Consider the following 60,948-nt stretch of genomic DNA (forward strand, 5'->3'; position numbering starts at 1 on the left):
TCTTAAAAACATACGTATACGTAGATGATAGAGTAGATTCTATATTAGTATTGAGATTTATACAAATTAACCCAACTTAAGTCGGACAAAATATGATTACCACAGTTATCATGACAACAGTTTAACTTTATTAATACCATGCTCCCTTTTTCAAAAAAAAAGAAATTCTACATATATGTGGTAACTCAGCAGTTGGCGTACCGTAATTAGTATGTTTAAGATTTATAATGAATTTACAGTCCCTATTTCCTTTTTCTTTACAATTTGCCATCTGAAGGGTAGCAGAAGAGTTTGGAAGGGAGAGAAAGAGGGGAAATAATGAATGAATGAATGCAGTGGCCATGAAAGAGGAAATGGTCGGCCCTGTATTTTGCCCACCTAAAGCATCCTGTGTCATGTGATCTGTTGGGATTCCCTGGGAAACGTACGCCAATGCCCAATCTATTTTTGTCACTCCTAATACAAGTATTCTAAAATAGATACGTGTATTCAATTCGATATATTCGATCATTTTTTTTAAAAAAAAAATTATAGACATGGAGGATTATATTTTTTTAGTCCATGATTTTTTTTATAAAAATAACAGCATGATTGGATGAAATAAATTATGTCACTGCATGTATTGCAGCTGAGAAATGGGCAGTTTGGCAACTTAATTGTAATTAAAGAATTAAAATCAGCTTGATCTGGGTTGTGGTGTAGGTTAAGAGGTGACCAATACCCAGATCTTATTTCTTTCACCCTTTCATTATTTGTCCCCATAACCCAGCATTGCAATCCTAATTCCTTAATCTTCAATGGCTTCCAACATGGTCCTCTTCCATCAGCATGTCCAACATATAAGATGTTTGAAATCTGAAGCAGTGGATGATATTGATAATCAAAGAAGCTAACGGCCATTACATATTACTAACTTCATTTAGTTATCGTAAAACTCCACTCTCGCATTAAAGAATATTAAGGATCCGCATATACGTATAGAAATTTACGTTTATACTAGTGAAACAAAACAATAAAGCTGTCAAGTTTGGTGTGAATGTGACTTGAGAGTTATTTGTCATTTTAGAACTTAACTTTAGCTTTCAATCCATTAGTTGGGTCGGGTTTCAAAAATTTCAAGTCTATATCCGTTTTTGTCTAATCTGGTCCGTTCATTTTACTATTCAAAAATTAATAATATATTAAAAAATATTTGTATTTGATATTTTATATATTTTTAATTAAATTAAATTTTTTAAAATTATTATTTAAATTAGATTAAGTGTAAAAATTATTGCCAAGACAAGTTACTTGACCCTTAGAAAGATCTAAATTTTTAAGTCCGGCATTTTTAAGTCCGTCTTTAATAGATTATATGAATTATTATTTATATTTTAATTATTTTATACATTATTATTGTTAGTTCAACTCATTTTAAATTATTTTTTAAATTATTTTAAATTATATGAATGATGGTAAAAAGCTTAATTTAAGCAAGAAAGGTGTCTTTTCGCTCCAACAGATCTTATTTAGGGATGGCAATAGGGTGGTCTATCTTTTGCAGCTTCAATATAAAATGACTCACCCTGAATTTAACCCAAAAATAAATGATACACTCGACTTTGATTCTGAATTTGACCCAACCCCATTTTAAATATCAAACTTAATTTATTCCTTTTTTTTTTCCTAGTTTTAAAACATAGATACAAATGGCAGAAAAAAAATTTCTACGCAGTTTAATTTTTAAAAAAAATTAATACCACGTCATCGTCAAACGGTTATTAACAAAAATTATTAATCAAAGTTCTTAATCGATGCAATTCTAAAATAATCTTACATTTTATCAGTTAAATAATAATATTTTACATGTCAATAAAATGAATCAAATAAAATAATATAATATATAGTTTGGAGATCTTATATTATGCCATATTAATTACGAAAGAAGTAAAATTAAAAAACAAAAATTTTAGCAATAAGTTAGAAACAAAAAATTAAATTAATCCATCATAATATTTTTAATTTATACATCATAAAATTACGAATAGTTGAAGCTTTATGTATATTAATTTAGTGGATAAAAACACACTTATTCATAGTTGTGTAACTAAAAATATAATTTACTTAAATAAAAATAATTTTTAAAAAAAATCTTAAAATTTATTTTTTTAATGTATTAAAATTGGCAATGAATGTTGATCAACAAGTGGCCAACCATTCAAGAAAGCTAGTTAATATCAATTAACGATTAATGGTCACATCATCAAACATTTGACATATTCTCATTAGTTGAAACATTATTAACTTTTTTATACCAAAATTTTTTATGTTGAATTATGGGACATCCTGGATGGCTTGACTCTTCTTTATGAGCATGGTTTTGGTAGCATTTTAATTGAGACCGATAATCTTAAGATAGCAAAAAACTTTACAAGAGAGGACAAGAAATGGCTCCAATTCTGTTTTAATCAGGAGAATTCACCAATTGTTGTTATGATTTGAACAATAAAACATTCGACATATACCCAGATGATAATACTCTAGAACGTCATATTTTTATGTGTTAATTGCATGTTTATTTTGAGTATGATCCTACTAATTTGGGCTATTTATAGTCTTTTCTTTTTTAGGGATTAAATTGAAGACAAAAGTAAATTTAAGGGAGAAAAATGTGAAATTAATGATGAATTGGGCCAATTTGCCAAGTAGGAGAAAAGGTGGTGCCGAAAATGCAAACATGGAAGACCTAAGGACAAATATGCAAAAGAAGAGATTTTATAGCACAAGACTCTATTTTAATTTCAATTATATTAGGATAATTATTAAGGATTTTTATTTAGATTTAATTTAGGATTTATTTTCATTTATCTTTAATTATCTTTATTTATTTGTATTTATCTTTTAGAATTTAATTAGGAATAGACTAGGTTTTCTAGTACTATAAATAGGGGATGGAGTGACATATATTGAACATCTATTTTTTCTGTAAACACTCCCTCTCCCAAAAATTCTATCTTTTGTTCTCTCCATATTTTTTTCAATAAAAATCCAATTTTTATTATATTTATTTCTTTCCCAAAAATCATGAGCCACTAAACCAATTTAGCCGAAGGTTGTCAAAATTCCCCAAAAAGGCTCATGAGGCTTAGAACCCGCGCTTAGCCTTCTCAACAGGGTGTTGTAGGCCAATTTTAACCCATTTACATCAAAACCCAATTTAATCTTACCTAACCCACCAAAATTAAACCCAAAACCCAAAATCTTAACTACCCAAAGCCCAATTTACATCAAAACCCCAATGGCCCAAATCCTAAGCCCAAATCAAAATAAAAAAACCCTAGCCCACAACCTAAACTTTTCTCAACTAAATCCTAGCCTTTGCCACCACCAACTTCACTAGCCACACTTGCTCCACCACCAACTCCACTAGCCACACTTGTTCCACCACCACTTGTACCTACAAATGAAGACAAACAATAAAAAATATTTTGTAAATGGCTATATAAGCATTCTCATATTTTGTATTTAGGGGAGGAAGAAGTTTTGGGGGAGAAAGTTATTGTAAAGGATTTTTGAGAGGTTTTTTGAGAGTAATCAAGGAGAAGAGTTATTGTAAAGGCTAGTTTTTGGAGAGACTAGTTTTTTTTTTGAAGATTAATCAAATATCAAAGCAAAAGAGGTTTCTTGGTCTATTCTCGTTTCAGGTTCTTTGTTTGGTTATTGTTTTCCTTTCAGTTTTATTTTGTTTCTTCTATACGAAAGTAAAAATAAAAGGAGCAAGCTTTCCTATTTTTACCGAAAAAGTTTTTTTTGAGGTCTGGCTGCAGTGTACGGTGGCACCGACGGTGGCCGGCGGCAGTCCGGTGGCCGGCCTTGTGGCCGGAAATCACCCACTCTCTCCCTCTCTTTTTTTTGTTATTATTATATTTCTTAATATTATATTATATGTATTCTTTTAATATATTAGGTATATTCTAAATTCTATATTACGTATATATATTATACTATTTTATGTATATATCTTTAATACTATATTATTTATATATTTTTTTTCTACATGTTATCTTATGTATATATTTTAATTATATTATGTATGTATTTTTTACACTATATTATGTACATATTTTTTTTATATCTATTTTATACATATGTATATATTATATATATCTTAACATTACTAGTTATATTTTCACTATTTTATGTATATACTTCAAACACTATATATAGTATATTTCTAACACTATTACTATTTATAAATATATATATTTTACGTACATACTCTTAATATCTTTATTATGTATATATTTGTTGTTTTTATTTCACATTGGATACTATTATTACGTTTAATATATCGCATACATTGTTATTGTTTTAATATTGTTGTCATATTTATTATTTGTTTCAATGTATTTCCAACTCGTTTATTTTTATCTCCCGCCTATTTTATATCATTTTGTTGTTCATTACTTTAAAGATTTTTATTCATGTTTTTACTAATTTCAATAAATAAGGCAATGTTTCGCATTTTGGAACATCGAAGAATTGTGCCCTAACTTACGGGGTTTCGGTTCTCTTGTTGGTTCTAAATAGCTAAATATCTTTTTGAGTTTTGAAATGCACGGATTTCCAATTTAAATTAAAAGACGACCTTGTGCTCGGGAATTCATGGTATTGTGTCCTAACTTACGGGATGTGATACTCCGATATCTCGAGATAAGGAAATCTTTAAACAAATCGATTTAAGCTAATTCAAGAATTTTAAAATCAGTATTAATAGAAAAGATCGTATTTCAAGTCCCTTCCCGATTTTTAATTTTCGACATTAAGACACTGACTAATCAATTCAGTACCAATTTTTTGGGCGTGTCGAGGGTGCTAATCCTTCCTCACACGTAACCGACTCCTGAACTCATTCTCTCAAGTTTCGTAGACCAAAGGCCCTATTTTAGTAAACTAAAATTGATTAATTAAAACAAATGTGATCCGATCACACCTGATAAAAGATTGGTGGCGACTCCCGTTTTAATTTTTACTTTCAAACAAAGTTGATCCCCGTTTTCAAAAGAATGGTTTCGACAGCTTGGCGACTCCACTGGGGACCTCGAGAGTCGAGCCTTAAATTGATTATTTTTTGTCTTTTGTCAAAAATCGAAAATCGATTTTAAATTTACTGCATTGCTTGTTGTCTGTTATTTTCGCGACTCTCTTCATAATATGCTTGCTTTAAGTGGTTTAATTCTTTGAGGTATCTTTGCATATCGCATCGCATTATTGGTCAATTTCACCCTCTTAAGTAGAAGTGAAAAACTACTCCTTCGTGAGGTCTTCACCTCCGTATAGGATAGTGGATCGCTTTCGGGATACATCCGTACCTGCGTCTTCGTGAGGTTTTCACCTCCGTATAGCCGTAGGGAAATGTATTCCCTTGAATTGAACTCGGTGTGTATGAACCTATAATGGGTGAGGATCGAGGAATCTGCTGGTTCAGGTACCTTTACTTTAGAACCAAACTACATGTAATGAGCCCTAGGAGCCTACCCTAGGTAGAACCACACCAAACCCTAGTGGTTACCTGATTAGGTGCTTATTTACTCACTATTTGCTTTGAATTCTATTCTTTGTATATAATACTAACTTGTTGTATTTTGATCATTTTTGCATGACATTTCATCATAAAAGGGTGTTGATTTACGTTCGGTTACTAATTAGAAGAGTTTAGCATGAAAAAGGATTTCTTGATAGAATGGAGGATAATACGGCCATCCGATGTAGTCTGAGAAAATGCAACAAGAGAAAGGAGATAGTTTGACCGAGGGATATGAATCGGAGTTGTGGGATTTCACTCGCATCAGTGTAACTCAGAACGACCTGCAAGAGTTAAAGGATATATGGAATAGTTAGAATGGCAAAGTCAAACAACTCTTTTACTGTAACTACGGCGACCTACCCTATTTGCTCGATGTAAAGGTGGACAAGTACTTGTTCTGGGCCCTCGCGCAATTTTAGAACCCCGCTTACAGTTGCTTCACTTTCGGAGGAGTTGATTTAGTACCTACGGTGGAGGAATACATGACGTTACTTAATTGCCCGAAGATTCAGGCCGATAGGGCCTATTCAAGGCCTGTTAATGTCCCTCCCTTTTTGAAGAAATTGATGAATATCACGGGGATGAGCGAGCAATGGGTTGCGGCCTGCATCAAGCAAAAGGGGATAGTAAATGTATTCTTTGGAGGAATTTGAGGGATTTTATTCTTGCGCACCCGGATTCGAAGAAAAGGGTTGATGTTTTTGCCTTAAGTCTCTACGGTTTGATCGTCTTTCCTAAAGCACTTGGACACATAGATGAAAGCGTCTCAGATTTATTCGATTGACTTGATAAAGGTACCACACCCGTCCCGGCAATCCTAGCAGAAACTTTCCGATCCTTGAATATATGCCGGAGAGCGGGCGAGGGAAGATTTATTGGTTGTGCACAACTTCTTTTGGCTTGGTTCCACAGTCATTTTTGGAAGGTGGAGAAGGTCTCCTATTGGGTATTCTCTAAGGATTATTCCCCATTAAGAGAATTAGTGGCCACATCGAGGCGGGACGACATCTCCGAAGAGAGGTGGATAACTATTCTCCAAAATTTACAGACTGAAGACGTTGAATGGAGGGCTCCGTGGTTGATTCCTGACGAGATCTTATATAGGTGCGGTGATTTTGACTGGGTCTCTCTGGCTGAAATATGGGGAGCCATTAAATACGCTCCACTGATGGTGTTAAGGCAGTATCGATCAAGGCAGTTTATACCGGTGACACAAGGGTTGGCACAATGTGAGTTCCCCTATAAAGACAACAATTATAAAAAGAGGGTTCGCGAGATATCACATGCATGGAACCAAACTTGAAGAATGAAAGGATTCACTGCAGGCCCGATGACGACCCCCGAGTAAGAATGGTGGTGGGGAAGGAGAGTCAACGACAACATCCCTAGGTAGAATCAAAGGAACACAACTGATAGAGGAGCATTTACGGGTCATCCCATCCGAGTTAGAGATCATTAAGCAAGATTTTGAGAAAAGAAACTCAGAGTTGGGGAAGAAGATAGAGCAGCTAGAAGAAGATAAAATGAAGTTGGGGTTAGACGTCGATATCCACAAGCTAGAGGCCGAGAAGTTAAGGAAAGGAAAGAACAAGGCCGAGGAAGATTTAGATAGTCTGAAAGCCGATTACAAGAAGCTTCGTATAACGATAAAAACTGTCGGATTAGGCAAAACGTCGGAGCAATGGCGTCAAGAGATTAAAGAGGAAAAGACTAGAGCTGACCATTGGGAGAAAAGATTTCAAGATGCCCGAGTACGAGAGGACACTCTGAAGAAGAGTTTGTTAGAAACCCAAAACGAAAAGGAGAAGTTACGAGCTCGGGTGGCTGAATTGGAAAGATTACTTCAGCAACATCGTAGCCATAATTCGATAATTAAGCTAAAGGCTAGTCTGAGCAGGATCAAAGAGTTGAAAGGGAAAATAGAAGAACTCGAGACCGCACTGCGAGATAGCAAAATTCGAGTGGAACTTCTTGAGACAAACAACGACCATTACAGAGAACAGCTTCACCACTCTCAAAACCAGATTAGAGATAGAGACTATGTCATGGGCGAAGCTATAGCTCAGGTTCGGGAGATAGCTGATCACTTGCAAACCTTGGCAGTTCAAGCTGATATATTGAGCTTAAAGTACGAGTCGGAATCAGACCGAGGCCGAAGCTTAGCTTGGCTTTTTAGGAAAGTTAAGACTTTGGGCATTAGGGCAAAGTCGTATATGTAATCATCCGTTCTATGTAAAGAAATTTTTCTTCTAGTAAAGTTCTTCTAATGAAATTGAATTGGAATCAACGCCTCTTTTTGCATTCATTCATCCATTCATTGCATATACATATCCCACAATCATTCGCTAAGGTTAGAATCATATAATTCGCAGTTGCAACACTTCAATTCTGGAACCACGCCATTCGTATAAAACGTGTCGACAAGCTAGAGTAATAGAGGCTGAGTTCAATGAAAGAATCGAAAGGATGGAAAGAGTTTAGAAGGAATTACAAGAATAATTGGCTAAGTCACAGCAAGAAACGAGGGATTTGATAGTAAGATCTCGAGAGGAATCACTTGAACAAAAGGATCAAATGGCTAGAATGATGGAGATGATATCAGTTTTGGTCAAAGGAAAAGGACCCATGCAGAACCCCGACAGTATGGAACCTCAATCAAGAATTAATCATGACCAGGATCCACTCTATCCCCTAGGATTCACTCCACCACATGCCCATGCAGCACAAAGAGGGTATACTCAAGGGGAATCCACAGGCTTAGAACAACGACCTATGCCATTTGCCCATCTAGGGCAAGAAACATTTATGTCAAATCCCGGAGCAACCCTTGCCAATCCTGTAGTTCCAGATTTAGATAATCCAGTCGAAATAGCCAAGTTGAAAATAGATGATCACGAGGCTCAAGAGAAGTATAGGAATTTGGAAGAAAGACTCAAGGCAATAGAAGGCACTGAAGTCTTCTCGGTACTAGGTGCTAAAGAACTCAGTTTGGTACCTGACCTAATCCTGCCTCCGAAGTTCAAGGTGCCTGATTTCGAAAAGTACGATGGGATAAGATGTCCAAAAGCACATCTTGTCATGTTTTGCCGAAAAATGACCGGTTATGTGAACGAAGATAAGTTACTTGTACATTGTTTTCAAGATAGTCTAGTAGGATCGGCTCTTCGGTGGTACAACCAGCTCAGTAAGGAAAGGATTCAATCTTGGAAAGACTTGGCGTCGGCATTCTGTGAGCAGTATAAGCATGTATCAAATATGGTGCCTGATCGGATGACTTTACAAATGATGGAGAAAAAGCCGTCAGAAACTTTTAGACAGTATGTGCAGAGATGGAGGGACGTCTCAGCCCAAGTGGAACCCTCACTAACGAAAACGGGGATAACCGTCCTTTTTATCAACACCTTAAAGACGCCGTTTTATGACAAACTAGTAGGAAACGCCACGAAGGACTTCGCGGATATTGTAATATCCGGTGAGCTTATAGAGAACGCCGTCAAGAGCGGTAGAATGGAAGGTCAAGAAAGTTCAAGAAGGGTAGCACCCATGAAGAAGAAAGAACCAGAAGCCCACATGGTGGGAATGGGAAGCCGTTATGCCCCTAATCCATATCCAAACCAACCCCGACCTCGAAGTTATTCACCTTCAAATTTCTATTATCCCCCTCAAACCCCTTACTACCAAGCACCACCTCCTTCCTACCCCGCATACGCCACGAACAACCAAAGACCCGTCACCACATTCCCACAAAACACGGTACCCGCTCAAAGCCAGCCCAGAAATGAACCAAGACCAGCAAGGCCTAATCTTGAGAGATCGCAATTTACTCCTATCCCTGTGTCGTATGGGGAATTGTACCAAAAACTTTTGGAGAAACAGCTGATTTCTCCCCATTACATGGCACCCCTTAAACCTCTATACCCAAAGTGGTACGATCCAAACGCTAGTTGTGCATACCACGCTGAGAACCAAGGGCATTCCACGGAGAATTGCCTAGCCTTTAAGAGGAGAATTCAATGACTCATTGACACGGGTATCCTACGGTTTGATAGTGCCAGTAACAGAATTAGAAACCCGTTCCCTAACCATGCTGAAGGGAATGTGAGCACAGTGGGGAAAGAGGACGAATGGAAAGTCAGAAGATGTGTTTCAGAAATAAGGACGCCTCTGCAGAAAATCTGGGAGGTACTGGTTAAGAAAGGATTGCTTTGTCACCCTGATAGAATTCTCGGAGAAGAATGTCAAAGTTTTTACAATTTCTATGCAATTGTAGGATACGACATTCAGTCGTGTGAGGAATTTAAAAGGTTGCTTCAAGACTGGATGGATAATAAGGAGATTAAGGTCCTTAACAAGAGGGAAGAGACCAACGAAAGAGAAGTATGCACCTCTGACAACCAGTCATCAAGTCTCCCTTATAGCGTGGATCAACCGTTAATAATTTATTACGACGCGACGAAAGAGCCGGTGAAACCAAAAATGATAATCGAAGTACCGTCTCCTTTCTCGTACAAGGACGACAAAGCCGTACCATAGAAATATGACATCAATATCGTCACACCGGAAGATGAAAAGCTCAAAGCCATAACTGGAGATGTTGGAGAGGCAGGTCATTTTACCCGAAGTGGAAGATGTTATTCGAAAGAGGTCGAACCAGTGAAGAAGAATAGTGACTGGAAGCAAAAAGGGAAAGCAGTGATGCATGAGGCCGAAGTCGAGCAAGAAATTCCACCCGTGCAAGAAACTAAAAAGCCTGCGGATGAGGAGGAAGCACAGGAATTCTTGAAATTTATCAAACACAGTGAATACAATGTGGTGGAACAATTGAATAAGCAACCAGCACGAATCTCAGTTTTATCTCTGCTGCTAAATTTGGAGCCACACCGGAACGCTTTGCTAAAGGTGTTGAATCAAGCTTACGTGGCAAACAATATATCCGTGGAGAAGCTGGACAGATGGGTGAACAACTTGAATACGGATAATTTCATTTCTTTTAGTGATGACGAAATACTACCTAATGGTAGAGGCTCCGTGAAAGCACTATATGTTACGACTCGTTGCAAGGACTACATAATACCGAATGTGCTTATCGATAATGGCTCGACACTCAATGTTATGCCTTTGGCCACGCTTTCCAGAATTTCAATAGATCTGTCCTATTTAAGGCCCTGTCATTCCACGGTAAGGGCATTCGATAGGACAAAGCGTGAAGTTATGGGAAAGATTGATATCCCTTTAGAAGTGGGCCCTTACATTTACAATGTCGAGTTCCAAGTCATGGACATCACACCCTCGTATAACTGCCTTCTGGGAAGGCCCTGGATCCATTCTGCTGGAGCAGTTCCATCCTCTCTCCATTAAAAAGTAAAGTTCATCATAGATGGTTGTTTGGTCACTGTCGAGGGAGAAGAAGACATTATCGCATCTATCTCTGCTGATACGCCATATCTTGAAGTAAGCAAAGACGCAGTGGAATGTTCCTTCCGATCCCTTGAATTTGTCAATGCCACTTTTGTCGCTGAGGGAAATAGAATTTCGGTGCCAAAACTGTCGAAAAATACCAAAATGGGTGTCAAGTTGACTGTAGGAATGGGAGCTCGAGCGAGAAGAGGTTTAGGGAGATATCTGCAAAGAATAGTCAGGGATCGATACGGTTTAGGGTTCCAGCCGGACATGCGTCAAAGAAGAAAGCAGTGGAAGAAAGATCAAGAAAGAAGGATCGCGAGAACATTAGGCCGAGAACCAGAATGGGAGCCCATGGAATTCCCTCATTTGTCAAGAACATTTACGTCTGCGGGAATGATATACCCAGGGCAGTATTGTGCACAAAGCAAAATGTTAATGATCGAAGAGGGTTTTTAGAATATCAGTATAAATGTCATTGACAAAAGAGCTGACGCGAATAAAGACGTCTCAAAGATACGCCCTTGTCCCCAGGGTTTCATGTTGAACAATTGGACTACCGAGGATTTTCTTGTAGTTTATAAGTCTTCAGAGTAATGCTCAAACGTTAACATTCTGTTATGTCCTTAGATATAATAGAATTCTTTTGTAAGAGCTTGCATTCGCTCTTTATCATTTAAATGAATATTAATGAAGATGCATTTTGTCACGATTTTTCGCATTATCACTAATTCCATAATCATTTCATAGCCTATCTTTACATTTGCCTCATGCCATACCATAACATTCAGTTTGTTGGTTTCGATACTTGGATGCCCCTCTATAGTTTCCTTTTCCATTCAACTTTCAGGTGCTCAGATATCAATTGTATGAACAAACCCGTTATGAGTCCTGAAATCGATTTTAAGAAGGCTGTTTGTTTAGGAGAATTCGAAGCTGAAGAAAATGCTGAAGACTATGTCTCGTCTCCTGACTTGCTAAGAATGGTGGAACAAGAGGATAAACAGATTTTGCCTCATCAAGAATTTGTTGAAACAATAAACTTGGGAGCTGAAGAAAGGAAGCAAGAAGTGAAGCTTGGGACCTCTATTTCAGGGGGCACCAGGCATAATTTGATTGCTTTGCTCCGTGAGAACAAAGATGCATTCGTATGGTCATATCAGGATATGCCAGGATTGGATGAAGATGTAGTGGTCCATAAGCTCCCATTGAAGCTAGGATGCAAACCCATTCAACAAAAGTTAAGACGGATGAGACTTGAGATGTTGTTGAAAGTAAAAGAGGAAGTCAATAAGCAATTTGATGCTGGCTTCCTACAAAACTCCAAATATCCAGAGTGGGTGGCCAACATAGTTTCGGTACTAAAGAAAGACGGCAAAGTACGAATGTGCATGGATTATCGTGACCTGAATCGAGCAAGCCCCAAAAATAATTTTCCTTTACCACACATTGATACGTTGGTGGATAATACAGCAAAACATTCATTGTTTTCTTTCATGGATGGATTCTCGGGGTATAATCAGATCAAGATGGCCCCTGAGGATATAGAGAAAACTACCTTCGTAACAATGTGGGGAATATTCTACTACAAGGTGATGCCATTTGGTTAAAGAATGCTGGGGCAACATATCAGAGGGCTATGGTGACGCTATTCCATGACATGATGGATAAAGAAATAGAGGTCTATGTCGACGATATGATTGCTAAATCCCGAGGGGAAGAAGAGCATGTAGTGAACCTGAAGAAGTTGTTCGACAGACTGAGAAAGTTCCAGCTAAAGCTCAATCCGACCAAATGTACGTTTGGGGCTACCTCAGGAAAATTGCTTGGCTTCATTGTCAATGAGAGAGGCATTGAAGTTGATCCAGATAAAATAAAAGCCATTCAAGAGTTACCACTTCCGCGCATGCAAAAGGAAGTCAGAGGATTTTTAGAGAGATTAAACTACATCGCTCGATTTATCGCTCAACTTACCAACCAATGCGACCCAATCTTTCGACTCCTTCGAAAACATAATCTCGGAGAATGGAACGAGGAGTGCCAAGTGGCTTTTAACAAGATAAAACAGTATTTTTCTAGTCCTCCAGTGCTAGTACCACCAATGCCGGGAAGACCATTGATATTGTATTTGATTGTGTTCGAGAATTCAATGGGTTGCGTACTGGGGCAACATGACGAGTCTGGAAAGAAAGAAAAGGCGATCTACTACCTCAGCAAAAAGTTCACTGAATATGAGGCAAAGTATTTGTCCATAGAAAAATACTGTTGCGCTCTGGTTTGGGTAGCTCGAAGACTCAGGCAATATATGCTGTATCATACGACATGGCTAATTTCAAAGTTGGACCCAATAAAGTACATGATGAAATCACCTGCACTCTCAGGAAGAATGGCACGATGGCAGATCTTACTATCAGAATATGATATTGTCTATGTGAGCCAAAAGTCGATAAAAGGGAGCGCAATAGCTGACTTCTTAGCAACTCGAACAACAGAGGAATACGAGCCATTGAGATTTGATTTCCCAGATGAAGACTTGATGTGCATTACAGAAAAAGAATGTGAGTCATCAAAAGAAAAGTCATGGAAGATGAGCTTTGATGGTGTATCGAATGCATTGGGGCATAGGATTGGAGCAGTCTTAGTATCACCAGAAGGAAACCATTACCCACTCACTGCTAGGCTGAACTTTTTCTGTACCAATAACATAGCAGAATATGAGGCTTGTATCATGGGACTTCGTGCAGAAATTGGATGAAACATCAAAACTTTAAAGGTATACGGAGACTCAGCCTTGGTGATATACCAAATCTGTGGAGATTGGGAAGTGAGAGATTCGAAACTGGTCAAATACAGTGATCTAGTGGCAGAGCTGATTAAAGAATTCGAAGAAATAACTTTTAATTACCTCCTACGAGAAGAAAACCAATTGGCTGATGCCCTGGCCACTTTGGCTTCAATGTTCAAAGTAAACAGAGAAACAGAAATAATGCCTCTTCAAATGAGCATATATGAAGTCCCTGCACATTGTTTCAGCATTGAAAAAGAGCCAGATGGACGGCCATGGTTCCATGATATCTTAGAATATGTCAAGAACCAAAAGTATCCCGAACAAGCAAATGAGAATGACAAATGAACAATCAGAAGAATGGCAGTGGGATTTGTTCTTGATGGGAACATCCTGTACAAAAGAGGAAAAGATCAAGTGCTCTTGAGATGCGTAGATGCTGTTGAAGCCAGAAAAATACTTTAAGATGTCCACGAGGGAATTTGTGGGACACATGCCAATGGTTTCACTATGGCCAGGAAGATTATGAGACTCGGTTACTACTGGCTGACGATGGAAAGCGACTGCATTAGTTTTGCAAGAAAATGCCACAAATGTCAAATTTATGGCGATAAGATAAATATAGCCCATTCGCCCCTTCATGTCATGACTTCTCCGTGGCCCTTTTCTATGTGGGGCATAGATGTTATAGGGCCAATTTTCCCAAAAGCTTCTAATGGACACCGGTTCATTTTTGTGATTATTGATTACTTCACAAAATGGATAGAAGCTGCTTCGTTTGCCAATGTGACAAAGACTGCAGTTTGCAGATTTTTGAAAAAGGAAATCATTTGTCGATATAGTTTGCCTGAGAGAATCATTTCAGATAACGCCTTGAATCTGAACAACAAAATGATGAAGGAAGTGTGTGAGCAGTTTCAAATAAAGCATCATAACTCGTCACCCTATCGCCCAAAAATAAACGGAGCTGTTGAAGCAGCCAACAAGAATATTAAGAAGATTATTGGGAAAATGACTGAGATATATAAAGATTGGCACGAGAAGCTAACATTTGCTTTGTATGCATATCGCACATCTGTACGGACATCTACGGGGGCAACTCCTTTCTCTCTGGTCTATGGAATAGAAGTTGTGCTACCTATCGAAGTTGAGATCCCCTCTTTACGAGTCTTAATGGATTCGAAACTAGAGGAGACAGAATGGGTTCGAGCTCGATATGACCAGTTAAACCTCATCGAAGAAAAACGTTTAAAGGCAATTTGTCACGGACAGATGTACCAGAAGAGAATGATCGCGGCCCATGACAAGAAAATACGGCCAAGAGAATTCCATGAAGGAGAACTCGTGCTGAGAAAGATTCTTCCAATACAGAATGACTTACGAGAAAAATGGGCACCAAATTGGGAAGGACCATATGTCGTAAAGAAGGCATTCTCGGGCAGAGCTTTGATTCTCACTGATATGGATGGGAAGGAATATTATGCTTAAAAAAAAGAAAATCAAGATGAAAACCCGAAAAATGGCATCTTAAAAAAAAGAGAAATAAAAAAGAAAAAAGAAAAAGAGAGAGGGATCAAGGTGAAAACCCGAAAAGGGCGTCTTGATTAACACAAAAGATTAGGATGAAAACTCTAAAGGGCGTTCTAATGAAGCAAGCACTGGCTTAAAAAGCAAGGCGTTTTGAACGGTGGGTCAAACATAGAGACTACAGTATTTGAAGCATTTCTGAAAACTCGAAATCTCTTACGCAAGAAAGCCATGCTCGAAAAGATTCTTGATTGAGGAATGTGGAAGAGTTCATGCGTTGAATATCTAGACCATTTGTATTTGTTGAAATGCGATCCCCTTTCTTTTTATGACACTTTTTTTTACTATCATTGATTAACTTTCTTTGTTTGCTACATTTAAAATGAATAAATGTGAGGTATCCTTTTGTCCCTACCTGACCATTTTCATTCATCTCATTATGTGGTTCATTTACATGATAAATAGTGAAATGACATACTCTAAACAAAAGAAGTGCTAAGCATTACCCGGATAAGAATTTGATAAGTACAAGAGCCTCAAAGCAATGACAAAGTTCAACCAGGGGCAAAAGAGCGATATCTGAGAAACGCAGATTAGTCGTGAAGCTAGAGGATGGGTACAGGGCCTGAAGAGAAAGTTAAGAGTCAAAGCAATGAACACAGATCATCAAAAATCATGACGGAAAGGGACATATGACAAGCAAGCCCAAGGCACATAGTATGATCATGTAGGCATAAAGGCATTTAAGGCAAACATGTGCATTTCATGATAAAATCATGCATGACATATACATGTATTTCAGCAGAACAAGAGATTTCGATGATAGCTGTACTGAATCAAAGGAAAGGACACCTGAGTTCTACCAGATGACATCTTTTGGTATTTTGATGTTTTTATTTCTATCTTTCAAAAAAAATCAACTCATATTGCGAGAAGTGAGTTGGGCCTCAGGTCACACGCTGAGGTATTTTCAATTTCCGTTTTTTCAATTTATGCTTTTCAAAAATCAACTCATATTGCGAGAGGTGAGCTGAGCCTCGGGGCACGCCGAGGTATTTTTAATTTCTGTTTTTCAATTCTGCTTTTAATTTCTATTTTTCAAAAATCAACTCATATTGCGAGAGGTGAGTTGAGCTTCAGGGCACGCTGAGGTATTTTCAATTTTTGTTTTTCAATTTTTGCCTTACAAATTCTGCTTTTCAAATCAACTCATATTGCGAGAAGTGAGTTAACCCTCAGGACACGCTGAGGTATTTTCAATTTTCGTTTTTTTAATTTATGTTTCTAAAAAAATCAACTCATATTGCGAGAAGTGAGTTGAGCCTCAGGACATGCTGAGGTAATTTAAATTTTTGTCAAAACTCAACTCATATTGCAAGAGGTGAGTTGAGCCTCAAGACACGTTGAGGTATTTTCAATTTCAGTTTTTCAAAAAAATCAACTCATATTGCGATAGGTGAGTTGAGCCTCAGGACACGCTGTGGTAATTTCAATTTTTGTTTGTCAAAAATCAACTCATATTGCGAGAGGTGAGTTGAGCCTCAAGACACGTTGAGGTATTTTCAATTTCTATCTTTTAAAAAAATCAGCTCATATTGCGAGAGGTGAGTTGAACCTCAAGACACGTTGAGGTATTTCAATTTCTGTTTTTCAAAAAAATCAACTCATATTGCGATAGGTGAGTTGAACCTCAAGACGCTGAGGTAATTTCAATTTTTGTTTGTCAAAAATCAACTCATATTGCGAGAGGTGAGTTGAGCCTCAAGACACACTGAGGTATTTTCAATTTCTGTCTTTAAAAAAATCAGCTCATATTGCAAGAGGTGAGTTGAACCTCAAGACACGTTGAGGTATTTTCAATTTCTGTTTTTCAAAAAAATCAACTCATATTGCGATAGGTGAGTTGAACCTCAAGACGCTGAGGTAATTTCAATTTTTGTTTGTCAAAAATCAACTCATATTGCGAAAGGTGAGTTGAGCCTCAAGACACGTTGAGGTATTTTCAATTTCTGTCTTTCAAAAAAAATCAGCTCATATTGCGAGAGGTGAGTTGAACCTCAAGACGCTGAGGTGTTTTCCATTTCTGTTCTTCAATTTCTATGTTTCAAAAAAATCAGGTCATATTGCGAGTGGTGAGTTGAGCCTTGACTCACACGCTGAGGTATTTTCAAATTCTGTTTTTCAAATTTTTTTTTTCCAAAAAATCAACTCATATTACAAGAGGTGAGTTCAGCCTCAGGACACGCTGAGATATTTTCAATTTCATTTTTTTTTCAATTTATGTTTGTCAAAAAAATCAACTCATATTGCAAGAGGTGAGTTGAGCCTCAGATCATACGCCGAGGTATTTTCAATTGATTTTTATTTTTATTTTTTTTCAATTTATGCTTTGCAAAAATCAGCTCATATTACGAGAGGTGAGTTGAGCCTCGGGTCACATATCGAGGTATTTTCAAAATCTGTTTTACAAATTTTGTTTTAAAAATCAACTCATATTGCGAGAAGTGAGTTGAGCATTGGCTCACGTGCTGAGCTATTTTCTATTTCTGTTTTTAATGTTTAGTTTTAAAGAGTCAATTCATATTGCGAGAAATAAGTTAAGCTTAGGATCACATGCCGAGTAAAGAATAAAGATTGGAATTAATCGAAGACACAGATTTTATATCCCTAAAGTTACAGTGAAGCTAATTGAAGTTGCAGTGGAGCTGATCGATGATATCAGATATTACCTTTCTAAAAGTTGCAGAAGAGAAGACCACAAATTTTATCTGACTAAAGCGATGGAAGAGCAGATTGAAGCTGTAGATCTTATCTTTTTGAAGTCACCTTGGAGTAAATCGAAGCTACAAGGCATATATCAGAAGATGCAGTGGATTTGATCAAGACAACAAGATACAGTGGTTTGGAAAGAGACTACCTCGATGAGAAGAGCACCAAAGAAGTCCATACTTAGTAAGATCGGGCAAAATTGGCCTTTCTTTGTGTCTTTGCTTTATTCCCGTTACACGATAATAAGCAAAGAGGGGCAGCTGTTGTAGGCCAATTTTAACTCATTTACATCAAAACCCAATTAACCTTACCTAACCCACCAAAATTAAACCCAAAACCCAAAATCTTAACTACCCAAAGCCCAATTTACATCAAAACCCCAATGGCCCAAACCCTAAGCCCAAATCAATATAAAAAAAACCCTAGCCTACAACCTAAACTTTTCTCAACTAAATCCTAGCCTTTGCCACTACCAACTCCACTAGCCACACTTGCTCCACCACCAACTCCACTAGCCACACTAGCTCCACCACCTACTCCACTAGCCACACTTATTCCACCACCACTTGTACCTACAAATGAAGACATAAACAATAAAAAATATTTTGTAAATGGCTATATAAGCCTTCTCATATTTTGTATTTAGGGGAGGAAGAAGTTTTGGGGGAGAAAGTTATTGTAAAGGATTTTTGAGAGGTTTTTTGAGAGTAATCAAGGAGAAGAGTTATTGTAAAGACTAGATTTTGGAGAGGCTAGTTTTTTTTTTTAAGATTAATCAAATATCAAAGCAAAAGAGGTTTCTTGGTCTATTCTCGTTTCAAGTTCTTTGTTTGCTTATTGTTTTCCTTTCAGTTTTATTTTGTTTCTTTTATACGAAAGTAAAAATAAAAGGAGGAAGCTTTCCCATTTTTACCAAAAAAGTTTTTTTTGAGGTTCGGCTGCCGTGTACTGTGGCACCGACGATGGCCGGCGGCGGTCCAGTGACCGGACGGTGGCCGGCCTTGTGGCTGAAAATCACCCACTCTCTCCCTCTCTTTTTTTGTTATTATTATATTTCTTAATATTATATTATATATATATTCTTTTAATATATTAGGTATATTCTAAATTCTATATTACGTATATATATTATACTATTTTATGTATATATCTTTAAGACTATATTATTTATATACTTTTTTTCTACATGTTATCTTATGTATATATTTTAATTATATTATGTATGTATTTTTTACACTATATTATGTACATATTTTTTTATATCTATTTTATACATATGTATATATTATATATATCTTAACATTACTAGTTATATTTTCACTATTTTATGTATATACTTCAAACACTATATATAGTATATTTCTAACACTATTACTATTTATAAATATATATATATGTTTTACGTACATACTCTTAATATCTTTATTATGTATATATTCGTTGTTTTTATTTCACATTGGATACTATTATTACGTTTAATATATCGCATGCATTGTTATTGTTTTAATATTGTTGTCATATTTATTATTTGTTTCAATGTATTTCCAACTCGTTTATTTTTGTCTCCCGCCTATTTTATATCATTCTGTTGTTCATTACTTTAAATATTTTTATTCATGTTTTTACTAATTTCAATAAATAAGGCAATGTTTCGCATTTTGGAACATCGAAGAGTTATGCCCTAACTTACGGGGTTTCGGTTCTCTTGTTGGTTCTAAATAGCTAAATATCCTTTTGAGTTTTGAAATGCACGGATTTCCAATTTAAATTAAAAGACGACCTTGTGCTCGGGAATTCATGGTATTGTGTCCTAACTTACGGGATGTGATACTCCGATATCTCGAGATAAGGAAATCTTTAAACAAATCGATTTAAGCTAATTCAAGAATTTTAAAATCAGTATTAATAGAAAAGATCGTATTTCAAGTACTTTCCCGATTTTTAATTTTCGACATTAAGATACTAACTAATCAATTCGGTACCAATTTTTTGGGCGTGTCGAGGGTGCTAATCCTTCCTCGCACGTAACTGACTCCCGAACTCATTCTCTCAAGTTTCGTAGACCAAAGGCCCTGTTTTAGTAAACTAAAATTGATTTATTAAAACAAAGGTGATCCGATCACACCTGATAAAAGATTGGTGACGACTCCGTTTTAATTTTCACTTTCAAACAAAGTCGATCCCCATTTTTAAAAGAATGGTTTCGACACAGGGTATTCAACGCTTCTCCGCATTACGGGGCTAACGCTTCTGTCTATGTCCCTTTATAGATGACATTTTCAACTTGTGCAAGGAACGACCGCTTTGTACGTTTTGGGAAGGTTGCACAATCGGCTCGTTGGCTTTCTGCGTTAGAGGTTGGCGAATCCAAGAGACAAAACGGCGTGGTACTCGCCATTGGGAAGTGATGATCTAGCAGAAGATAGTCCCACAAAAGCGATTATTGGCTAGAGTTAGGTTCTGCCAAATTTTAAGTCTAAATCCTTGGAGTTGGTGGTCGTAGGCGTCCTCTTCTACTATAACTGGCTTATCCTACTCGAGAAGGGTTACTTAAAAGCTAAGGATTGAACCCAAGGCAGATTGAGACAACTGGAGGCTGGAATCTCGCCACATAAGAAACTCTCTTTTTTCCCTAACTTTGTTTATTTTTATATTCTTCATTTTAATTTTCGTAATTTATTTAATTTCGAAATTTCAATTCAACTTTAATTTCTGTTTTTATTTTATTTTTCTAGATCGAAATTCTTAATTCTGTTTTTTTTTATTTTTCAGGAACGCAAGTTTTCTTGGCCAAAAAATTGTCCAGGATTTCAAGAAACGAGCATTCGTACAATCTGGTCCCTGAGGATTCGACCCTACTTCCCCTTTACTGTTATTTTTACTATTTTACAAGAAATAGGATATTTTTGGTACTCTCAACGACGCATCAAATTTTGGCGCCATTACCGGGGATCCGTAACGTACTAATCTTGTTTTTTGTTTCTTATGACCAGATCTGCTCCAGGTACTCTTGCATTTGATTCAGAGATTGAAAAGACTGCGAGAGCTAATCACAAGGAAATAAAGCTAAGAAAAAAGCAGCCAGCGGTGGTTGAGACACAAAGTAATCCACCACCAGAAATCAGAATCGACGACGAAGCAGGGTCTAGGGTTAACAAAAACCCTACTAAAACTTTTGAAAGCGAAAAAGTAGAAGTCGATTCCCCAGAAGAAGTGCTTAATGCTAGGGTTAACAAAAACCCTAATCTAACACTACAACCTATGACTCAAACAATTCTGCAATTGGCCGAAGCTCCGGCAGAACAACTGCCACTATGCATCGCGTATCCTACTATGGATACTGATTTTGAATTAAAGTCAGGCTTAATCCAGCTACTGCCAACTTTTCGGGTTGCAGAAAAAAAATCCCCACAAGCATTTGAAAGAGTTCCATATGGTTTGCCTTAGTATGATACTTCAGGGGGTAACTGAAGATCAAATTAAATTGCGTGCTCTTTTTCCTTAGTAGATTATGCTAGGGAATGGTTATTTTATTTACCTCCTGAATCTGTAACGACTTGGGTTGATCTTTTTCGTTTGTTTCTCGACATATTTTTTCCAGCGTCGATTGCAGCTAAGTTAAGAAGAGAAATCGTGGGAATAAGGCAAAAAGACGCAGAGTCTCTATACGACTACTGGAGTGATTTAAAAAGTTATGTGCAAGTTACCCACAACACGGTATAATGGAATAGTTTTTGTTCCAGTACTTTTATGAAGGCCTGAAACCTATGGAAATGAATATGGTAGACGCTGCTAGTGGAGGAGCGTTGGTTAACATGACTCCCCAACAAGCAAGAGATTTGACCTCCACAATGGCTGCAAATACTCAACAATTCTGAGCCAATCCTGAACCCCCTAGAAGGGTTCTTCAGCTAAATAATTCAACCTTAGAAGATAAAATTGATAGACTTATTAATATTATGAGCTCTCTTGTTGCAGAAAAAGCCAAACCAGCCTGAGTATGCGGAATATGTGTGCTACACCTGAACATACAACTAATGCATGTCCCAGTTTGTATGATGATACTATGGCTCATTTAGATACTGCGAGAAATTTCCCTGGGCCACCACAAAGGCGATACGACCCTTACGCTAACACCTACACAGGATGGAGGGACCGCCTTAACTTAAGTTATAGGGTCAATCCACGATATAACCTGCCATACCAAAATCGGGTTCTACAGTAGCCACAAGATTCAGGTAATTCTCTAGAAACTTTGGTTAATAAATTAGCAGGTAATATGCTTGATTTTCAACAGAAAACCAAGGCATATATAACAGAATTGATCATATCAATTGAGAAATTGAACTCTCAAGGGAAGCTTCCATCACAAACAGAATCAAACCCAAAACAACACGCAAATACAATGACGTTGCAAAGTGGAAAGATATTGGAACCAATTCCTGGCAGGAATCTTGGCCAAGAAATCGCCCAGGAAAAGCCCGAAAATAATGAACAGGTTCGAGCGAAGCCTCCATTACCGAAAGTCAAACATTCATTCCCAAGCCAATTAAATTAGTGTCGAAAAGGTAAAGAAGATAAGGGGATCCTTGAAACGTTTAGAAATGTCGATATCAATTTACCACTGTTGGATGTCATCATACAAATTCTGAGCTATGCCAAGTTCCTTAAAGAACCCTGCTCCAACAAACAAAAATTAATAGGTAATGAAAAGGTAAGTGTTGGTAAGAATGTATCAGCAGCGTTACAGCGAAAAATGCCAGCGAAATGCAAAGATAGGGGTATGTTTGCAATACCATACAAAATAGAGCATTTGGGAATTAAGAAGGCTATGTGTGATTTAGGGGCCTCAATAAATGTAATGTCTTTTTCTGTTTATGAATCACTTAACGCGGGTTTTTTTTGACAAAAACAAGTGTTACCATTCAATTAGCAAACAGGTCCATTATGCATCCCTGATAAGTCGTAATTTATACATCTTTTTATCCCATACTTAGCACATTTTTGGATGAATTATCATTATATTTGTGGAATTTAATGCTCCTAATCTTTTAATTTCATGTCTTACACTTAGGTGAGCATAGGAGAGTAAAAAGAGCGAGAAATGGGCCAAAATCGAAGAAAATGGGTCAACGTGGGAAATCAACATGGCCTGGACTTCCTCACACGGGTAGACCACACGCCCGTGTCTATTTAACAGACTCTAACACGGCCTAAGCGACACTGCACACGGGCGTGGCACACGGCCATGTCCCTGTCGAGCCCAAGCCTAGTTCTATTCGGAAAAGGGTACCTTTGAGGGTTTGAAAGCATTTTAAAGCCTATATTAACACCCTAAGATAGGAGGAGAAAGGACACACAGAGTGGGAAGTAAGGAATTACTCGAAGAAAGCCGATTGATCCATCTTAGAAGCCGGATTCTCCTTCAAGACTGAAGATCTCCCTTCAATTTCCTTCAAGAGTTTTTGGGTTTCTTTATGTTTTGTTATTATTATTCTTCTGAGATGTTTTCTTTTACACATATGAACTAAATCCCCTAAATACCTAAGGGGGAGGAAACCTAAGGTGGATCTTGTTATTATTTTCTGAATTATATGATAAATACTTGATTTGTTCTTAATTATGTGTTCTTAATTCTTGCTTTAATATTCCAAGATATTGATTCAAGTATTGATGTGCTTATTTAGAGGAGCAAAAGTCCCTGTCTAAGAGTAGATCTAGCATAATTAAACGGAGTTGATTGCACCCCTAGACATAGGGCGACATAAATCTGCCAGATTAGGGTCAAACCTAATAAGGGAATCCATAGATCGAGTTAATGTAACACAAGGGGTTTTAATTAGAAAGAGATTTCAATTAATCAACCTAGGGTTAGACGTTGTTAGTCTCGAGAGAGATAATAATATAAATTAGGGATTTCTACGGATCGAGTGAAGTGAATAAATCGTCTAGTTCAGAGTCAAATAACAAGTGAAATTTAAGTGGATTCTTCCTTGGGTATTGTCTAAATCAATCAGTTTTCCCAAAAGTATTTCCCCAATTTACTTTTTGTGAATTCTTAGTTTAGTTAGTTAGTTTAAATAAAGCAAACACCCTTATTCTTAGGCTAGATAATAAAAAGAGGTTAATACTAGTACTTTTAGTTCCTGTGGGTTCGACATCCCGGTCTTGCTATAAACTATACTACTGTTCGATAGGTGCGCTTGCCTTTATTGTGATAATAGTTAGTTTTCAAGTACGATCAATCATAAATATAAAACTTATCACGAGCACATCAATCCTGAAGGAATCCTCGAGGACGTATTAGTCAAAGTCAATGGGCTTATCTTCCCAGCAGATTTCTATGTGATAAAAATGGAGGATGGTAACGCTCCTGGGTCTTCAGACATCTTATTGGGGCGATATTTCCTTAGTACTGCAAATACTAAGATTGATGTATGAAGTGGAACCCTTACGATGGAGTTTGACGGGGAGATCGTGAAGTTTAATGTTTATGGCATTATTAGTCACTCAAGTGAAGTCTTGGACGTAAACCGTGTCAACATAATTTACTCATCCGTAGAAAAAACTTTTGAGTCATCTTATGGAGATAAATCTAAAATGATGTTTGATGATTTTGAATCTGTTAATAAATTATTGGCTCCTATGGATACTAAACTTCTATCTTCTGTTGTGCAGGCACCAGATCCGAAATTAAAATGACTTCTCGAGCATCTCAAATTCACATTTTTGGAGAATGATGAGACCATTGCGACTTAAAAGGGATCAACCCCTTGGAGGAAAATATGAAACAAAAGAAAAAGGCGCAAGGACGATTAAACCGAAATATGGTGGATGTGATAAAAAAAAGGGGAATTTCCAAACTCATACGAACAAAAGAATTCAGTTGGAACAGCCCCAATACTAGTTGAGGCGTCAAGCTAGCGACATTAAAAAAGCGCTTGTTGGTAGGCAACCCAACCTTTATTTTTTACTTTTCTTAATTTTTATTATTTATTATTTATTATTTTATTTTATTAGTATTTATTATTTTATTTCATTTTATTAGTATTTATTATTTTATTTTGTTATTTATTACTTTATTTTTGGATATTGATAAAATCCTCTTCTTCTGTCTAGGTAAATTGAAGCGAAAATAGGGAAAAAAAGGAGAGAAACAAAATATTTGCATGCAAACAAGCCCTTTTCCTACCTCTATTCCAACCAGGAATAACCTATCCCTACTTTATGACTACCCTAATCCTGCAGCCAAACAACCACCTTTCAGCCTAATATAACCCAAGACCTTAATTTTTTTTACCCTTTTTTTTCCCAAATCCCCCTAGTCGCCGAAACTTCTCCACCACCCCTCCCATCATCGATTTTTAGCAACCATGGTGAGAACCAGAAGCCGAGCCACCGCCGCATGCATCACCTACCCCATCACCGCCCCTCGGCGCTTCGTCTTCTTCTTCCCTTTCGCACGAAACCACCGTGCCATCGCCCTCTTCTCTACGATCGCCGTCCTCTCTTTCAATAATTACATGGGTCGTTCTTCTAAACTTTTCTTCCACCTATTTATTAATTTATTCCACATCGAGGACTATGTGTTTTAAGTAGGGGGAGATATTTCTCATTATTTCTGTCGTTTTAGATGTTTTTTTGCTGCTGCTATTTTGGTCGTTGCTGCCCATATAATTTTTTTTAAGAATATTCTGCCTCTTTTCATGCCCAAGAATTTGACCATGACTTGGCCACTGTTTGACCTCCATGCATGATTCTTATCTACTGAGTTAATTATGATTTTGCTTGATAGATTTCATCTCCACTGTTTTATTTCTTTTAGTTAAAATAATTATGATTAATAGAGTTAATCCTATTTTGCTTTTAGTAAATTTGATTAAATCTAAATACAAAGAGGACACTTAATACAATTGCATGCTTAAAATATGTTCATGACTATTAAGGTGGTTACTGAAACTTATTTTTGACACTTGATTGTTTTTCCTAAGTCCTCCAAAATTAAATTTTCGTTTAATAATAATGTTTTCGGGGTTATGAGTGCAGCTTAAGACATGACTAGCTGAGTAACCGGGGTAGGGTGTTTGGGTTGTCATCCTATTTCTCGTCAAAAGATTGTGTGACTTGTTAGGTAAAACTCACTAACCGAAATTAATTTTTAAGAATGTGTTGGGCTGAGTAACTGAGTTGGGGTGCTTGGCTGTAATACCCCCTTTCCTGAGACTGTCGTCGGAGTCGAGCTTGAGGCGTTAACAGACTTAATTTATCACTTAAACAATTTCAAACAATTTATTTCATCTTTCGTAATAAACTGCTCATCTGCATCATAGTCGCTAAAAAAATCATATCTCGAGTTACGAAACTCAAAATTTAAATCTATAAATTTTCCCTGAAACTATACTCATATATCTATTTATTAATTTTTTTCTAGAATTTTTGGTCAAGCCAATTAGTACAGTTTATTAGTTAAAGTTTCCCCTATTTCAGTGTTCAACTACTTTGACCTCTGTTCACTACGAATCACTTTTCTCTCTGTATAGAATTCAGATGACTATTACATTTGTTTTTCTTAAAAGTAGACTCAATAAAAATCTATACATATAAATTATTACTCCTAATTATTTTTGTACAATTTTTAGTGAATTTCTAAATTCGGAATAGGGGATTCAGAAATTGCTCTGACCCTATTCCACCAAAACTCAAATATCTTATAAAATACAACTCATTTACCTATTTTGTTTCTTCCATATGAAATTAGGCTCAATAAGCTTCAATTTCAAATTCTGTCTCTACTATTTTTAGTGATTTTTTAAACTCACGTTATTGCTACTGTATGATACTATTTTATAGAAAATTTCACCTTTTTATGAATTTCCATAGATTAAATAGCACATTAAACATACATAACACCAAATATGATCTTGATTAGCTATTTCAAATGGCTAATCATTACCAAGCATTTCTTTACCACTCAATAGCCATATCTTAAGACCATATACACAAATGATTATAATGCTATACATGCCATACCTAAAATATACAAGCTACTATACCAAAATGGTCCACGGATAGTGTGAGCGAGCCTCCGACCGTTCTCGATTTCCAAGTTGGCTTGTCAAAACTACAAAGAATGGAAAGGAGGTAGTAAGCATAAATGCTTAGTAAGTTCACATGCAAATAGCAAGTAACATAATCATGCAATCCAACATAAAACATCATTTGCATAAATATCACCAAGACATTCATGTTACATGTGTATTTACTATCTTACCACGATTTCATCTTACCAAGTTCTCAACTCGAGGGTTTAAGAACATACCTGTCCAATTTTCTCATTCACTACACTTACCAACATGTCAATTTCATCTTAGGTATTCTCCTTATTCACTTAAGATTCACCCGTTGAACACATCGGAATGTAATTCGGATACACAAATTGCATGCACGTAATTGCCATACCCGCAGCTAGACAAACTCAATAGCCTGCAGAATTTATGTGGCCAAGCTACCATGTAACCCGCCCATAAGCAAACTTAGACTCAACTCAACGAGCTCAGGCGTTCTCATCCATAAGTGAACTCAGGCTCAACTCAACGAGCTCGGATGCCTAGTTACATCTCACAAACTCGGACTCAACTCAACGAGTTCGGAACTCAACTATCTTAGTGACTTGTCACTTGTATCCTAATCTATTCCCAAGGTTCAAACGAGATTTTCCTTGATCACACATCTTTGCCATCTTCCTCGGAATGTCGAAACCGATACTGGGTAACATTTCATATTTATCAAGTAGCTCACATAATTTACATATTACTAAATAATAATTCACAAAGCATAATATTTCATGATAATAATCATCATATCAAATAAATAACATTAAATTACTTAAAATGACAATTATGTTACCACATTTACACATGAACTTACCTCGGTACAAAATATTAAAAATCGAGCCTATTCCTCGTAAACTTTATTTTTCCCTCGATTGCGACTCGAATCTCGTTTCTCTTGATCTAAAAGGCCAAATTAATTTATTCAATATACACATTCATCAAAACGGCCCCTAATACGGGCTTGGATAAAAATTACCATTTTACCCCTAGCTTTTCAATTATTTACAATTGAGTCCTTAAGTTTGTACAATGAGTTACATGCATTTCCCATGACATCTAGCATAGCCGAATTTCCTAGTGTCCATAACAGCCCATATTTCTCCTCAAAAATCAAATTTTTACCATCAATTTTACCCTTTTTACAATTAAGTTCCTTTTTAGGTGTTTTCACATAAAACTACTAGGTAAAAGTTGTTAAACACACATCAAACCATCATATTCCTTCATTATTCATCAAAATACAATTATGCCACACATGGGTAAATTTTCATACATGCATCCTAGCTCAAAATATTGCTAAAAAATGATAGAACATGCTTTCTAGATTTTAAAATTGAAAAGAGCATTAAAAACGGGCATGGAAATCACTTACAACCAAGGCTTGAAAATGTTGAAAACCCTAGCTATGGTGACAAGCAAAATTCAGCAGCCCTTATGGAGAATATGAGTCCATTTTTGTGTTATTTTTCCCTTTTTAATGACTATATTTACCAAATGACAAAAATGCCCTTAATGCCTTTCTTTGTAATTTTTCATGTACAAGCCCATTTTTGTCCAAAATTTTAGAAATTGGTTAAATTCTATTTAAGACCTCCTAATTAATATTCCAAAGCAATTTCATACTAAAAGCTTCTAGAATGCAAGTTTTTCAACTTATTCAATTTAGTCCCTAATTTCAAATTAAGCACTTTATGCATAGAATTTCTTCACGAAATTTTCACACAATCATGCATTCATATCATAGACCTCAAAATAATTATAAAATAATTATTTCTATCTCATATTTGTGGTCCTAAAACCACTATTCTGATTAGGCCCTAATTCGAGATATTACAACTAAACCCTCGGGTTGAGAACTTGGTATGATGAAATTGTGATAAGATAGTAAATACACATGTAACATGAATGTCTTGGTGATATTTATGCAAATGATGTTTTATGTTGGATTGCATGATTATGTTACTTGCTATTTCCATGTGAACTTACAAAGCATTTATGCTTACTCCCTCCTTTCCATTCTTTGTAGTTTTGACAAGCTAGCTCAGAAATTGGAAAAGATCGAAGGCTCACTCACACTATCCGTGGACCATTTTGGTATAGTGGCTTGTATATTTTGGGTATGGCATGTATAGCATTATAATCATATGTGCATATGATCTTAAGATATGGCTATTGAGTGGTAAAAAAATGCTTGGTAATGATTAGCCATTTGGCTAATCAAGATCATATTTGGTGTTATGTATGTTTAATGTGCTATTTAATATATGGAAATTCATAAAAAGGTGAAATTTGCTATAAAACAGTACCATACAGTAGTAATGATGTGAGTTTAAAAAATCACTAAAAATAGTAGAGACAGAATTAGATAGTGAATAAAATATGAAATTGAAGCTTACTGAGCCTATTTTCATATGGAAGAAACAAAACAGGTAAATGAGTTGTATTTTATAAGATATTTGAGTTCTGGTAAAACAGGGTCAGAGCGATTTCTGAATCCTCTGTTCTGACTTTAGAAATTCACTAAAAATTGTACAAAAATAATTAGGAGTCATACTTTATATGTACAGATTCCTTATTGAGTATAATTTTAAGAAAAATAAGCGGCATAATTATCTGAATTCTATACAGAGAGAAAAGTAATTCTTAGTTAACAGAGGTCAAAGTAGTCGAACACTGAAATAGGGGAAATTTTAACTAATAAACTGTACTAATTGGCCCGACCAAAAATTCTGGAAAAAAATTAGTAAATAGATATATGAGTCTAATTTTAGGAAAATTTACGGATTTAAATTTTGAGTTTCCTAACTCGAGATATGATTTTTTTAGCGACTGTGACGTAGATTAGCAGTTTATTACGAAAGGTGAAATAAATTGTTTGAAATTGTTTAAGTGATAAATTAACTCTGTTAACGCCTCAAGCTCTACTCCGGTGACGGTCTCGGGAAAGGGGGTGTTACATTGGCTGTCATCTCTCTTCGAGTCAAAAGGTTCGATATGTTCTTAATAAAAATAAAAATTAGGAATGTGTTGGGCTGAGTAATCAGAGTGAGGTGATTGGCTGTCATCTCTCTTCGCGTCAAAAGGTTCAATATATTTTTAAGTAAAAATAAATAAAAGAAAAAAATTAAAAGTAAAAAAGAAAAAAATTAAAAAAAAAAAGAAAAAGAAAAAGAAGAATGAGGTATTAATAAAATGTGGGGACTAAAGGTAGAAACAAATAGGGTATCTTGATAGGTTTGGTAAATTACCTAATTTTCATGAAATAATCCAAGTTGATCTTATTTATTTTTTTGTGTTAATGGAAATACTTTTTTCAATTTTACTTAAAGCAAGCTAAGGGTTCTCTTTATTTTTGTATGCATTTGGACTAATTTTTATAAAACTTTAGAGTAGTATTTCTTTCATGGCAGAATCTAATTTTCACAGTGGACAGGAACCATACTTGAGGGTAAGTATGGGCTAAGTAGGGGGAATTTGATAATACTCTAGAATGTCATATTTTTATGTGTTCATTGCATGTTTATTTTGAATATGATCCTACTAATTTGGGCTATTTATGGTCTTTTCTCTTTTAGGGACTAAATTGAAGGCAAAAGTAAATTTAAGGGAAAAAAGTGTGAAATTAAAGATGAATTGGGCCAATATGCGAAGTAGGAGAAAAGGTGGTGCCAAAAGTGCAAACATGGAAGACCCAAGGACAAATATGCAAAAGAAGAGATTTTATAGCACAAGACTCTTTTTTAATTTCAATTATATTAGGATAATTATTAAAGATTTTTATTTAGATTTAATTTAGGATTTATTTTCATTTATCTTTAATTATCTTTATTTATTTGTATTTATCTTTTAGAATTTAATTAGGAATAGACTAGGTTTTCTAGTACTATCAATAAGGGATGGAGTGGCATATATTGAACATCTATTTTTTCTGTAAACACTCCCTCTCACAAAAACTCTGTCTTTTGTTCTCTTCATATTTTCTTTAATAAAAATCCTATTTCTATTATATTTATTTCTTTCCCAAAAATCAGGAGCCACTAAACCAATCTAGCAGAAGGTTGTCAAAATTCCCCAAAAAGGCTCATGAGGCTTAGAACCCGTGCTTAGCCTTCTCAACAGGGTATTCATCACTTCTCCGCATTACGGGGCTGACGCTTCCGTCCATGTCCCTTAATAGGTGACCTTTTCAACTTGTGTAAGGAACGACCGCTTTGTACATTTTGGGAAGGTTGCATAGTCTGTTCGTTAGCTTTCTACGTCAGAGGTTGGCGAATCCAAGAGACAAAACGGCGTGGTATTCGCCGTTGGGAAGTGATGATTTAGCAGAAGATAGTCCCACAAAAGCGATTATTGGCTAAAGTCAGGTTCCGCCAAATTTTAAGTCTAAATCCTTGGAGATGGTGATCGTAGGCGTCTTCTTCCACTATAACTGACTTATCCTGCTCGAGAAGGGTTACTTAAAAGCCAAATATTGAACCCAAGGCGGATCGAGACAACCGGAGGCTGGAATCTCGCCACATAAGAAACTTTTTTTTCCCAAACTTTGTTTATTTTTATATTCTTCATTTTAATTTTCGCAATTTCAATTCAAATTTAATTTCTGTTTTTATTTTATTTTTCTAGATCAAAATTCTTAATTCTGTTTTTTTTTATTTTTCAGGAACGCGAGTTTTCTTGGCCAAGAAATTGCCCAGGATTTCAAAAAACGAGCATTCGTACAATCCGGTCCCTGAGGATTCGACCCTACTTCCCATTTCCTGTTATTTTTACTATTTTACAGGGAATAGGATATTTTTAGTGCTCTCAACAACGCATCACCAGAGAAGATAATCAGGATGCTGATAGAATGGTTAAACTAGTGCATTATAAATCTTATGATTTATGCTTGTATGAGACATCCTCGTTGGGGGAGATGATGTAGGCTTTATAATTAGTTTAAGTACTCTTTTTGGCACTAAAAAATATAGTTTAAGTACTAAAAAAATTAAGGATCAAAATAGGAAAAGAATTATAATTCAATGACCAAAGTTGTTTTTTTAATTTTGAACGTTTTAAAGCATGGTGAGCATTGAGATTACAGCATGAGCTTTGGAGGATGGGGGTAAAAGGTCACAATGTAAAGAAGTAAGGAAGTCAGGGTAGTAATAAAGGCGGAAGTGTATAGATCATGACAAATGTAAGAGATACCCATGTTAGGGTAGTAATTGGTTGGTCGTCTAACCGTGTTAGCAGTGTACTTGATCTTAAGCACCTACTGGTCATGCTCAAAAATTCAATGAAAGAAGAAAGAGATAATGCTAGTAAAAGATGTATACAATTATTAAATATTAAATAATTATATTTAAAAATAAAAATTAATATGTACAGGCTTAAACAAGCATATGTATCCAAACAGAAAGCTCTTCATCTTAGTACTAGTTAATACTCGAAACAAAGGGTTTATATTTGGGAAAGCAAGAGAATGAAGGGTTGGCGTGGTCGACACTTAGCCTGCAAAGGTTGAGCCTTGGGCATGGTAAGTCCTGGCCCTTCGTTCATATCCACAATCTCTTCACCTTTTCTCTCCCACTCAAAGCATTGAATCAGTGACCCCAAAGTTAATCCAACCATCCGCATGGCTAACCCTTCTCCGGGACACCGCTGCCTCCCATTCCCGAATGGCATTAACCTGAACGCGAACTTCGACGGATCTAAACCCTCGAATCTCTCTGGCCTGAACACATTAGGCTCCTCCCAATTGTTGGGATCGTTTTGTATAGCCCATGCATTCACCAACAACATGGTTCCATGCGGTATACGGTACCCTCCCACTAAACATTCTTTTGATGACTCGTGAGGTACTAACAATGGAGCGGTGGGCTTGATTCGGAAAGTCTCGTTAATTATGCAATGAAGATAAGGAAGATTGGGAAAATCTGATTCTTCGATTAACCGATTTTGTCCGACCACTGTATCGATTTCAATTCGGGCTTTGTTAAAGACTTGGGGATGGTTCAAAAGGAAAGACATTGCCCACTCTACTGTCCCTGATGACGTATCAGTTCCAGCCAAAAGTAAAACCTGTTTAACATTTTCAATAACCGAGTTAGGATACTATTTAATGAGAGTAGACATTAAGAACAAGAAAGCAAGAAAAACAAAAGCTTACCATCATGAGACTTCTAATAGTTTCATCCTTGTAATTTTCAGGCTCTTGTTCTTGCAAAGACAACATGACTTCAATCATGTTCTTTTTTTCGTCTGTGGATAAACTACTTTTTTCCTAATTTTCATATTATGTCGACATTCATCAATCAATTCTTGTGTAAATGCTTCTCTTCTTTTGAACAAATTGATCATCCTTTTCTCAGTTTTCTCGAACCACTTCACCATCGGTAGAAAATCACCCATGTTCGTTGCACCAGCCAAAAGAAAGGATTCCCTCATTATTTCACGAAACCGAGTGCCTTCCTCGACGACAGCCACATCGTCGCCATAATATCTTTTCCCGGCTATCATCCGCATCATCAAATTCAGCATCAGCTCGAAAAGTCTGGATTTCAAGTCCACCATTCTATCATGATCCTTGAACAGCTTCCGTAAGAGCAAACGGACTTCATCGAGGCGTGTGGCGTAAAGCAATTGGAGACAGTGCCCCGAAAGAAGTTGAATCGACGATATACGCCTCAAGTTCTGCCAGTTATCGCCGTAGGAATCCCAGATAAGGCTAGTGTAATTATAACCTAGATGCTTTTCGTATAAAAGTAAAGGGCGGTTGGCAAAGATGATGTCGTTTTTGGTAAAACATTCCTCGGCAGACGATGCTGATGAGATAACCACAATGGGGCGTGACCCAAAATGGAGGAGAAGGACACGGCCATGCTTGGCAGAGGTCTTGGCGAGGGAACGATGGAGAGGCTTCTTGAGAAGTAAATAGAAGTGGCCAATTAATGGTAAAGAGGGAAAAGGGGTGGGAGGATGGTTTTGGAACTTATGGTATAAGTGGACAGTGATGGAATAAAGAGCTACAAAGAGGAGGATTTGCATAAACACGGCTTGGCTGGCGACCAATTTCAATTCTCAGGATTGTCCTAACTATAATTTAAATATATTTATTTATAAATTGGAGGATTGTTCTTCTGCGTCAATTTAATTAGACAGTTGGATTTGCACGCTTCCTTCCCCTCCTTGACTGCTCAATAGTGGAAAATTCAACCACACAACAATAAATGAGATAAGATTTGGTAGCTTTCCATATTTTCTCTCTGAATGAAACTTCAACGCAATTGCTCAATTTTCAACAAATGATAACTATTACAAATTTATCATAAAATTCATATACTAAATTTCTATTAAATAAAGAAAAGCATAGTTATAAAAAACATAAAACATATATATGCATTATTGTTTTTTTTTACATTCTTTTTTATGATTAACTTTGAAGATTATAAATTTAACAAATTTAATTAATTAATATAAGTTATCAAATTAAATTGATCAATTTAACAAGTTTATTTGATTAATTATGAAGTTTATGATGTTCTGAATTCATATTAAAATATGTATTGAATTGATATCTTTTATTTCAATCATTGGAATGTTATTTTAATTAAATAAAATATGATTAAAATATCTTTTGATGTTAATTTTAAATATTTTATTGAAATAATATTTTAATTAAGATCATTTTATTTAATAAGTTATAATTAATAGGTTTTCTTATATAAAATAGTTATAATTTTACTTAAAATTTTAGATAATATGTTCTTATAGAAATTTGTCGATTGAATCCTAGCTCAGTTGGTATTGACATTGTTGTCTATATAGGAAGATGTGAGTTTGAGTATATTAAAACCTAGTTTCCTATTTCTTTTAGGTTCTTAACGTTCTTACCCTTTTTTTTTGGCAATTTTAGAAAAGGATCTATTATGCTTTAATTTCTATTATAATTTGGTCCTTGTATTTTTATAATATTATTAAATAGTTAAAATAATTAATATAATTAATTTTTAGATTAAATTAAATATAATTTTTTCTAAATAAAATAAAATTATATTTTAATCTTTAAATTTTAACTTCGTAATCTAACAAAAATAAATTCTAATGTGGTGATGGAAGAGGCCTGAAAGTAAAGTCAGGAATACTGTAGCTGTACTAGGAACGCTTTAGTCTACGATTGACTTTATCATAATTAGTTCCTACACTTGCATATAATCTAGAATTGCTTTTCAAAAATATTTTTAAGATCAAAAGTATTTTTCGAGTCATAAATAATATTAAATAGATAATTTTTGAAGTTAGAAACACTTTCAAACTTAAAAACAAAAGTAATTTTTTTTCTATTGTTGACAAAAATATTTTTAGGAATAAAGAATAATTTTAACTCTTATAAAGTATTTTATATAATATTTAAATTGACTATGTAATTATTTTCATATTAAAATTTATTTTAAATATATAATATTATATATTTAAATTAAATTTTATAAATAATTAGTAAATTACTTAAAAATATTTAAAATTTATATTTCATATATTAAAATATTAACAAAAAATTAAAATTTTATTTTTTACTAAAATATTATAATATTAATTAATTTAAACATTATTTAGATGCATATATATTATTTTATAATATCAGGTCTAAAATAAATATTTTATTTCTCAAACTTATTTTTTAACAGTAATACTAAACACTTAAATCTTAAATTAAAATTTTCAAAAATACAATTTTCCAATTTATTTTTACAGAAAAGAAACCGATGAAAAAACATAATATTATTTTATTGTAAATTCTTTTTAATTGATTTGAACCAATTAAGTCATTAGAATTTTATGTTGTAAACTAGATTTGTCCCCGTTGGTACTGTCCCATCACAATGAAATTTTGCTACTCATAATTTTGACTTTTTTATAAAAGTAACTCTAAAAAATAAATTAATTATCAAAATAATCCACCCTTTTAATTATGTACAAAAATAACTTATTTTCTACAGTAAAAAGTGGTGGAGCCATATGATATGGCGCCACCACTTTGCCACATTAGCCAGGGGTATTAAAAAATTATTTTTTGGTGGAGCCATGTTGAATGGCGCCACCAGTATAAAATATTAGGAAAATACTAAAAAATCTAGAAAAATGGGGGACTTAAAAAAAATTTCCATTTTTGGGTGGAGCCATTTTAAATGGTGCCACCACTTTTCAGATTTGTTAAGTTCTTTTTTTTTTTTACTTATTTATTTTTTTTCTTATATTTTGTCTCTTTCTTAGATTTTTTTCTTTTTTAAGTTTTATATTATTTTCTTAATTTATTTTGCTTATTTAATTTATATTATTAATTTTAAAAAATTTGTAATATATATTTAAAATGTTTTATAATACTTTTTTTAAAATTTTAATTATTATTTTTAAAAATATTTTTTAACTTTATATATATATTTGTGAAATTAATTTTTTTATAAATTTTAAAAATGTATTTTTCAAATTAGTTTTGAAATTATTAGTTTTATAATATTTGAAATGTATGTTTAATATTTTATTAATTTTACATACAATTTTAAATATTATTTTTAAATTCTTTTTTTATCATTAGGTATATATATTTAAAGTTTAAAGTTTAAATTAAAATATATATATATTTATTATAACTAGTCACATCATGTCAGTGATGTGACTATTAATAAATTCAAATATAAATATAAATTTTAAAAAATATATATTAAATATTATTTTATAAATATTAAATATATATTTTTCTTTTTTTGACTCTTTTTATTGTTTTGTTTTTTCTTTTATTTATTATTATTAACTTTAAAAAATTTGAAATACTTTATTAATATATATATTTGTAAATTTTAGATATGTATTTTGAGATTATTTTTTAAAATTTTATATATAATTTTTAAATACATTTAAAAATTATAATTTTTTAATAATATAAGAAATCATAATCTTTTAAATATTTTTTTAAAATTTTTTCTTTTTCCTTTTTTTTACTTTTTTGAAATTTTATGTTTTTTTTCTTCTTTTATTTTGTTTATTTATTTTATTATCAATTTTAAAAATTTTGTAATGTATATTTAAAATGTTTTATAATATATTTTTTACAATTTTAAATATTATTTTTAAATTCTTTTTTATATTTAAATTTTAAAGTTTAAATTAAAATATATATTTATTATAACTTGTCACATCATGTCAGTGATGTGACTATTAATAAATTTAAATATAAATTTAAATTTAAATATATATATTAAATATATTTTTTATTATTTTGACTCTTTTTATTGTTTTGTTTTAAAAAAAAAGATTTTGTTATATATATGGGTGGCTTGGTCCCCCTTTATAGATGAAAAAGTTAAGTGAGGAAAAAAAAAGGTACCTTTGTTAAAATTTTATTTTTTTATTTTTATATTTTATAGTTAATGTAATATAATAAATAATTGTATTGTATGTTTGTTTTTTTTATATTATACAGATTTGAAGATGTCTTCTAGAGCAAATACGGATCACACTTCATCGATGATCGACGAAACAGTAAAATTTATTATAAATTAAAAAAATTCAGTTTAGTTTCCCAAATTTTTTTGTTAATCGCTACTCTGTTGAACATGTTTTGACTGCTTTAAAATACTTATCTCTAATTAGTTGTTATTTAGCTTCTGTTGAACATTTTAGATTATTAATTTGATTATACTTTGTAATACTTTATTTTTGTTATAATTGACTTAGATATACATTATTTGTAATTGTATTTGTATACTTTTAAAAAAAAGTTAGTAGCACTCACCTCCAAACATCTAATTTAATCACACAAATTATAATAGAATAGATATATTATAAAAATAAATTAGGATATTTTCATTTTTTTAAATAACTACCCCTTAAAATCGACTTACTTAAAACTTTACTCTATTTTTACTAATTTCATACTTAATTTATTAGACGGTATGTAGGGATTAATACGCAAAACTATTACTTGACGAGCTCGATTTATGAAAAAAATTCTTTTAAATTTAATATATATATTATTAAAACAATAATAATAAAAGTGAATATATTTGATTATTTACTAGTCAATTTATAAATAACTAGAAAACATAAGTATTTGTTTAAAAAATACTTTATGTTTTTAAATTTTATAATATAAAAAAATATTAGTATTCCTTGAAAAATAATTTTTCGCTATTACTCACTTTAAATTTTGAATAAGATATCATAAAATTTTAAAATTAGAAATATATACGTATTGTAGCCATTGGTGTCAAATTGAACTTGCTTGAACCAATCATCTTCTCTTGAGTTGCTTTTTGGTTTGGACTTATTTTTTACACTGGTGGAGTTTGAGTTGCTGCTCAATGAATTTCTCTTTTCTTGTAATTTTACTAGTTCCCAGTTCATATTCCTGTAATTTCTCCCATTCTTTTATTATTAATATATTTATTTTAATTAATTTAATGCTTAACTATGGTTAGGATATAATAATCACATTTAATTTCTACGTGTTATTATTAATATTTTATGACAAATTTTCATTCTATTATTAATATATTATTACTTATTTAATTTAACTTAAATAAAAAAAATACTTAGAATGGTTACGTTGGTATAATATAAGTGTGATGTTTTTGTTTTCTCAACCTTTCAATTTTACTCTTCAATATATTTTTTTATGTTTAAATTATATAGATAATTGATTTATCATATTTTTATAAAAAATTTACCATACAGGATGGTTATCGGGTTTTGAGGTTACGGTGTCATTTTCCCAAGTACGATCCGGACGAGCGGATCATGCCATACTTACGGTTGGCCGGATTTGGGGACGTCGCATTGATCCGGAGGTTTGACTTGAGGCCAAACTTACTATTCGCCTTGGTTGAGCGGTGGTGTACGGAGACCCACACGTTCATTATGTCGTGCGGGGAGTGCACTATCACATTAGAAGACGTCGCTATGCAACTTGGGTTACTAGTTGACGGTACTGTGGTCACGGGTCGAAGCAAAGTGTTAGAACCTTCTGTAGTATGCCACAGATTGCTTGGACGGTCCCCTCGTGATAGGGAACAGAATTTCACATGCTTGACATTAGCATGGTTGAGAGCAAATTTTAAGAAGTTATCGAGCACTGCCACTAAGCAGAAGGTAATGTATGCTGCTTGAGCCTATATTATGCAGCTGATTGGGGGGGTACTTCTGCCGAACAACACGTCTAATAGAGTCCACTTAAAGTACTTGCCTCTATTGGAGGATTTTTTTCATATCGGTAGTTACAGCTAGGGATCTGCAGTGTTGGCTGCATTATACTATGAGCTCTGTCGTGCAACAAAACATGGGGTTAGTAATATGGCTGGTTGTCTGGGTCTACTGAAGTCTTGGGCTCTATACAGGATGCCGTTTCTAGCGGCTGTTAGGCACCAACCATATTCGTGGCACTTATAAATAGGTAAAAACAAAATTATACTTAACATTTAACGACTCATAAGTGTGGGTAATATTTTTCAAAGTTTAACTGCCAACGTGTTTGTTTCGATTTCAGATGGGCGACGTCTCCGGGAATTGGTGCGAGCCAGACATTAATCATTTACCGTCAAATGATAGAGGCGTACGCCGGAGAGAAAGTAATATATATATTAATATAGTTTAAGTAACGTTTATTTAACTTATCCACTTACAGTATGTGATGTGAATTGACTCATTATGTTATATTGTGCAGTTATTGTGGATGTCGTATTCTGCAGTAAACATTGCAACCCTTATTCCTCAGAGGGTTCACGCTGAAGCTCGTATGTGGTGCATTAACACGCCGGTGCTCAACTTCTCAACCGTTGAGTGGTACAACGGTGATCGAGTTATGCGACAATTTGGGTGTAAACAATTTGTGCCAGTCGAGCCACAACAGTTTGCTGATGTCCACGGTAAGACCATGCAGGGGAGACATACATTAGATTGGAGCGTGGAACATCAATGTTAAGTAGCACTATGGAATACCCAGTACAACAGGCGGCCTGAGATGCACTCCTGCATGTTTGACTTCAGTCCCTCGACTGAATATATGTGGTACATGAATCGATGGCGAGTTTATTTATATGATCGACAACTTATGATAGTACCAGGTCACGACTACAGACATGGAAATCAACCTACGGTGGAGGTAGAGGATCAACATATGGCAGAGCCCGACTCGGAGGACCAAGTTTTAAACACATCGAAGCAATGGGTTGACACTTTTTGTGATTTGTCCCAGAATAGTTCATATAACCCGGACATAGGTGGTTCGAGTTCATATCACCCGGATATATGCGGTTCGAGTCCATTTAACCTAGAGCAACCACCGACATCAGTTGATATGTTTGGTAATAACATGTACTCCACCCCGCCTCAGGCCACGATCGACCCAGTTGCCAATCCTTCAGATGTGTACAATACACCTCAACGTCCACCCCGTCAACGAAGGCCCGTAAATCGTTATACCCCGAACAATGATACCACTCCTGGTTCTTTCCAATTTTAAGTTATGTAAATTTCAAGTATTATGTGATATTTGTTGTATTGGTTTAAGGTTTCACAACTTATATATTAGTGTTTTTTATTTAATTTATTATAAAATCTTTTAAAGTATTAAAAGTTGCAACTATTAATTATAAATATAATTTTAACACTAAATAATACAAACTTTATTTCTAAAAGATCATAATATAGACAGACCTCAGTTACAACATTTAATTTCTTTCAGACCGTGAAGATTGGCCAGTGTAGACGTTTCTATGGGGACATTTGCTCCGATTGTGGCCAATTGTTCTACATATGGTGCAACGCTTTGGATCGACTTGTTCTCTTACATCCATGTCGTTTCGAATCCTCGTTATTGTTAGTTTAGCTTTGACTCTACTACGTAGTGACCGATCAGGCAACATCTCGAATGCAGGCGATTGCGCTTCCCATGTCGATATATCCCTTAATACAGGGAAATCGTTACCCCAAATACGCAACGTACGTTCAAGTGTGTATACATCATCGATATATTGTTTAACATTCAAACTATAGGTAGCACAAGCTGCAACCACATGCGCACACGGGTACCGTAGTGCTTGGAACATCCCGCACTCACACCGCCTGTTTCAGAGATCAACTCCATAGGATCGTGGCCGGATCCCTGACCGACGACTGATATACTTTGTCACTCGAAAAGTTTCCAAATTTCGAGAATATAGTTCTACATTCATAAACCTAGCCCTTTGAGTGTTATCTTTCATGGCATCTCTGATTTTTTCGATGTACACGTGTCCGACCTCTAACTGTTTTGCTTGTTTCAACCCCATTTTTGGTATTAAGGTTGCTAACCTGTAAAATGTAGCTGAAAAAACAGCTGAAATTGGCAAGTGACGCGTATGCCTTAAGACGGAGTTAACGGCCTCAACAAGGTTAGTTGTCATATGGCCATAATGGTACCCCTCATCAAAACATTGAGCCCATTGCCACGGCTCCATGCTACTCAACCACTGTGTAAGAGAAGGTTTGCAGCCCGCCATATCAGTCTCTAAGCTCGCCAACTTATGTCTAAATCGGTGTGGTTCCAGCTCGTACCCTATGTATATATTCCGATAAAATACGTTAAAATTAGGAAATGGACTAGAAATAATTACAAATACGAATTTAAATACGATATTTTTACCCATATTGACAATTCTTTTACGCCAGTCTTTGTTCTTATACTCATTGTGGAAGGTCACAGTGAAGTGACGAATACAATAGACAGACCTCCACGGAACCTTCGATTGCCGAATTGCAGCAACAAGACCCTTTGATCTGTCAGATATAATGCAAATCTGTCAGATATAATGCAAATGTTATCTTGCCTGACAACATGTTTCCGTAAGTTTCGAATGAAATATGCCCATGATTTAGAGTTCTCCGACTCTACGATGGCAAAAGCGATTGGTAGTACATTTCCATTACCGTCTTGTGCAACCGCAATCAGAAGTATCTGCGTGTATTTTCCATAAAGCCATGTTCCATCAACTTGCACTACCAGTTTGCAGTGGGAGAAGGCCCTAACACATAGATCGAAAGTCTAGAACAATCGACGAAACACTCTTTTTCCCAGTTCCAATTCTCCATTAGGGCCTCTATAAGGCAACGTTTGCAAGTCCACGACAGTTCCTGGGACATACTCTACCATTGCTGAAATCCAACTCTGAAGTTCATTGTATGACTTATCCCAGTCGTCGTACAATTGTTGCATGGCCATTTGTTTCGCCCACCACGCTTTCCTGTATGACACTCTGCACTGAAATCGAGCTTGCATGTCTGCAATCAATGTCGACACAAGAATGATTGGGCTATCTTTCACTAGTGGCATGATGCAGTTACAAATACTTTTGGCATCCAATTTTCGGTGGTCATGAGACATGCGTGCGACAGTACATGTATGACGCCCTTCTAATTTTCGTATTTGCCATTGTTGAATCCTCTGTATAAATGCAGCACGAACTGACAACCACACCCATCGTCGGCTCTCCAACATTCCCCAACGTATAATGTCGGTGTAGATTTGGCAACCTTGTAATCAATCGACAACTTCATGCTGTATTGTTTGATGGAAAACACACAATCCGTCTTGTTCTTGAACTGTTGCCTAACGAACAACTCGTCGAACTGTGAACTTGATGCCAATTTATGAGCAGGTACTATATCAGCATACTCAGGGAACTTGGATGCATGTGCTACATCTGGATCTACGTTCAACATGTTGCCCCCAGGTTCATTTCGTAAAATAATACTATGACTCGGGTTACAGAATGAAGGGCCGTGAACATCTTCAACCTCCTTCGGGCCTTCATCATTGATATCGTTCGGAATCTCATCAACATCGGGGTCACTAAAATCTTCAACGTCTTGATCAGAATCTTCACCATTATTGGTCATTTCTCTGACATTTGTCTCAGTACTTATTATCACCTCCGGATGTATTTGTAGACGGGGACCGAGGGTTGGGTTATTGTACGAACTCCCACTATAATTAGGAATTTTGGGTATCTGCGACGTTCCACCGCATTCTAATTGGCCTGTCCATCCAACATTAAGATCAAGATCAAATTCGCAATGTTGACTTATTGGGCTAACATTCTCAACAGGCTCTAAATCTGCTAACTTAGCAAATAATTCAACTGGTTGGGGGTTCACACTCCCAGTGGACCACCATATTTTCATCATAGTGCCCAAGTCATCATCATCTAACAGTTTCATCGCACAAAATTTGAACGGATCTGTAGAGATTGGAAAATTGTAAAATAATTTGGACATCGCCCTTCCACAACGGATAGTTATTTTCGCACTGATCTTCCTTTTCATTTCTGCTAGCTTCACATTTTTTTAATCGCAAACCTACTCTTTGCTGGCCTTGAAATACACAACCAATATCACCTTCTACAATTTCACCATAAAAAATAACATACACCAAAAACACCTCATTATTCATTTTTAACAAATTTTTTAAACTTTTCCACTTAACACAACAACTACACCATTCTATACATAGAAGAGAACCAAGAGGTGGAGCCATAAAGAATGGCTCCACCAAAATATTGTGATTTTTTAGAGTATAGGGGGCCCCGTAGCAATTTTGCCATTTCCTGGTGAAGCCAAATAATTTGGCGCCACTAGTTTTCAAGTCTGACAGCTAACTTATTTGTTTCAGCCTTTTTTTTTAAAAAAGTTCTGACTTTCTTTTTTCTTTTTTAAGTCCTTATTTATTTTATTTATTTCGAAAAACTTGAAATGTATTTTTTAAAAATGTTTTATAATATATTTTTTATAAATATTAAAAATATATTTTCAAATTATTTTTTAAATATTAAATATATTTAATATTATAAAACATTTTTAAATCATTTTAAATGATTTTAAATATTTTTAAAATTTTACATAGAATTTTTAAATTTATAATTTTTATTTATTTTTAAAAATATTTAACATTTTTTTAATTTTTTATACAAATTTTATTTAAAAATTTAAATGTTTAAATGTTTTATATTATTAAAAAATAAAAACAAAAAATAAATTTGAAAGATCATATCTTTAAATTATTTTAATATTTTATATTATTAAAAATATGGTTAATATTTAAAAAATAATATTTATAATTTTCAAAAATTAATTTGAGAAATATACATTTAAATTTAAAAAAAATGTAAAACTGATATTTAAAATTTTAACAAATATATATTATAGAACATTTCAAATATACATTACAAACTTTTAAAAATTAATAATAAGAAATAAATAAATTAAATTAACTAAAATAAAATAACAAAAAATTATAAAATCTTAATTTAAAAATTCTATGTAAAATTAATAATATATTAAACATACATTTCAAATATTATAAAACTAATAAACAAAATACAATAAGAAAATAATATAAAACTTAAAAAAAGAAAAAAAATTAAAGAAAAAGACAAAATCTATGAAAAACTAATCTAAAATTTAATTTGAAATGTATAATAAAAATAAATAAAATAGATAAACAAAATAAAATAAGAAAAAAATTAGACTTCAAAAAACTAAAAAAAAGAAAAAATAATTATTTTTTTAAAATTTTAAAAAATTAATTTGAAAAATACATTTTTAAAATTTATAAATAATTAATTTCACAAATATATATATATAAAGTTAAAAAATATTTTTAAAAATAATAATTAAAATTTTAAAAAAATATTATAAAACATTTTAAATATATATTACAAATTTTTTAAAATTAATAATATAAATTAAATAAGTAAAATAAATTAAGAAAATAATATAAAACTTAAAAAAATCTAAGAAAGAGACAAAATATAAGAAAAAAAAGTAAAAAAGTTAAAAAAGTAAAAAAAGTAAAAAAAAATATAAGAACCTGACAAATCAGAAAAGTGGTGGCGCCATTTAAAATAGCTCCACCCAAAAATAAATTTTTTTTTAAGTCCCCCATTTTTCCATATTTTTTAGTATTTTCTTAGTATTTTATACTGGTGGTGCCATTCAATATGGCTCCACCAAAAAATAATTTTTTAATACCCGTGGCTGACGTGGCAAAGTGATGGCGCCATATCATATGGCTCCACCACTTTTTACTGTAGAAAATGGGTTATTTTTGTACATAATTAAAAAAATAGATTATTTTGATAATTAATTTATTTTTTAGGGTTACTTTTATAAAAAAGCCCATAATTTTCTATTTATGACTTCATCCTATCACTACTATTAGAGGTGTTCATAATTTTATTGCTTTATTTTTGTTTAAATTTGGTCTTGTTTAAAATACGAGTTTAGAATTTTATTTAATTTTAATTTAAGCTCATTCTTATTATTTTTAAAAAAATATTTATATTATTTTTATTTAACATTTAATTTTTTTATATATTTTTTATTTATTAAAATTTTTTATATAATCATATTAACATTATTTTAATATTTACATTAGAGTAGTATTATATATTCAGTATATATTTATTTTTTACTGTGCTGTAAATTACATAATATATAAAAATAGCATAATATAAAATATTATAAACTTAAAAACGAGATGAATTGGACTCGGACCTTAATGTTCAAGCCTAGCCCATTTTTTAAATTGGCTTAATTTTTTACCCAAATTTATTTTTCGAACTTAATATTTTTATACAAACTATCTCAAATTTCGAACTAAATTTCAACCGTAAAAAAATAACAGTTGATCCTCCCTTTTATTTTTTTACGGTTGATAAAAACAATTTAATTATGATATAACCAAGAAAATATTAAATGAGTTGTTGATGGGGTTATTATTATATTACTTAAAAATCGTGCACTTAATTATTAAATTAATACTAAAGTCATTAAATAGGGGTGAAACATAAAAGTCTAGAAATGTGGAGGTTGAATATTAGGCATTCTAGAAGATTATTGACTTCCAAGTTCAAACATGATAAGGTCAGGAAAAACAAGACCTGTTTGTAGAAAATATAAAAAAGTAAAGCGTAAAAGATAGAAATGGAGAAAAGTAGTGTGAAGGTCCCTTATTCCACAATTTTCATTTCAAACAGGGCCCGCCCAACCCCTGACTTTCATTTTGGTGCCCATTGGCTAACAAGTTACCCACTATCTTAAATAGCTATATTGCTAAATTTAGCACTTAATATTTATCTTCTTTTATCAATTTCATCCTTATATTTTTGTTAAATTTAACTTTCGATTTATATAAATGGTCAACTTTGATCATCAATTTTTTATAATAGATTCAAAACTGTTTTTTTTTAATGAAAATAATGACTTAAACGTTTAATTTTTAAACATTACAATCATGGGCAGGAGTCCTCGTAAGGGCTCTAATCCCATAAATTTCATAAAATTTTATTTAAACCCTTTTAATTTTTAAAATTTTAATTTGAACTTATAATTCATGTCGAAAAATAGATTGAATTTGCGCTTGGCCCCTGAAGTATTCCAATGTTTTTTTTTTGACATAAAGATAAATTTAGCCTCTAATGTTTCCTTATTTTGTCATTTTGACTCCAATTCTCTTTTTTGGGTCATTTTGGCTCTCAACCTTTAAACTGACTAAAATGTTAAATTTTAAATGGAATTGACATGGTAGCTCATGTGACCTTTTACGTGTACTTCACTGCTAACATGGATAAATTTTCTAAAAGTTTTTATAAACTTTCTTTGAAATTAGTTGATTTTTTAAATATTTTTCAATTCAACTTTAATTTCTGTTTTTATTTTATTTTTCCAAATCGAAATTCTTAATTCTGTTTTTTATTTTTCAGGAACGCAAGTTTTCTTGGCCAAGAAATTGTCCAAGATTTCAAGAAACGAGCATTCGTACAATCCGGTCCCTGAGGATTCTACCCTACTTCCCATTTACTGTTATTTTTACTATTTTACAGAGAAGAGGATATTTTTGGTGCTCTCAACCACGCATCACCAGAGAAGATAATCAGGATGCTGATAGAATGGTTAAACTAGTGCATTATAAATCTTATGATTTGTGCTTGTATGAGACCTCCTCGTTGGGGGAGATGATTTAAGCTTTATAATTAGTTTAAGTACTCTTTTTGTCACTAAAAATATATAGTTGAAGTACTAAAATAAAAAAAAATGTAACACCTCATACCCGTACCCGAGACCGGGATAGGATACGAGGCATTACCGAGATTTTCAGAATAATTTCAATTAATTTATATTATTTTGCATTCATTTTCATGTTCATGTAACATCTTTTTCATATATTCAATTCAAACATCATATAAAATACAATATAATATTTAAATTGTCATATTTACATGCTCATTCAAGTTATACGGACCTACCTGACTAAATTGCAGAAATACCAAGATTTAGGGGCATTTTGGTAATTTACCTTTTTTTCAATTTTCACCCAATCTTAAATTGATAATTTCATTCAATTTATTAATTTAGATAATAAAACAACTCATTCCCTTCAATCTTGTCATTTTTGACATTTTTATAAAATTACCCCCTAAAGTTTTACTTTTATTCAATTTAGTACCTGAGCCTAAAACATGCAAATTAGCCATGCTAGCTGAATATTCGTATATATTTTTCTCCTCCTCCTCTCTACTTAATGTATATATCATGCTTATAAGTAACATTATCAATAATTTCACTACTGACTTATTTATATATTCAAAACTATCCATCCGTGTCATAGTCACTAAATCATTTATATCTAGAGCTATGGTACTTCAAATTAAGATCCGCTAATTTTCTCTGAAACTAGACTCATATATCTTCTTACCATAAATTTTTCAGAATTTTTGGTTTAGCCAATAAGTACAGTTTATTCTTTAAATTTACCCCTATTCTGCTGTCTGACAGTTCCAACCCTTCTTCACTAAGAATTAATTATCTCATCGTACAGGATTCGGATGATGTTCTCGCTTATTTCTCTTGAAAATAAACTCATTAAGTATTTTAAAAATATAAATTTAATCCCTTAATTATTTTTCTCCAATTTTTTATGATTTTTCAAAGTCAGAACAGGGGAACCTGAAATCATTCTGACATTGTCTCACTAAATTTATTATATCTCACAATTCACAATTTCATTGCCTACACCGTTTCTTCTATAAGAAACTAGACTCAATAAGATTTAATTTCATATTTTTTTCATACTCTAGTTCGATTTTCAAAATTTATGGTGATTTTTCAAAATTAGCCTACTGCTGTTGTCCAAAACTATTTTAGTGCAAGATGCTTATTTACCATAAAAAATGTAAGGGATACCCATGTTAGGGTAGTAATTGGTTGGTCGTCTAACCGTGTTAGCAGTGTACTTGATCTTAGGCACCTACTGGTCATGCTCAAAAAACCAATGAAAGAAGAAAGAGATAATGCTAGTAAAAGATGTATACAATTATTAAATATTAAATAATTATATTTAAAAATAAAAACTAATATGTACGGCTTAAACAAGCATATGTATCCAAACAGGAAGCTCTTCATCTTAGTACTAGTTAATACTCGAAACAAAGGGTTTATATTTGGGAAAGCAAGGGAACAAATGGTTGGCGTGGTCGACACTTAGCCTGTAAAGGTTGAGCCTTGGGCATGGTAAGGCCTGGCCCTTCGCTCATATCCACCATCTCTTCACCTTTTCTCTCCCACTCAAAGCATTGAATCAGTGACCCCAAAGTTAATCCAACCATCCGCATGGCTAACCCTTCTCCGGGACACCGCCGCCTCCCGTTCCCGAATGGCATTAACCTGAACGCGAAGTTCGACGGATCTAAACCCTCGAATCTCTCTGGCTTGAACACATTAGGCTCCTCCCAATTGTTGGGATCGTTTTGTATAGCCCATGCATTCACCAACAACATGGTTCCACGCGGTATACGGTACCCTCCCACTAAACATTCTTTTGATGACTCGTGAGGTACTAACAATGGACCGGTGGGCTTGATTCGAAAAGTCTCGTTAATTATACAATGAAGATAAAGAAGATTGGGCAAATCTGATTCTTCGATCAACCGATTTTGTCCGACCACTGTATCAATTTCAATTCGGGCTTTGTTCAAGACTTGGGGATGGTTCAAAAGGAAAGACATTGCCCACTCTATTGTCCCTGATGACGTATCAGTTCCAGCCAAAAGTAAAACCTGTTTAACATTTTCAATAACCGAGTTAGGATACTATTTAATAAGAGTAGACATTAAGAACAAGAAAGCAAGAAAAGCAAAAGCTTACCATCATGAGACTTCTAATAGTTTCATCCTTGTAATTTTCAGGCTCTTGTTCTTGCAAAGACAACATGACTTCAATCATGTTCTTTTTTTCGTCTGTGGATAAACTACTTTTCTTACCAATTTTCATATTATGTCGACATTCATCAATCAATTCTTGTGTAAATGCCTCTCTTCTTTTGAACAAGTTGATCATCCTTTTCTCAGTTTTCTCGAACCACTTCATCATCGGCAGGAAATCACCCATGTTCGTTGCGCCGGCCAAAAGAAAGGATTCCCTCATTATTTCACGAAACCGGGTGCCTTCCTCGACGACAGCCACATCGTCACCGTAATATCTTTTCCCGGATATCATCCGCATCATCAAGTTCAGCATCAGCTCGAAAAGTTTGGATTTCAAGTCCACCGTTCGATCATGATCCTTGAACAGCTTCCGTAAGAGCAAACGGACTTCATCGAGGCGTGTGGCGTAAAGCAATTGGAGACAGTGCCCGGAAAGAAGTTGAATCGATGATATACGCCTCAAGTTTCGCCAGTTATCACCGTAGGAATCCCAGATAAGGCTAGTGTAATTATAACCTAGATGCTTTCCGTATAAAAGTAAAGGGCGGTTGGCAAAGATGATGTCGTTTTTGGTAAAGCATTCCTCAGCAGCCAATGCCGATGAGATAACCACAACGGGGCGTGACCCAAAATGGAGGAGAAGGACACGGCCATGCTTGGCAGAGATCTTGGCGAGGGAACGATGGAGAGGCTTCTTGAGAAGTAAATAGAAGTGGCCAATTAATGGTAAAGAGGGAAAATGGGTGGGAGGATGCTTTTGGAACTTGTGGTATAAGTGGACAGTGATGGAATAAAGAGCTACAAAGAGGAGGATTTGCATAAACATGGCTTGGCTGGCGACCAACTTCAATTCTCAAGATTGTCCTAACTATAATTTAAATATATTTATTTATAAATTGGAGGATTGTTCTTCTGCGTCAATTTAATTAGATAGTTGGATTTGCACGCTTCCTTCCCCTCCTTGACTACTCAATAGTGGAAAATTCAACCACGCAAGTTCAAACATAAAAGTGAACATGATGAGGTTGAATAGGGGTGAAACATAAAAGCCTAGAAATATGGAGGTTGAATATTAGGCATTCTGGAAGGTTATTGACTTCCAAGTTCAAACATGATGAGGTCAGGAAAAACAAGACATGTTTGTAGAAAATATAAAAAAGTGAAGCGTAAAAGATAGAAATGGAGAAAAGTAGTGTGAAGGTCCCTTATTCCACAATTTCCATTTCAACCAGGGCCCGCCCAACCCCTGACTTTCATTTTGGTGCCCATTGGCTAACAAGTTACCCACTATCTTAAATAGCTATATTGCTAAATTTAGCACTTAATATTTATCTTCTTTTATCAATTTCATCCTTATATTTTTGTTAAATTTGACTTTCGATTTATATAAATGGTCAACTTTGATCATCAATTTTTTATAATAGATTCAAAACTGTTTTTTTTAATGAAAATAATGACTTAAACGTTTAATTTTTAAACATTACAATCATGGGCAGGAGTGCTAGTAAGGGCTCTAATCCAATAAATTTCATAAAATTTTATTTAAACCCTTTTAAGTTTTTAAAATTTTAATTTGAACTTATAATTCATGTCGAAAAATAGATTGAATTTGTGCTTGGCCCCTGAAGTATTCCAAAGTTTTTTTTTAACATAAAGATAAATTTAGCCTCTAATGTTTCCTTATTTTGTCATTTTGGCTCCAATTCTCTTTTTTGAGTCATTTTGGCTCTCAACCTTTAAATTTTAGTGAAATTGCTTACTTTTTTACGAAAAAACTGACTAAAATGTTAAATTTTAAATGGAATTGACATAGTAGCTCATGTGACCTTTTACGTCTACTTCACTGCTAACATGGATAAATTTTCCAAAAGTTTTTATGAACTTTTTTTGAAATTTTTTGAAATTCTACGTGGGCTACCATGCTAGTGACCACTTTAATGCTATTAAAATTTTAACAGTTCAATCAATTTTTTTGTCAAAAAGTAAGTAATTTGACGAATATTTGAAAGTCAAGTGTCAAAATGACAAAATGAGTAAATGTTAGAGGCTAAATTTATCTTTATGCCCTTTTAATTTGAATTGTTTATAGTTTTTATGATAAATTTAATAACATTCTTAGTTGATTAGGAAAACTAATAGAATGTAGTATGTAAATATTAATTTGGTAAAAAAAATAAAGTAAAATAAATAAATCACGTTGGTATTAGGTGCAAATTCCGTTGATTAAGGAGGCAAAGACAGAGGGAGACAACATGTGTATAGAAAAGGAACTTATGTTTATAATAAAATATCATGAAAGCCCAATTTGTTGACCAACTTCATGTGGCGTTGCTTTACTTTCTTATAAATTATTCCTCAATTCCTAAAATGGTGGTCTTAAACCCAATCTAAACATGCCTCACCCCTTTCGTAATTAGAGTTGGATTTCGTTTTCCACAAGAAATTGTGACCTTTAGCCTACTTTCTTTCTCCGTTTCTCACTCAAACAAACAATCTTGGGTATCAAGAAATAGCTCTTATTTGCTGTCAACTTTGACTAAGTCAACTATTTTTAACCAACATAATTAGTTTAATTCATTAATTACAAAAATGACTTTAAAAGGTAAAAAATTATATATGTAAATGATTTGCTCTCTACTGTAATCACCGATGTTGCCTGGCACATTGATAGTATCGCCTCCTATTGATGACCCAATCATACACTTTTAAAAAAAATAAATTTAAGTGCTGTCAATGTGTTAGGTGGTATCCAGAAATTTTTAAAAATAAATTTTGTGTCATCGATATGTCAAGCAGCATTGGTAAATATTTTAAAAAATAATTTTTTTGTCATCCATTCTCTAAAACAAAGACTTGGATCCAATGTAGCAGCAAAGTTGATGTAAATGAGGAAGTATCCGGTAAGATGATCATAGAAATCAAATGGTGGAAAACAACACAGTAGCTTATCTCCTTAATGATTTCAATTCTCAAACACATTGTATCAAGCTTATGAGTAACATTATAGACTAAAATTTTCAAGAACATTAAAAAAATTGGTACATTCATCGTTGAGTGAAGAAGCATGAGAACAAAAAATGAAGAAATATCATCGCCATTACTAAAATCCCATAATAAAGTTCCTCCCTTTTTCTTCTTTATCTTATCCAACAACATCCCTTTCTCCATTTCTCAAAACCCACCGGAAAAAAGAATAGACTTTTACTAGCGTGACTATGAAAGGCTTAATTTAAAAGAAAAAAAGTGATTGTTATAAAAAAAAAGTTGATGAAAGGTCTAAAAATAATTGTCAGAAAAATAAATAAAAATGTTAGTTGAATTTTATTGATGTACAGAGGTCTAAAAATAAATAAATTTAAAATATATTTTTTAGATGTAATTAAGGCACTATCAACCTTTGAATAACGTTGTAACAACCACCTTAATAATAAAGTTGTAATAGCCACCAAAAATACTGAGGTATTTAAAATTAAATTAATGTGGTTGGTGTGTCAAGTGACACCCATAAAATATTATTATTTTTTCGTATTTTCTTATGTACATTTAGAAATAGGAAAAAAAATTTAAAAATTAACTCACGTCACCTGACAAATCAATGGCACCTATTAAAAAATATTTTTTTTACCTTGAATACTCATATTTCTCATGGGTATTTTGAAAAATACATTCACGATGACACCCAAAAATAATATATATTTTTTTAAAAAGTTTATGATTGGGTCATCATTGAGGGGCGGTGCCACTAGTGTATTAGGCGGCACCGATGGACACTGTGAACTTTAGGTCATTTTCGTGTTTAATTTTTCCTTAGTTCATTGTCTTAATAATTAATTATTTTGGGCTATTTTTAAAAAAAAGTCAACATAATTGCGTAAAGCTAAGATGACATGGCCTCAGTTTATGTTAATCGGTTTTTTTAGAAATAACCCAATTTAATTAATTAATTACGAAAATGACTCCAGTAAAAATTATATACGAAAATGACTTAAAATTCAATGTTTGTCGGAGTCGTCTAACACACCGGTGGCACTGCCCCCCAATGTTGAGCCAACGATAAACTTTTTTTTTTTTTAAAAAAAGAATTTTTTTGGTGTTGTCACTATGTCAAGCGCACCAGTATGTATTTTTCGTAATACTCGTGAAAAATACGAGTATTCATGGTGGAAAAAGAAAGATTAAAAAAATATTTTTTAATGGGTGGCATTTGTATGTCAGGCGACACCCATTAAAAATTTTAAAATATATATGTTTTTTAGGTGTCACCGTCGTGTTAGGCGGCACCGGTAATATTTAAAAATACTATTATAGAAAGAGTGTTTCAAAGTTTTGGTCATTATTTTAGAAGATTTAGAATCGACTATTAAGATATCTGAATTGTAAAAGTCAACGAGAAAGATGAAATCTCTTCTTTGGTATCGAAATCGGCACGAAAGGCCACTTTAATTGGCTACATGGTTCATATTCCCACTAAAATTCACTTAACTTTCCTTTGTATTATTCTTTTCATTCATTCTTTCTTTCTTTCTTTTCATGTTGTCCTTACTGTTTTTTATTTTATTTCTTTTCTTTAACTAAATTACCTAAAAAGGCCCTTTTCCATTCATATTTACGAAAATGGGTTGATTACACCATTATTTACCGGAAATGGCCGATTTTTACAAAACGCGCCTATGTGGCCGCGTTTTAGGGGGAAAAGCCAGAAAATTGCTCCCTTAGGGGAGCGCTTTTCGCCACGTCAGCAAAACGCTTCCATGGGGGAGCAATTTTCTGGCTTTTTAAAATTCCAGCTGGCATTTTTTTTTTTACCGTTGGGGGGGTTCCAACGGTAAAAAAAAGGAGTATAAACCCCCTATTCCTATTATTTCACACATAAATTCTTAACAATTTAGCAAAAAATCTTTACAATTTCTCCCTAAAGTTCTCAAATTTCTCATTAAACTTAGAAAAGCTCTTTATAATTAGTTATTTACTTTAATTTTTTTTCTAAATTAGTATTATATTTTTTTATAATTTTAAAAATATCTGATCATGTTAGCAATGGCAAGGAAATTAATTCATCTCGATCATAAATATATCTTCATCGAACAAATGAAAATGGTAACGATTTATTTTAAACTTTGAATATTTTTTAATTTTTTTTCATTTATGTAATTTTAATTAATTTGTATTTTATAATTTTTTATAACAATCTGTAGATCAGGTGTTACAATGTTATATTCTTAACATATCTGGTTCGCCATCACCGTTGATAGAAAATAACTTGAGGAAAATAGGTTTTTGGCACGCGGCCATTATAGGCCAAGGGTGCAAGTTGGATCCGAAACTCATAAGCGCGTTAATAGAGAGGTGGAGACTGGAGACGCACACATTCCATCTTCCATGCGGAGAGTGTACTACCACTTTGGAAGACGTCCAGTTACAATTAGGATTGCCAGTGGATGGGTTCGCAGTCACCGGGTCCGTTCAACCTGTTGATTGGGGAGCAATATGCTACGATATTTTGGGTGTGATTCCGGATAATATTTACTGAGGCCGGATCGAGATGGGCTGGTTACGAGACACATTTTCGGAGCCGGGGATTGATCTGACTAAATTAGAAAGAATACGATATGCTCGGGCATACATTCTTAAAATGATTGGAGGTTATCTGATGCCGGATTTGTCACGAAACCTCGTACTTCTAATGTGGCTGCTGAAACTCGTTGATTTTAAAGCAGCTAGTGAACTTAGTTGGGGGTATACCATGTTGGAAACATTGTACAGGAAGATGTGCGGGGCGACGCCACCGAATAAAGCCAAAATTAGAGGTTGCATATCACTACTATAATCATGGGCTCGGTTTCGCTTTTCATTTTTACGTCCTCGAATGAACCACCTATATATATTCCTACTTATAACAAGGTAAAATTTTTATTTGATTTTACAATTATTTCATAGATTTAAAATAAAATTGTATGCTAAAAATTTATTTAATTAGGTGGAACCAATTATGTTGGAATACCTACCGCTCTTGAAGATATACGGTTTCTATTAGACCAACGGTCGGAAGCGCAAGTAAGTATTAAATAAAATATATATACATAAAATAGTTGTTTCATATTTAGTATTTAGTATTATGTATATAATTAATATTTTTATCCCGTTCATATAGTTTCAATGGACACCATATGAGGATCCGGCAATACGGGTAGTAATTTCGAAAGAATTCTTTCAAAATTCAAACATTTGACATGTTAAGGTCCCATTGGTAAACTATTCTATTGTCGAGATGCACTAGACAGATAGAGTGTTGCGACAATTTAGATTCAAACAACTGATTCCTAAGGAACCTGAAGTGCTCGATGAGCAGCACAAAATTAACTTACAGTTAATGAATACGAATTGATCATTATTTTGGTCGGAATATATCAAAATTTAGGAAAATCGGTACGATCATATACCTGATCGCAACCGATCATCGTCCTAGAGTTAGTGTGCACCCCGGATTACATGTCATGATTTAGGATTCATGACAAGCCATATTTACTGTCGGAAGAGTAGAGGCGTCAGCAAATTCGTGTAGAAAGGGAACAACGGGGCCCTTTAAATCCAATGAGAAGGGATGATGGGACGGGCCCATCAACAACGCCCATACAATCACCGGGCCCAATGCCTCAACCGAAAACACCCATATCACAGCCCCTTCAGATTATGTCAGGTGCGTATCCTAGCCCTTATATGTATCCTAACTTTTATATGTTTCCTTTTCTCAGTCCTATGCTAGGTTAGAATGCATAGCCCGGTACATCTCCTTTCCCAATGACTTCGACTCAACCGATGATATATAGGCCATCATTGCTGGAGGGAAAGCATGAGGCACCGTCAGTGAGCTCATCTCATTATTATTCCCTATCACCTTATAGGATTCAAACACCTCCACCGTGAGTGATGCAAACACCTCAATATTCTTTATTCTACCAAGGTGGATTATCCTCCCAACATCCACAACCAGAGCAACCACAACCCTTTCCTGAGCAACCAAGGAGGAATCCAGCGCGTAATCATCATCCACCTTCATGTAGCACTGATTCCAATCGGCACATACATTTATTTTTTTAAAATATATTTGTAGAAGTTGTTTCTATATTGTTTCATTTAATAAAAAATAGTTATTTTTTATATTTTAATAGTAAATTAATTTTATAATTTTAATAAAATATAAGTTCTTTTGAATAAGGCGGAATAGAAATAATGTAACATCGTTTCATTTCAGCAATTATCAACTATTTCTATTTGGACATGATCGAATTGTATGACCTGGGTTCCTACATCATCCACACAACTTCTGTTGGTTTGTTTTTTCCTAGATATCCATAACATTACGTATTCTACTCGAGCAAGGTCGACCTTTTGGTTTGCGATGTAATTCTCTATCTGGTAGCAACTTAAACAGACCAAGCGATATAGACGACCACTTACGTTCATCTGGGATCGATAGGAATACGTGTCTCCACACATTGTACATGTTTTCTACTTTATACACTTCGTTGACATATCTTATGGGATCCAAATGGAGATCTTGACAAGTTGCAATTGCATGAGCACATGGATAACGAAGTGCGTCAAATGTCCCACAGTTGCAGGTCCTATTTATCAGGTGTATACGATATTGCCCGCCGGTAATACATTGGGTGGGTCAGTCAAACTCAGTCACATGAAACCATAAGTTGTCACGATCGTGACATACAATGTGCATAGTATTAGCCTGCACCTTCGTCTTGTTAATGTTTTGCAATACCTTCCATAACCATACATGGCATCCCTGCATTTGGCCTTTATAACTCGCTGCTCGCTTTGAAAATAGTGTCGCCATAGGAAAATATGTCTCTCGCACAATCGAGATTATCGGTAAATTGCGTGTTCCTTTTAGAATAGAATTTATGCATTCAGCCAGGTTTGTGGTCATATAACCATATCGTACGTCACCGTCATATGTTTATGTCCACTGTTCTAAGGGTATGTTACAGAGGTAGTCTGCACCTTAATCGTTAATTGAATGCAAAATCCCCAACATTTTATGAAAACGGTTCTTATTGGTCTCGTACCCTACCAATATAAGTTGATAGCGAAAATTACATAACAATATTCCATTCAGAATAAATTGAATATTACAACCGAAAGTATATTAATAAAGATTAAATACCCGTGTTAGTCACTTGCTTTCATTCAATCGTAGACTGATATTGCCCTTAGTAGTTGGACGCAACGTGCCTTAGACAATACCGATGGTGTGTGAGATCCCATAGGCTTCCATGTCAATCAATTGCAGTTAGTATTCTAGTTTCCCGATCCAATATAACGCAGATATCAGATTGGGGGCATACATGCCTCATTAACCTAGAAAGAATGAAATCTCAATCATCAGCTGACTCCCCCAATGTTATTGCAAATGCAACTGGAAAGATTCTTCCACCACCATCTTGTGCCACAGCTAGCAATAACTGATGGGTATATCTACCATACATAAATGTATCGTCAATTTGTACCAATGGTTTGCAGTACATAAATACGTCCCAACATTGCTTAAAGCTTCACAATAGACGCTTGAACATTTGGCATCCACAGAGCAATCGATTGTTGTAGTACGCAGGGACCATTTCAAGGTCTGTTATGCAACCTGGGACGTACCTCTTCAACACCTGACACCACTGCCAAACCTCATTATATGAAGCGTCCCACCCACTATACATCTTTTCCAACGCCTTTTGCTTAGTTATCCAAGCCTTGCGGTAAGATGGCATGTACCTCATTTGGCTACGAATACTAGCATCATGCCTGAATCCATCTTGGGATGATCTTGTGAAACACCTGTCAATGAAGTACGTTAAATAATGCAACATTAAGTAATAACATTATTATTCAAAACCCTAAACACCCAGTGATACTGTACTGGCAATACAGGTATGTGGACCTTTGTACTTTTTTATCTCCAATAAGCATGTCTTTTTCCTTAAAGAAGCCATTATTTTCCATGCACGTGTACCATCTTGCACTGCATACTTGGCCTCGAATTTCTCAGATTTGGATTTAACCATGTTGTAATTAACCCCGTAATTGATGCTATATTGTTTCAAAGCACCAAGAAAACTATCCTTACTGGAAACTCCTTACCAACTTCCAAATCACTTGAATTCAATGTCGAACTTGTACGGTCACGCATTCTGTATGGTAGATTTGGAAACTCTAACGTATCATCTGACGATATATCAACATTATGCATGTGGGCTGGAGGCGAGTACGCCCTGAATCGTAGATCTTCTTCTTTTTCATCTGAACCGCTTTCAACGTCTTTAGGTTCGGATGGAATAGGCTTTAACTTAAAAAATAATGCCACTTCTGCACCATAGGGGCAGGGCTCTCGAGGTGGATCCACATCGGACTCATCATCCAACCCACCATCATTTGCAATGTACGAGGTCCCCTTGCTGGTGGACGTCTTAGGGAGTACATCATCCCTTCTTGTGGATGTTTCGTAACGTCCCCAATCATATGTGGATTGCCAACCACTAAAATTTGATGTTGTTCCCAATATGTATTTCCAGTATCGAACATCGGCCCACCGATGTGCATGTCCTATCCACTAACCGAGTATCATGCAGGAGTTGTGTTTTCTATACTACCACCAAACACGGGCGCTTTTGTGTTATGCCTCTCACTAACGGAGTGTCGGCTAGGGGTCGTATATTCCTGTTGAACAACAATTGATGTTGAAGTCGCAAATATTTTATTTGGTGATGAAAATTGAACATATAACTCAAGATAGAATGATCCACTAGCGAGATGAGTCTGCACCATCGCCTCAAAGCTACGAACACATTTGATATCAAATGAGTCATATGTCACGGGATCAATCAAAGCACAAAATCGATACTTAGTAGAAGAAACCCTACTTGGCATCATTTCAAAAATTTTGCGCCTAATTTTTTTACGAAATTCTATAAAATCTATACTCTGGTTAAAAGCCATTCAAGTTGTGTTCTGTAATAAAAAAACAACATCGTTCTCGGTGTCACGGACTTTACCATTATAGTAAATAACAACACTAATACGTTCACTCATCTTCAATTTCTATTCTGCTTAGCCTCTCTAATTTTTTTTGCTGAAACTTATGCAACCTAAGAATGATATTTGCCTCGTTTATAGCCTAAGGCCAAGTATGAACTACGGTAGAAAAAGAGCGTCTACGTGGGAGCTTTTTTTAGAAATTTTGCTGACATTGCATCTTGGTTGAAGCATTTTTGACATTATTTGTTCAGAAACGCCTTCTCAAAATTATTTTTTCAAGAACTACTGTAGCAAAAGAGCATCCACATGGGAGCTTTTGTAACACTCCTAACTCGTATCCGTTGCCGGAATAAGGTTATGAGGTATTACTTGACTGAACAAAACTTCTATAAGGTCAAAGATACTTACCAAACATAAATTATCAATAATGCAAACATGTCTAATTGATTTTCCATAAGAGCTCTTATAAATTTCCAAAATGACTCACTATCAAAACATAACTGAATATTTAATAACAAATTAACTACTGTCAAGTTATAACTAAAACATTTCACCGCATTAGTTCAATTATAAGGCTTCTCTAAACAAAATGAGCAAGCCATCTTCGCATGGCTATAATGTATACAAAGTCGAGATATCATTCTACCTATAGTCTATCCTATACATGCCTTAAACCATGATGATATACAATCTTCTCAACTCACATAATGACTCGATAGTGTGATGATATCTCCGGCCCTTCCAACTTGAGCTAAAGTATAAACCTATAAGAAATGGAAAAGAGAACACGGAGTAAGCTTCAATGCTTAGTAAGTTTTAAGCAATGCAAACAATTAATTTACTTATAGATCGATTATTTCAAATTTTCAAGAAATCATTCCTAGATAATTGCCATTTTGGCCAAGTATCCATGAACATAATGCATATTTAGCAAATTCACCTCACTTGAATCTGAACTCAATTAAAACCAAATATTGAAATCACAAATAAGATCATAAGAACTCGAAAAGCATCTCATTAACAAGTTTTAACCATGTTTGCAACAAAATCACAAATTCACTACAAGCTGTCTTCCTGAGCAACAGTCACTAAATTATTTATAACTGGAGATAAGAAACTCCAAATCAAGTGCCGTTAATTTTCCATGAAAATAGACTCATATATCTTCCATCCATCAAATTTTCAATTTTTGGTTTGACCAATCAATACCATATTTTTATTGAAGTTTCCCCTGTTTCACTGTTTGACTATTCTGACCACTCTTCACTACAAATCAATTTTCTCATTATACAGAATTCGAAATATGTTATCGTTTATTTCATTTGAAATTAGACTCATTAAGGAGTCTAAGAATATAAATTTTATCTTATAACTATTTTTGTACCATTTATAATGATTTTCTGAAAACAGAACAGGGGACCTCGAAGTCATTTTGACTCTATTCCACGCCACTTCAAATATCTCATTATTGGAAAT

The 60,948-nt window shown here is 34.2% G+C and overlaps 1 protein-coding gene and 1 pseudogene across 1 annotated transcript; both read right to left on the reverse strand.

The window, feature by feature from the left end:
- Positions 1 to 32,477: 32,477 nt before the first annotated feature.
- On the reverse strand, positions 32,478 to 34,331 carry LOC107941918 (cytochrome P450 81Q32-like; annotated as a pseudogene).
- Positions 34,332 to 48,539: 14,208 nt separating this feature from the next.
- LOC107941921 (cytochrome P450 81Q32) lies at positions 48,540 to 50,698 on the reverse strand. The gene is made up of 2 exons (XM_016875547.2): positions 49,370 to 50,698; positions 48,540 to 49,281 (listed from the first exon to the last, which is right to left on the reverse strand). The coding sequence occupies exons 1-2, from the start codon at positions 50,252 to 50,254 to the stop codon at positions 48,661 to 48,663; spliced, it is 1,506 nt and encodes a 501-aa protein (XP_016731036.1). The 5' UTR covers positions 50,255 to 50,698; the 3' UTR covers positions 48,540 to 48,660.
- Between the last annotated feature and the right edge of the window lie 10,250 nt (positions 50,699 to 60,948).

This window comes from Gossypium hirsutum, chromosome A05 (assembly GCF_007990345.1).
Source record: "Gossypium hirsutum isolate 1008001.06 chromosome A05, Gossypium_hirsutum_v2.1, whole genome shotgun sequence".
Taxonomy (NCBI): Eukaryota; Viridiplantae; Streptophyta; class Magnoliopsida; order Malvales; family Malvaceae; genus Gossypium; species Gossypium hirsutum.

Coding starts and splice junctions, on each gene's coding strand:
- LOC107941921 (XM_016875547.2), bottom strand. CDS start 50,254: ATGTTTATGCAAATCCTCCTCTTTGTAGCTCTTTATTCCATCACTGTC. Junction 49,282..49,369: donor CTATTAGAAGTCTCATGATG/GTAAGCTTTTGC, acceptor AATGTTAAACAG/GTTTTACTTTTGGCTGGAAC.